At 40.7% G+C, this 72,089-nt stretch overlaps 3 protein-coding genes and 1 pseudogene across 3 annotated transcripts; 3 read left to right on the top strand and 1 right to left on the bottom strand.

Moving 5' to 3' along the window:
- The first annotated feature begins 3,943 nt into the window (after positions 1 to 3,943).
- Positions 3,944 to 4,864, top strand: LOC120864168 (annotated as a pseudogene).
- A 23,563-nt stretch (positions 4,865 to 28,427) lies between these two features.
- LOC120864169 (olfactory receptor 10H1-like) lies at positions 28,428 to 29,360 on the top strand. Its single transcript, XM_040241021.1, has one exon. The coding sequence runs from the start codon at positions 28,428 to 28,430 to the stop codon at positions 29,358 to 29,360; it is 933 nt and encodes a 310-aa protein (XP_040096955.1).
- Positions 29,361 to 37,980: 8,620 nt separating this feature from the next.
- LOC120864170 (olfactory receptor 10H4-like) lies at positions 37,981 to 38,919 on the bottom strand. Its single transcript, XM_040241022.1, has one exon. The coding sequence runs from the start codon at positions 38,827 to 38,829 to the stop codon at positions 37,981 to 37,983; it is 849 nt and encodes a 282-aa protein (XP_040096956.1). The 5' UTR covers positions 38,830 to 38,919.
- A 28,705-nt stretch (positions 38,920 to 67,624) lies between these two features.
- LOC120864171 (olfactory receptor 10H4-like) lies at positions 67,625 to 68,563 on the top strand. The gene has a single exon (XM_040241023.1). It carries the CDS (start codon positions 67,715 to 67,717, stop codon positions 68,561 to 68,563), a length of 849 nt encoding a protein of 282 aa, XP_040096957.1. The 5' UTR covers positions 67,625 to 67,714.
- Positions 68,564 to 72,089: the final 3,526 nt, after the last annotated feature.

A 72,089-nucleotide genomic window follows, 5' to 3' on the forward strand; every position in this document is an offset into this window, starting at 1 on the left:
TCAAAATTCTCCAAGCCAAGCTTTAGCAATACATGAACGCTGAATTTCCAGATGTTCAGGCTGAGTTCAGAAAAGGCAGAGGAACCAGAGATCGAATTGCCAACATCCATTGGATCATTGAAAAAGCAAGAGAGTTCTAGAAAAAAACATCTATTTCTGCTTTATTTTTTCCAGTAGTCATGTACAGATGTGAGAGTTGGACAATAAAGAAGGCTGAGTGCTGAAAAATTGATATTTTTGAACTGTGGTGCTGAAGAAGATTCTTGAGAGTCCCTTGGACAGCAAAGAGAGCAAACCAGTCAGTTCTAAAGGAAATCAACCCTGAATATTCATTGAAAGAACTGTTGCTGAAACTGAAGCTCCAATACTTTGACCACATGATGTGAAGACCTGATTCATTAGAAAAGACCCTGATGCTGGGGAAAGACTGAAGGAAAAAGGAGAAGGGGATGGCAGAGGATGAGATGGTTAGATACCATCACTGACTTGATGGACATGAGTTTGAGCAAACTCTGGGAGATAGTGAAAGACAGGGAAACCTGCTGTGTTGCAGTCCATGGGGTGGGTCGTAAGAAGTCGGACAAGACCGAGCAATTGAACAACAAAAATGTATATGTTTCAATGCTTCTCTCTCAATTCATCCCACCCTCTCCTTTCCTGGCTGTGAGACACAACCCTCTTGACTTGTCCTGTTGTTGGGTTTGCCTGGGAAGATGCCCAGCAAGAGGGGACACTTATTTTAAAAATATTTATTTGCTCTAGGATATGTCAAGGGCTCTTATGAGAAGACAAGAAGACCTAAAATCCAACTTAAAAATTGAGCAAAGTCTTAAATGAACATTTCTCCACAGGAGGTATATTAATGGCTTAGAAGTGCATGAAGCGATGCTCAGCATCGTTAATCACTAGGGAAGTACAAATCAAAATCACAATGACACACCACTTCACATACACCAAGATGGCTATAAAAAAAAAAAAACAAAAACGAGGAGGGGAGCAGAGAGAACAAATGTCGGTGAGGATTAGAGAGAGCTTCTCCTTGTACATAGCTCGTGGGAATGTCAAATTGTTTAGTGATGTGGTTTGGTGGTTCCCTCAAAACTTAAGCATAGAGTTAGCGTATGACCCAGTAACCACTTCTAGATTATACTTCCAAAGACTGAAATCAGAGATTCAAACAAATACATATACATGCATGTTCACAACAACACTATTTTTACTAGCCAAAAGGCAACATTTAGAAACAACCCATATAGATGAATGTTCAACAAGTCAAACTCCACCCATCAATTGCCCTCCCCAGAGGGTTGTAGCAATTTACACTCCCTCTAGCAGCATGTGAGCATGCTCAGTTCCTCATATACTTGCCAACACTGAATGTTGTCCACACTGTGTATTTCTCCAGGCCAAAAGTTATATTTTGTTCTTTTTGTTGTAATTTCTTAAACCATGATAGAAGCTGAACATCTTTCTTTTTGTAGTGAGGTGAAATTCATAAAACATAATTGCTTTTCTCATTGGGCTTTTGTAAGAATCATAGGATGTGGCATGTTTAGCACAACTCCAATCACATAAAAAATACTTAATACATTGTAATTATTTTTTCAGAATAACATTTTTAAAACTTTTAAAATTCCACTTAAAATTACTCTCTAATTCTTTTGTTGTTATTTATTTATTTTTGGCTGTACTGGATTTTTGTTGCTGCATGAGCTTCTCATTGTGGTGGCTTCTCTTGTGAGCATGGGCTTCAGTAGTCAGGACGCATGGGCTTAATTGCTCTGTGGCATATGGGATCTTCCTGGACTAGGGGTGGAACCCATGTCTCCTGCACTGGAAGGCAGATTTTTTTTTTACCACTGAGCACCAGGGAATAACATATTTAAGAGCTCCTTCATGGGAAATATTGAGTACCATGCTATCCCTCTGTTAACCAAGAAAGACAGGTCTGAAGAAAGGCAATGTTCTCTGGAATAAAAACTTATCCCCACAGGGTGCTAGATTCAAAAGCACCACTAAGGAAGATAAGCTAATTGTATTCGATCTAACAAGGTTCTTGGGGGATCATGCCCAGAGGACAAAGAGCCAGTTATAAACCTGTTGGTGTGGTTCTGCTGAGTGCTCCCTGAGAAAGCGTGCTCTTCCTTCACAGCTGCAAGACAAAGTTGAGGCTGCAGCAGCCCCAAATTCCTGGAAACACGACACCTGGGGGCTGAGAGGTCCTGGAATCCGACAGAGGTACAGTAATCATTAGGGCTTTCCAGGTGGTACTAGTGGTAAAGAACCCACCTGCCAATACAGGAGACATAAGAGACGTGGGTTTGATTACTGGGTTGGGAAAATCCCCTTGAAGAGGACATAGCAATGCACTCTAGTATTCTTGCCTGGAGAATGCCATGGGCGGAGGAGCTGGTGGGCTGCAATCCACTGGGTTGCAAAGAGTGAGACATTACTGAAGTGACTTAGCACATAGAATAGTCATTGATTGTAAGTGAATCCAGAAGACAAGCTGTAGCATGGCTGGTTTCAGGGAAGGACTCCCCATCTGAAACTTCCCCTCAGAGGCTGGGAAGATTCTGATCAGTTTCATCCACAAGGATTTAGGGTGCTTGTCATCACAGCCCCATGGGTGGGTAGTGTTATTGTGATGCAGAAGTTAGGTTTGAAGCCTCAGCTGCCTGCGCATGGTGTTGTTGAGGATTAAATAAATAGAAGGATGGGCTTCCCTGATGGCTTAGACAGTAGAGAATCCACCTGCAATGCAGGAGACACAGGCTGATCCCTGAATTGGGAAGATTCCCTGGAGAAGGAAATGGCAACCCACTCCAGTAGTCTTGTCTGGAGAATTCTTTGGACAGAGGAGACAGGTGGGTTACAGTCTATGGGATCGTAGAGTTGGAGATGACTTAGCGACTAAGACGACACATGTGATAAGCAGCTAGGTTCAAAGTGGAGTGCCTGGAATAAATGTCAACTCTCTTGCTCAAGGTTAGTCCATTTGTGCAGGTGCTTTAGAGAGGAGACACTTCAGGTGTGTCTAACCTAAATCAGTAATCTTTAACTGAGAGCAATTTCTACCCCTCCAAAGGGCTCTCGCCTGGAGAATCCCAGGGATGGGGGAGCCTGGTGGGCTGCGTTCTATGGGGTCGCACAGAGTCGGACATGGCTGAAGCGACTTAGCAGCAGCAGCAGCAGAAACAGCAGCAAAGGGTCCTTGCTCTCAACCACTGAAAGATGTTAACTCTCAGAAAAATACATAAGGTTCAGCATTTTACATGCTAACGAATCACATTTTCACAACAACTCTATGGAGCAAGTACTATTATTATCCTCATTTTACAGATGAGAAAACTAAGGCACAGAGAGGTTAAGTAGCTTGCCTAATATCACACAGCTAGTAAATGGTAAAACTGAGCTTTAAACCCAGTCTGTTTGGCTTCAGAGTTGATCCTGAATCACTTTTTTATTACTTGTTTTTATTTATAAAGTCAAATCCTTGAAATAGTTAGACTATTTATTTTGCTTTTATTTCTTATTTGTCTATCCTTATTGAGGAATAACTGGCAGATAAAAATGTGTTTAATTAAGGTATACAGCTTGATATTTTAGTGTGTGTATACAGTGTGGAATAATAGTGACATTCAAGCTAATTAACGCGTCACTGTTTTGATAGCATCACTGTGAGTTCCCACTAATAAAATAGTTTACATATTGTGTATGGATTTAAACTCCTAATATATATTCTTCTCATTTAATCTGTATAGTGATCCTAAGAGGTTAGAATTATCAATTCCATGTAACAGGTGAGGAAACAGAGGCTCAGAGAGGTTAAGTGAGAAGTATCTTGAAAGATGAGTGTGAAAAAGAAATGAGGTCATCTGTTTTCACTCCAGGAACACACCTACTGTTGATGCCCTGTTTCTGGCTTTAGAACTGCCTGGACATGGACAATCAGACCCAAGTCTCTGAATTCATCCTCCTCGGCCTCTCCCAGCAGCCCCTGCAGAGGCAGGTGCTCTTCAGCCTGTCCTTCATTTTGTATTTGAGTGGGTGCCTGGGGAATCTTCTCACCATCCTGGCCATCATCTTGAACCCTCACTTCCACAGCCCCATGTATTTATTCCTCAGCAACTTGTCTCTTCTTGACATCTGCTTTACCTCCACCACCATCCCCAAGATGCTGGAGAATCATCTGTGTGGGCTCACCACCATCTCCTTCTCAGCTTGCCTGGCCCAGATGTATTTCTTCATCGCCTTTGGGGCAGCCGACAGCATGCTTCTCTCAGCCATGGCTTACGATCGCTACCTGGCCATCTGCAGCCCATTGCACTACATGACAATCATGAGTGTCCTTTGGTGTACTTTGCTGGTGGTGATACCCTGGATCTCAGCCAACCTCATCTCCGTGGTCCACACTCTCCTGATGTCCCACTTGTCCTTTTGCACCAATAGGATCCCACACTTCTTCTGTGATATCAGTGCCTTGATCAAGCTCTCCTGCTCTGACACCCAAGTCAATGAGATGCTGGTGCTGGTCCTTGGGGGTCCAGTGGTTCTCATCCCTTTTGTGTGCATCATGATCTCTTACACATCTATTGCTGTGGCTGTGTGAAAGTGCCCTCAGTCCGGGGGAAGTGGAAAGCATTCTCCACTTTGTGTTGTCTGTCTCTTCTATGGGACTATCATCGGGGTCTACTTCAACCCTGCATCCACACACACCACCCAGCGGGACATGGCAGCCACAGTGATGTACACCATGGTCACCCCCACGCTGAACCCCTTCATCTACAGCCTGAGGAACCGAGATCTGAAGGGGGCCCTCCGGAAACTTTTCACTGGGAACCCCTTTGCTAAGCCTCTATGAGGATGCTTTTTAGACTCAACTAATTTTGAAAAAAAAACTAATGTCTCCCAGTGTTAGAACTCAGGGTGGTTTTCTATTTTTTTTAAGGTAGAAGAAAAAGCTTTATTTTTCGTTTAAGTACTATTTTTTTACACAGAAGCAGAAATATAATGTTGCACACATGAAACTTATACAATGCTATAAACCCATGTTATCTCAATAAACATAAATTAAAAAAAGAAAGGAGACATAAACATTATTTTAAAAACAGAAAAAATCCACTCCTTGCCTGATTATCTTGGTCAAGTTATTTAAACTTGTCTTGTCTCTGTTTCTTAAATTTGTGAAATAGGGATGAAGAAAATACCTAGCTCATAGAGTTATTGTGAAAATTAATGACTCATACATATTCCTGTTTTTATAATCTTAGAAGACTACCAGGGGAAGTGTAAGTACTGACTAAGTCTTAATCATTATTTGTTGTTGTTTAGTTGCTCGGTCGTATCTGACTCTTTGCGACCACATGGACTGCAGCACACCAGGCTTCCCTGTCCTTCACTATCTCCTGGAGCTTGCTCAAACTCATGTCCATTGAGTCGGTGATGCCATCCAACCATCTTGTCCTCTGTTGTCCCCTTCACTTCCTGCCCTCAATCTTTCCCAGCATCAGGGTCTTTTCTAATGAGTCGACTCTTCATATCAGGTGGCCAAAGTACTGGAGCTTCAGTTTCAGCATCATTTCTTCCAATGAATATTAATGATTGATTTCCTTTAGGATTGACTGATTTGATCTCTTTGCAGTCCAAGGGACTCTCAAGAGTCTTCTCCAACACCACAGTTCAAAAGCATCAGTTCTTCAGCACTCAGCCTTCTTTACAGTCCAACTCTTACATTCACACATGACTACTGGAAAAACCATAGCTTTGACTATATGAACCTTTGTTGGCAAAGTAATCTCTGCTTTTTAATATGCTACCTAGGTTGGTCTTAGCTTTTCTTCCAAGGAGCAAGCATCTTTTAATTTCATGGCTGGCTGCAGTCACCATCTGCAGTGATTTTGGAGCTCAAGAAAATTAAGTTTCTCACTGTTTCCATTGTTTCCCCATCTATTTGCCATGAAGTGATGGGACCAGATGCCATGATCTTAGTTTTTTGAATGTTGAGTGTTAAGCCAACTTTTTCACTTTCCTCTTTCATCAAGAGGCTCTTTAGTTTTCCTTTGCTTTCTGCCATAAAGGTGGTGTCATCTGCATATCTGAAGTTGCTGATATTTCTCCCAGCAATCTTGATTCCAGCTTATGCTCATCCAGCCTGGCATTTCGCATGATGTACTCTATATATAAATTAAATAAGCAGGGTGACAATATACAGCCTTGACATACTCTTTTTGTAATTTGGAACCAGTCTGTTGTTCCATGTCTGGTTCTAACTGTTGCTTCTTGACCTGCATGCGGATTTCTCAGGAGGCAGATAAGGTGGTCTGGTACTCCCATCTCTTTAAGAAATTTCCATTTTGTTGTGGTCCACACAGTCAAAGGCTTTGGCATAGTCAATGAAACAGAAGTAGATTTTTTTTGAAATTCTCTTGCTTTTTCTATGATCCAGCAGATGTTGGCAAATTGATCTCTGATTCCTCTGCCTTTTTTAAATCCAGCCTGAACATCTGGAATTCCTCAGGTCACCTACTGTTGAAGCCTAGCTTGAAGAATTTTGAGAATTACCTTTCCAGCATGTGAAATGAGTGGAATTGTGTGGTAGTTTGAGCATTCTTTGGCATCGCCTCGCTTTGGGATTGGAATAAAAATTGACCTTTTCCAGTCACTTCCAAAACTGACCTTTTAGTCATTATAAACTACTTCTAATATAACTACTATTATTATAATGTAACATAAATAACATGCTCTAAATATTTTACTACCACTAACACTAATTTAGAAAACTAAAATAATTTTTATTTTTATTGGAGCATAGTTGCTCTACAATATTGTGGTAGTTTTTGCTGTACAGCAAGGTGAATCACCTATGTGCATACCTACATCCACTCCTTTTTGGAATTTCCTTCCGATTTAGGTCACCACAGAACATTGAGTAGAGTTCTTTGTGCTATACAGCAGGTTCTCATTAGTCATGTGTTTTATTCACATGTTTTTAAGGACTCACTTTGGCTGTTGTGTGAAGCATGGATTGTAAGGAGGCAGTGGTAAAAGCAGGGTCGCCATTCAGGAAACAGCTGCAGTAGCCTGGGAGAGTATTAAGGGTGGTTGCATATTCCCTCTTTCTTCAGAACTCAAATCAGATTCTGGCACCTCTGTCAGGGCTCTTCTAACTCACCCAAGCTGAGTCTAAGGCTCCCGTAACACCACTGCACGTGGCGACAGCTCTTTGCATACATGTCTGTCTTCTCCATCAGACTTTGAACTTTCCAAGTCTAAGGCCATGTTTTACTGATTTCTGTGTCCCTGTCATTTCCTGTGGTACCCACTGCTTGGTTAAAAATAATGAGCACCATTAACTGTTCCATTATTTGTAACAGGCACTTTACTAACCAGGATCTCCAAGTCCCAAGTCTGCAAAATTTCTCATAATCTTGTGAAATGTATAATATTAAAAACATTGCAAATAGGGGGGAAAAGCCGTGATTCAAATACTTCTAATGTATCCCTTTTAAGAAAATTTTATCTCTGAGGGTCCTAAATAAAATCTGATGGAGAAAGAAAAACATATTGGTCCTTTAGGGTGCATGTCACTTAAATTGTCAGGAATATGCCCAACTCAATAGCCATGAGGCCTACTAAGAGTCTGGAACTCTTAGTCAAATACACTAGGTCAACAGGCTTTCAGCAGAATATTTTTCTAAAATAATTTTTTTAAAAACAACATTATATTGTACAGGAATAAAAATATAAAACAGTGGAACATAGTAACAGTCATGGAACAGACCCATGTATAATAAACTTATATGCAAATCAGCAGGCTATTCATTAAATTGTATTGGTAGAACTAGTTAGCCCTTAAAAATAAATTTTATCACAATGTGTCTATTACAATGGCTAAAATCCAGAATTGTGATGTTGGAGAAGACTCTTGAGAGTCTCTTGAAGTGTAAGGAGATCAAACCAGTCAGTCCTAAAGGAAATCAACCCTGAATATTCATTGGAAGGACTGATGCTGAAGCTGAGGGTCCAATAATTTGGCCACCTGAATCAAAGAGCTGACTCATTAGAAAGGACGCTGATGCTGGGAAAGATTGAAGGCAGGAGGAGAAGGGGATGACAGAAGACAAGATGGTTGGATGGCATCACTGACTCAATGGACATGAGTTTGAGCAAGCTTCAGGAGATAGTGAAGGACAGGGAATCCTGGTGTGCTGTAGTCCATATGGTCACAAAGAGTCAGATACAATTGAGTGACTGAACAACAAAATACAGAATATTGACAAACCGAATGCTGGCAAGGATGTGGAACCACAGGAACTCTCATTCACTTCTGATAGTGCAAAATGGTATGGCCACTTTAGAGGACAGTTTGGCGGTGTATTACAAAACTAAGCATACTGTTACTATATAATCTAGTAATCATAGTCAGTGAAGAGCCAACTCATGGGAAAAGACCCTGATGCTGGGAAAGATTGAAAGCAAAAGGCAAAGAGGACAGCAGAGGATGAGATGGTTAGCATCAGTGACTCAATGGACATGAGTTTGAGCAAACTCCAGGAGACAGTGGAGGAGAGGAGCCTAGCATGCTATAGTCCATAGGGTCATAAAGATTCGGACATGACTTAGCAACTGAACAACAAGAACAACAATCACACTCCTTGGCATTTCACCCAAGAGAGTTGAAAACAGGTTCACACAAAACCCTGCAGATATTAATAGTAGCTTTATCCACAATTGCCAAGACCTGAAAGAACCAAGATGTCCTTGAATAGATAAGTGGATAAATAAAATGGGATACATCCAGACAACAGTATATTATTCAGTGCCAAAAAATTGAGTTATCAAGCCATGAAAAGGCATTGAGGAAACTTACATGCACATTATTAAGTGAAAGAAGGACATCTAAAGATTAGGCCACACAATGTATAATACAAACCACATGACAGGGCTTCTCTGGTGGTCCAGTGGTTAAGAATCTGCCTTGCAGTGTAGGGGACACCGGTTCAATCCCTGGTCCTGGCTGACTGCACATGCCATGGGACAACTAAGCCTGTGTGCCACAACTACTGAGCCCATGCTCTAGGGCCCGTGAGCCACAACTACTGAGCCCTAGTGCCTGTGCTCCATGACATGAGAAGCCATTGCAATGCGAAGCCCTGTGCACCTCAACTAGAGAGTAGTCCCCACTCGCTGCCACTAGAGAAAGCTCACGTACAGCAACAAAGATCCAGCTCAGCAAAACATATAAAAATAAAGAATAAGAAAACTCACATTAGATTTTGGAAAAGGCAAAACTATGGAGAGAGTAAAAAGATCAGTTGTTGCCAGGGAAGGACAGAATTTATCAGAGGGAGCAGGAGGTCAGAGCACCAATGCCTGGAAGCTCCAGTAAAGAAACACTTTCATTTTTTGGAGGCAACTTGGGATGAAAGTGTATTGTCTTTGGGGAGAGTCAGCAATGGGTTCAAGTCTTAACTCTGCTGCCATTTTGACAGCTTCACCTTGAACAAGATGCTTGGCTTCTCTGCACCACAATGTTATCAATGAGCATTCTCAAGTTACACAAAATGAGTTGATAAAAGCAGGACATCTCTCATTATACTGATGAGAGGATTAAATCATAGGAGGCACAGAGTAGGAAGACAACCAAATCTATATGTCATTTATCAGGAGCACTGCTTGGGCAGGGCTAGGAATGATGAAAACTGATGACCTCCTTCCATCCAGTAGCTGACCTCTCTATATCTCACCTCACTTCAGGCACAGCTTCCATGCAGGGAGCCAGTTTCTCATCAGCGACTGAATTCATCCTCACTGGCTTCTCGAACTTCCTTCAGCATCTCCTGCCCACTTCCTTCCTGCTGTACCTGCTGATGTACCTGTTCACACTGCTGGGAAACCTGCTAATCATGGCCACCATCTGGAGGGACCCCAGCCTCCACACCCTCATGTACTTCTTTCTGTGTGCCCTCTCCATTTTCAAGGTCCTCTACATCTTTGCCACCATCCCACGCATGTTGGCCGACCTGCTCTCCACCTCACCCTGGTGGTCGTGCACTACGGCTTTGCCTCTGTCATCTACCTCAAGCACAAGGGTCCCCAGTCTCTGGAAGGAGACACGCTGGTGAGCATCACCTATGTGGTCTTCACTCTCTTCCTCAACCCTATCATTTTCAGTCTCAGGAACAAGGAGCTGAAGGAAGCCGTTGAAGACCTTCCTTGACAAACTCTACCCAGAAAAAAAAAAAAAGTGATTATGTGGGAGGAATCCCTTGGGAATAGCTAAACTGGCTGATCAGATGCTAACAGTAGAAATGGCACCCTGCAAACATGTAATAGTACATGTTTGTCTAATGCTTTAAGACTTTTGAGAAACCTTGTAGGCAACATGCAAATGTATCCACAATGGTTAAACAGAATTAGGGTGGGAAGATGGACGAGATGATAGCACAGAGATATTTGGCTTCACTGAGTCCTATCTGTTGCAAGACCCTTTGTCAGGGAGCATTAAACCTGGAATCTGAAGGATTTCCCTGGTGGTGCAGAGGTTAAGAATCCACCTTGCAATGCAGGGACATGAGTTCGATCCCTGGTCAGGGAACAAAGATTCCACATGCTTTGGAGCAACTAAACCTGCACCCCATACCTACTGAGCTTGTGTGCTCTGGAGACCGTGTGTCACGCTACAGAGTCTGTGCACTGCAACAAAAGATCCTGCAGGGTGCAGCAAAGGTCACTTATGTCACAACTAAAACCCAATTAAGTTAAATAAATAAATATTAAACATTTGGAATCTGTTCGCCTACCAGAAACCAGGGTGGTCTAATTACTCCCATCAACATAAACACATATGATATAAAGAAATGGAAAAGTTGAAGCCTCCACCCTCCTTTGGGCTGCTGCTGCTGCCGCTAAGTCGCTTCAGTCATGTCCGACTCTATGCAACCCCATAGATGGCAGCCCACCAGGCTCCTCTGTCCATGGGATTTTCCAGGCAAGAGTACTGGAGTGGGGTATCATTGCCTTCTCCAACTACAAAGCTACAGTAATCAAAACAGCATGGTACCAGAACAAAACAGATATATGGATCAATGGAACAGAACAGAGAGCCCAGAAATAAAATCCACATACCTATAGTCAATCTTCAGCAAAGGAGGCAAGAACATGTAATGGAGAAAAGACAGTCTCTTCAGCGTTGGGAAAGCTGACATCCATATGTAAATCAATGAAGTTAAGGACACACTCTCATACTAAAATACACTCAAAATTTAAGACATGACACCATAAAATTCCATGGACAAAATATTCTGTGACATAATTTGTACCATTCAGTCTCCCAAGACAATAGAAATAAAAGCAAAAGTAAACAAATGGGACCCAATCAAACTTATAAGCTTTTGTACTGCAAAGAAACCATCAATAAAACAAAAAGATAGCCTATGGACTGGGAGAAGGAAATGGCAATCCACTCCAGCACTCTTGCCTGGAAAATCCCAAGGATGGAGGAGCCTGATAGGCCACAATCCATGGGGTCACAAACGGTCAGACATGACTGAGCGACTTCACTTTGAAGTTATTACCCATTTGTGAATTAGATTATTAGCTTTTTGTCATTGAATTATGAGCTCTTTATACTGGGTCATATGGCAACTCCAGTTTTTTGAGGAACCTCCATACTGTCCTCCATAGTGGCTCTACCAGCTTACATTCCAACCAGCAATGTAGGAGGGTTCCCTTTTTTCCATTCCCTATCCAGTAGTTGTTATTTGTTGACTTTTTAATCAGGGCCAGTCTGAGCAGTGTAAGGTGGTACCTTATTGTAGTTTTGATTTGCTTTGCTCCTTTGGGCAGCAACACGTATTTACAACCCAACTTTTGTGAGGCTACAGAAGACTAAGCCAGATCAAAGAGCCCTAAATTTCAGCTTTGTGCATATTGAAATAAGGAGACTCAGAAAAAAGTCAAGGAAATCTCCATATTTCAAGTGTGAATCTTGAGCAAGTGCAGAGAGACTGGGAAGTCTCTGTAGCTAATGCAAAGAAAGAAATCCCACCATGAGAGATCACCTGTTGTGTTAGATGGTGACATGGCACCTGTGCCAGAGAGCAACTCTTTGGAGGAGCACAGTAACGAGTGCAGAGCCCAGGCTGAAAATGTATCCCAAGGCCATGCTGGTTTAATGATCCCCCATGAACACGAGGGAGGATTTAAGGTTGATCATACTTCACAGTTTCTAGCAAACAGGAGAGGAAAAAGTGGAAACAGTGACATATTTTATTTTCTTGGGCTCCACATCACTGAGGACAGTGTCTACAGCCATGAAATTAAAAGATGCTTGCTTCTTGGAATGAAAGCTATGACAAACCTAGACAGCATATTAAAAAGCAAAGACATCACTTTGTCAACAAATGTCTGTCTAGTCAACCTTTTGGTTTTTCCAGTAGACATGTATGGATGTGAGAGTTGGGCTGTAAAGAAGGCTGAGAGCTGAAGAACTGATGCTTTTGAACTGTGGTGCTGGAGAAGACTCTTGAGAGTCCCTTGAATGGCAAGGAGATCAAACCAGTCAATCCTAAAGGAAATCAAACCTGAATATTCATTGGAAGGGCTGTTGATTCAGGAGACAGTGGAGGACACAGAGGAGGCTACAGTCCATGGGGTTGCAAAGAGTTGGACACAACTTAGTGACTGAACAACAACAGCAACACTTCACCGTACTTATAATTGGCTGAAAATATGTGCATTTAAGAGAATGACATATCATACTGTATGACATCCCTTACAAGAGGGATTGTAAAAAGGTGTTCACAAAAATAGAGAGTTGAATGGTGGTTTTTAGGGGCTAAGGAGGGAAAGAATTTGGACAATGTTGTTTAGGGGTCCAAATTTGAAACCAGTCAATCAGAAGTTCAACAAGATCTAGGGGGCAAAATACAGCATTGTGAGTATAGACAATAATCAGGTATTATCAACTTCAAAGTTGCTAAGAGACTAGATCTTAATTGTTCCCACACCCCAGAAACAATGTGATAATTATGTGACATGACAGAGCTTTTTAGCTAACACTGCAGTGGTAATCATATTGCAGTATACAAATGTATGCCCAATGTACACTCTAAACTTGCACATTATTATGTATCAACTTTATCTCAATTTTAAAAATGTCCCTTGACAAATTTATAGCATTTCAGAGTGTGAATTGATACATTAAAAATGGCAATTTATAGTATTTTAACAGATACTCATTTATGATGATACTGTTTTGTACAACAATAAATGCAATTAAAATATGTAAGTAATGGTCAAATTAGCCAATGTTTTAAGAAAGTAAATGCACATGAAAGTGAAAATGTAAATCACTATGTTCATGTATAAATTGAATAGTACACTATACCTCATTTTCCTAAAGTTGAATTCAATCTTTATAACTTGAACAGTAAGAACATCCTGTGTTACCATGCAGTGGGAAGAGGTGGAGAAAATTTCAGTGTAACTGAGGATCTCAGAATGTCCTCTTTTGTATAATATACTGCATGCTTCATGTTACACCTCAAATATATTATCTCATTACCACCTTGCAATGAGGCATCAGGGCAGATAAATTCCCAGCTACTTGACAGAGGGGAAAACTGAGCCTCAAAACTATTGCATGACTCACCAAGATCACACACATCAGTAGAGTCAGACTTCCAATGGAGGACTTTTCTATCCCCACGCCTCTCCACCCAATGCTTCACACACCAATTTCCTCCAGTGGGTTTTTTGTTTCTCCATCCAAGGAGAACCAGGCCATTTTCAGATCAAATGTACCAGCATCTTAAGAGCCTTTTAAATCACAGGTGGGCAATTGAAGCCAACCATACCCTGGAGTGGGCACCCTGGTGGCTCAGACAGGAAAGAATCTGCCTGCAATGCAGGAGGCCTGGGTTCCATCCCTGGGTTGGGATGATTCACTGGAGAAGGGTGTGGCAACCCACTTCAGTATTCTTGCCTGGAAAATTTCATGGACAGAGGAGCCTGGCAGGCTACAGTCTATGGGGTCACAAAGAGTCGGACATGACTGACTGACTGACACTTTCACTTTCACTTTTTTTTTTTACCAGACTTTATTTATTTATTTATTTATTTAAATTTATTTATTTTTTATTTTACTTTACAATTCTGTATTGGTTTTGCCATACATTGACATGAATCCACCACGGGTGTACATGCATTCTCACTTTCACTTTTATACATTGGAGTGTGCATTGGGACACAGGGAATATTTCTGTAGATTCAGCAGTTTAAAGGTCTGAACTTGTAGAAATTCCTGAGTAACTCTTTTCACAGTGATGCTGATATGCTCCCTTCCCCTGGCACCTGGACAAGAATACAAGCTGCTGCTGCTGCTAAGTTGCTTCAGTCGTGTCCGACTCTGCAATCCCATAGATGGCAGCCCACCAGGCTCCCCCGTCCCTGGGATTCTCCAGGCAAGAACACTAGAGTGGGTTGCCATTTCCTTCTCCAATGCATGAAAGTGAAAAGTGAAAGTGAATTCGCTCAGTCGTGTCCGACCCTCAGCGACCCCATGGACTGCAGCCTACCAGGCTCCTCCGTCCATGGGATTTTCCAGGCAAGAGCACTGGAATGGGTTGCCATTGCCTTCTCCGAGAATACAAGCTAGGCTCTTTCATTTTCTTCATTAAAGGCCAACTTGACCTCTAATCTTATTAATACTAACATCCAAATGGAAAGAAATGCTGGAATGTGATTGGGTATCCACACTGAGTCAGGCACCCAATGTCTGATGCAACTTATTATAATTCTTTAGGTTATCAGCTTCTTGAGGTCAGGAAGTTTGTGCATTTTGCTCACCATCATACCCAGCATCAACATGGCACTTGGAAGATACAGTTAATTAACATATATTTCTTGGTTGGACCAGTGCAATCCCCAGAACACTAAATAAAGCAGACTGTTGGCTTACAATTTTTACCATGTGAAACCTCATTGCCATCCAAAGCAGTGGGAAATAGTGTGTGGGAAGCTGTGTTTAAGATCTGGATGACCTGGCTTAGATCCTGCCTCTCACTTTCCCATCTAATTAATGGACATTTTATAGACATATTCTACATATGTGTACATAATAAGATGTTCAGAGCCATGACATGTATATGTCACATTAGGTATATCCATTAACAAAGAACTGCTAAACATATCTTGATTCATTCATATATGGAACACAGGCAGCCATTAAGTTCATTTAATCCTTGGACTTCATTAGCATCCTCTGTCCCTGGGGATCCTCTCTGATATCACAGCTTTATGTACCTTGTGTACACAGATGATCCTCAATTTCTTATATTTATCCCTATCCTCTTGCCTACTCAACAACTTCAAGTGGCTATCTAGGAGGCATCTTGAGCTTAACATGTCCAAATTCTTCATGCTCTTGTTGCCTTTATCATCCTTACTCTTTCTTTCTTCTCTGTCCCCCACCCCCGACTCCTTCCCTTCCGTATCTTCTTTCTCTTCTTTTCCATGTCTCTTTTCCTCTCTCACTCTTTCTCTGTTTTCCTCCCCTTTCCCCTTCTCCTCCCTATCCCACCCCTCCTTGTTTCTCTTCTTCTTCTCCTTCTTCTTCCTTCATCCTCCTCTCCTTTTGGGGGGGTGTGATGAAAATAATCTAGAACTAGATAGACATGGTGGTTGAATAACATTGTAAACATTCTAACTGTCACCAAATTATTCACTTTAAAGTGGTTAAAGTTGTATGAATTTCACCTCAAAAATAAAACAAAGCCCCTCCCCCCAACACAGTGAAATCCCACAATACTACTCTTATTTTATGGGTTTGTGTTTGTTCACATGCCCCATGCACACAGAGGTCTGTAAGGATGCCCATCAAATCTATCATCCTGATCACACAGCTGGCCACTGAATGACTTTTAGACTTATCTGTAGCATCTCCATTACTTAGTAGAAGAATCACAGTTTTGTATATATTTTAAAATTTTGAAGGACATTTGATTAGGCTAATGATATGAATGGGGAAGAAAAACAATAGAGAAGCACATGAAGCAGCTTCCTCAGCCCCAATGAGCAATGGCATGGCTGCTCTCTTGCCAGTGTCAGCAGCCAGAGCCCTAAATCCCAAATTTCAGAGCATTAAACTCTGCTCAAGGCCCTGAGATAATTGACTCAACCCTGACCAGCAGGGAGACAGGAAACGTGAGGACAGTCTCCCTGAGGTTGCCTGATGCTTCCTGGAGTCCCCAGGGGTCCCAGCATCCCTGTACCAGAGGACAGATGAGAGTCAGTGGGACCACAGAGGGAGATGGTGGCAGGCAGGAGCAGAGGCAGCATAAATAATAGAGGTGAGGCTCAGTAAACTGCCCCCACCTGGTTGGCATGATCAGCATGGCAGGCTCCTTGCAGTGCAGCCCTCACCTGTAAGGTCCTCATCTACAGGGAAACGCCAAACCAGGACCTTCAGTTGGAGTGAGGCAGAACCAGATACAGAGCTTGGAGCCCAGGTGAGTCATCTTCCAACCCTTCCAGTTGACCAGGAGAGAACTGGGGAACCTGGAGCTGCTTGGAGAAGCCACACTATTTATAAAACTCCTTGTCTAATTTGAATCTATGGGTAGATGTAGAGGTCAGGGCTCCACTTCTTGGCTTCAGAGTAATGTGGTGGTTACTTTGCCAGACCAGTGAGGAAACTGAGGTGCCAAGAGAAGAGCTACCTCTCTATCTTACCCAGAACAGCTGTCCAACTGTCTTCTCTCTGAATCAGCCAAAAACCATTGGTAAAATGATTGTGAGGAGGCAGGGAAGAGAAACAGGAAGATTTAGGATTGAGAGGCTGCAGTCATCCCCTGAAGGTATAAAGTATTAATATTGGAATGCACCAGGGTGGACAGGTGCTATGATGGTAAGGAGTCAAGGAAGAAAATAGGGAAGATAAAGGGAGGCAGCAGGTGACTGAGATGGAAAGGAGAGGATGCAGAGAGGGGAACACAAACAGCTTCGTGAGCAGAGAGAGCCAGGATGGGGGCAGACAGGTAAGGCAAGTTGGATGCAACACAGACCTAGCCTGTGGTTCTCCACCAGGGGCGGTTCTCCTCCCCAGGGGACCCTGTGCAATGCCTGAGATGCCTCTGATTGTCACAGCTGGAGATGCTACTGGCATCTAGAGAGTGACAGGGATGCTGCTCAATATCTTCTAATGCCCAGGGCAGCCCCCAACCATGGAAAATGATCAGCCCCTAGTGTTTCTGATGCTAAGTTGGAAAACCCTGCTGCAGTGGTATGTGTGGACAGGGTTTGTCCATAGGTGGGTTTGACCTCTGAGTTCTGGGTGGGGACTTGTCCCTCTGTGAGGACATAAGTGCCACATAGCCCAGTCACACTCCTTCTCTGGGGCTGTTCAGTTTAATTGCAGAGGAGCCCCTAAGTGTTCTCCTGGTGGATCAATGACAAGAGACGTCAGTCCACCTCTCTGCCATTCTGAACTCACACCCATCTTGGTTCTAACGCTTCTTTTTACTTTAGAAAATTAAGAGACTTTACTTCTTGGAGCAGTTTTAAGTTTACAGAACATTGAGCAGATAGTATAGAGGATTTCCACAAACCCTTTCTCTTCCTGCACACAGCTTTCCCTATTATTAAAAAAAAATTTTTGGAAGATAATTGCTTTATAGCATTGTGCTAGTTTCTGCCATACATCAACATGAATCAGCCACAGCTATGCATATGTCCCCTCCCTCTTGAACCTCTCTCCCATCTCCCACCACAGCCCACTCTCAAGGCAGCAGTGGAGATGCAGACAGAGAGAGAGCAGGTTTTGTGGATGTAGTGTGGGAGGGAGAGGATAGGACAAACTGAGACAGTAGCATGGAAATATATACATTACCATATGTAAAACAGATAGCCAGTGGGAATTTGCTGTGTAGCACAGGAGCTCAACTCTATTATTAATATCATGCATAAGCAAGGTACATGTGTTACAGTTGCTGAACCAACACTGGCACAGTATTATTAAGTAAAGCCCACAGTTTATGTTAGGATTCACTCTTGGTGCTGTATATCTTAAGAGTTTTGAGAAATGTACAATATTATGTATCCACCACTATAGTATGATACGGAGTTGTTTCACCACCTTAAAAAAGAGTTCCACCTATTCATCTCTCTCTCCTCCTGAGTACTGAAAACCAATCTTTTGACTGTCTCCATAGTTTTGCCTTTTCCCAGAATGAACAGAAACCAATATCAGCTGTGTTCTGCATCCCCATCATCCCAAAATGTATATACGCAGACTTGGACCACCTCCCCAGGGCATAGTGAGCTCTTGTCTTCTTATAGTTCCTATCTATTTATTCCTAGCCATGGACTCTTGTCATCTGAATTAATATAAGGAGGTAGTGTGTGGATGGTCTGGTATGGTGAAGCTAACAGTTCCCTTGCCTTGGAAGTGGCTCTGACACTCATTAACAGCCAGAAATAAGTGGTGAGTGTAATAGAGAAGTTAGGAAAAGATAGACTTGGGGTCATTCAGATGTAGGTCAGATCCTGGCTCCCTTACTCAAGAGCCATGGTCCCTTTGACAAGTGATGTGTCCTCTGTGGAATGCAGCCACCACTTCTGGAAAACAGGGATCAATACCTGGTGCCTCACAATACTGGGGTAAAGATTTCATAAGAAACACATGGGTACAGGTGCCAACATCCAGTAAATGGTAGTTATTCTTATCAAGAACCCCAGACCCAGTGCCAGAGAGAGTTGCATCTCCAAGATGACACATTATAACCACAGTCATAAAAAAGTTAGAAGCAAGGACTTGAGACCCATCCAGGAGTTGTTTCAGAAGCACACAGGAATGAATGACGAAATCTGTTTTGCGAATCGATGTCCAGGAAGGCTGTGTGGGGAAGATGACACTTAAACGGAGTCTTAAAAATGAACAGGTAGAGTAGCATTGACAAGTATACAGTACCATGTTTAAAACAGATAGCTAGTGGAAAGCTGCTGTATAGCACAGGGAGCTCAACTTGGTGCTCTGTGATGACCTAGAGGAGTGGGATGTGGGAGTTGGAGGGAGGTTCAGGATGGAAAGGATATATGTATACATATAGCTGATTTCCTGGTGGCTCAGATGATAAAGAATCTGCTCACAATGTGGGAGACACAGGTTCAATCTTTGGGTCAGGAAGGTCCCCTGGAGAGGGGAATAGCTACCCACTCCAGCATTCTTGCCTGGAGAATTCCATAGACAGAAGAACCTGGTGGGCATGGGGTCACAAAGAGTTGGACATGATTGAGTGACTAACACTTTCACTTTTTCTTTTCATAGCTGATTCATGCTATTGTACAGCAGAGCCTAACACAACTGTTGTAAAGCAATTAAAATTTAATTAAGCTTTTTATTTTGTGTTGGGATATAGTTGATTAGCAATATTGTGATAGTTTCAGGTGGACAGCAAAGGGACTCAGCCGTACATGTATATGTCTCCATTCTTCTCCAAATCCCTCTCCCAGCCAGCCTGGCACATAACATTCAGCAGAGTTCCTTGTGCTATACAGTAGGTCCTTGTTGGTTATTCATTTTAAATAAAGCAGTGTACATGCTGATTCCAGACTCCCTAACTATCCCTTCCCTTTATCCTAAAAATACACCTCCCCCCAACAAAAAATAAATGAATAGGTATTTGCCAGTTGGAAAAGGAGAGGAACCAACATCTGGGAAAAATGAGCAGCTTAGGGATTACAACTGTTCTCTGTATATCATTGGTTCTTAACTGGGGGTGACTTTGCCCCCCCCACCCCCCTCCCCACCGTGGGGACATTTGCAATGTCTGGAGACATTTTTGGCTGTCACTACTGAGCAGGGGCTACTGGCATCTGGGTGGTAGAGAGAAGGGATGCTGCTAAGCACCTCACAGTGCACAGGATGGCCACCACCCCCAACAGCAAAGAATGATTTTGCCCCAAATATTAAGAAAGCTTGTATTGGATGTTGGAGAGCTAGAGAGAGCACGGCCTACAGGATCTTGGTCTCATCCATTCAGGCTCTTCTTGGAGGCTCTTGTTCCCAAGTTGTTGGCTTTGATTTACCCCATCTAGGATCTCAGAGTATCAGGACTGAATGGGACAATCCTGGGGATCTGTAAACAAATGCTTACCCAGAAGTGAGAAAAAGAAACAAGTGACTCCAAGGGAGGGAGGCTAAGAAACTCTGGAAACTGGTGATATTTGGGGAATGCAGCCTTTAGTCACCAAAGTTTTGTTCTCAACCTGTTGAGACTTGATCTAAGATATGAGTCCCTTTGATAAGGCATTCATTGCATTGTGGTATAATGCACAAAACAAAATTTACCATTTTCTCCATTTTATAATATACAATTAATTCAGTGGCAGTAAATATATTCATGATGTGGAACTTCCATCTGAATCTATTTCCAGAACTTTCTCAGCATCCACAAAGGAAACCCCATACCCATTAGTAGTCACTCCCCTTTCTTCCCATCCCCAGCCCCTGGTAACCACCGATATGTTTTAAATTCCTACATGAATTTTCATAGTAGCTCTACTCACATGAGTGCAAACATGGAAACAACCTGAAGGTTCATTAGGGAATTTGGGACAGACAGGTATACATTGTTATATTTAAAGTGGATCACCCACAAGGACCTACTGTATAGCTCAGGGAACTCTGCTCAGTGTTATGTGGAAGCCTGGATGACAGGAGAGTCTGGGGGAGAATGCATACATGTGGTATGCATGCATGCACGACTGAATCCCTTTGCTGTCCACCTGAAGCTACAATATTGTTAATCAACTATAATCCAAACTAAAATTATATAGTTATAATCAGCTATAATGCAAAATAAAAGTTTAATTTAAAAAATACTCACTCCTATGGATAGATCAGCCAAACAGAAAATTAGCAAGGAAACACAAACTTTAAATGATACAGTGGACTAGTTAGACCTAACTGATATCTATAGGACATTTCACCCCAAAATAATAAACTTCACCTTTTCTCAAGTGCACATAGAACATTCTCCAGGATAGATCACATCCTGGGCCATAAATCTAGCCTTAGTAAATTAAAAAAAATTGAAATCATTTCAAGCATCTTTTCTGATTACAATGCAGTAAGATTAGATGTCAAGTACAGGAAAAAAAACTATTAAAACATATGGAGGCTAAACAACACGCTTCTGAATAACCAACAAATCACAGAAGAAATAAAAAAAGAACTCAAAATATGCATAGAAACAAATAAAAATGAAAAAAAGGAAAATCCAAAACCTATGGGATTCAATAAAATCAGTGCTAAGGGGAAGGTTCATAGCAATACAAGATTACCTCAAGAAACAACAGAAAAATCAAATAAATAACCTAACTCTACACCTAAAGCAACTAGAAAAAGAAGAAATTAAGAACCCAAGGGTCAGTACAAGGAAAGAAATCATAAAAATTAGGGCAGAAATAAATGAAAAAGAAACAAAGGAGACCATAGCAAAAATCAACAAAAGTAAAAGCTGGTTCTTTGAGAAGATAAATAAAATAGACAAACCATTAGCAAGACTCATCAAGAAAAAAAAGGGAGAAGAGTCAAATCAACAAAATAAGAAATGCAAATGGAGAAATCACAACAGATGACACAGAAATACAAAGGATCGTGAGACTACTATCAGCAACTATATGCCAATAAAATGGACAACTTGGAAGAAATGGACAAATTCTTAGAAAAGTATAACCTTCTAAAACTGAACAAGGAAGAAATAGAAAATCTTAATGGACCCATCACAAGCACAGAAATCGAAACTATAATCAAAAATCTTCCAACAAACAAAAGCCCAGGACCAGATGGCTTCACAGGTGAATTCTACCAAAAATTTAGAGAAGAGCTAACACCTATCCTACTCAAACTCTTCCAGAAAATTGCAGAGGAAGGTGGGCTGCCAAACTCATTCTATGAAACCAACATCACCCTAATACCAAAACCAGACAAAGATGCCACAAAAAAGAAAACTACAGGCCAATATCACTGATGAACATAGATGCAAAAATCCTCAACAAAATCCTAGCAAACAGAATCCAAAAACATATTAAAAAGATCATGACCAAGTGGGCTTTATCCCAGGGATGCAAGGATTCTTCAGCATTCACAAATCAATCGATGTGATACACCACATTAACAAATTGAAAGATAAAAACCATATAATTATCTCAATAGATGTAGAGAAAGCCTTTGACAAAGTTCAACATCCATTTATGATAAAAACCTCTCCAGAAAGCAGGCATAGAAGGAACATGCCCCAACATAATAAAAACCATATATGATAAACCCACAGCAAACATTATCTTCAATGGTGAAAAACTGAAAGCATTTTCCTAAAGTCAGGAAAAAGACAAGAGTGCCCACTCTCACCAGTACTATTCAACACAGTTTTGGAAGTTTTAGCCACAGCAATCAGAGAAAGAAAGGAAATAAAAGGAATCCAGATTGGAAAAGAAGAAGTAAAACTCTCACTGTTTGCAGATGACATGATCCTCTACATAGAAAACCCTAAAGACACCACAGAAAATTACTAGAGCTAATCAATGAATATAATAAAGTCACAGGATATAAAATTAATATACAGAAATCCCTTTCATTCCTATACACTAACAATGAGAAAACAGAGAAATTAAAGAAACAATTCTATTCACCATTGTGATGAAAAGAATAAAATACTTAAGACTAAATCTATCTAAAGAAAGAAAAGACCTATATATAGAAAACTATAAAACACTGATGAAAGAAATCAAGGATGACACAGATAGATGGAGAAATATATTATGTTCGTGGATCAGAAGAATCAATATAGTGAAAATGAGTATACTACCCAAAGTAATCTATAGATTCAATGCAATCCTTATCAAGCTACCAATGGTATTTTTCAGAGAATTAGAACAAACAATTTCACAATTTGTATGGAAATACAAAAAACCTTGAGTAGCCAAAGCAATCTTGAGAAAGAAGAATGGAACTGGAGGAATCAACCTGCCTGACTTCAGGCTCTACTACAAAGCCACAGTCATCAAGACAGTATGGTACTGGCACAAAGACAGAAATATAGATCAATGGAACAAAATAAAAAGCCATTTTCACCATTGAAGATAAATCCACACACGTATGGACACCTTATCTTTGACAAAGGAGGCAAGAATATACAATGGAAAAAAGACAATCTCTAACAAGTGGTGCTGGTAAAACCAGTCAACCACTTGTAAAAGAATGAAACTAGAACACTTTCTAACACCATACACAAAAATAAACTCAAAATGGATTAAAGATCTAAACATAAGACCAGAAACTATAAAACTCCTAGAGGAAAACATAGGCAAAACACTCTCTGACTTAAATCACAGCAGGATCCTCTATGACCCACCTCCCAGAATATTGGAAATAAAAGCAAAAATAAACAAATGGGACCTCATTAAAATTAAAAGCTTCTGCACAACGAAGGAAACTATGAGCAAGGTGAAAAGACAGCCTTCAGAATGGAGAAAATAATAGCAAACAAAGCAACTGACAAAGAATTAATCTCAAAAATATACAAGGAACACCTGCAGCTCAATTCCAGAAAAATAAACGACCCAATCAAAAAATGGGCCAAAGAACTAAACAGACATTTCTCCAAAGAAGACATACAGACGGGTAACAAACACATGAAAAGATGCTCAACATCACTCATTATCAGAGAAATGCAAATCAAAGCCACAATGAGGTACCATCTCACACCGGTCAGAGTGGCTGCTATCAAAAAGTCTACAAACAATAAATGCTGAAGAGGGTGTGGAGAAAAGGGAACTCTCTTACACTGTTGGTGGGAATGCAAACTAGTACAGCCTTTATAGAGAACAGTGTGGAGATTCCTTAAAAAGCTGGAAATAGAACTGCCATACAACCCAGCAATCCCACTTCTAGGCATACACACTGAGGAAACCAGAATTGAAAGAGACACGTGTACCCCAATATTCATTGCAGCATTGTTTACAATAGCTAGGACATGGGGATAAGAAAGCTGTGGTACATATACACGATGGAATATTATTCAGTTATTAAAAAGAATGCATTTGAATCAGTTCTAATGAGGTGGATGAAACTAGAGCCTATTATACAGAGTGAAGTACGTCAGAAAGAAAAACACCAATACAGTCTATTAATGCATATATATGGAATTTAGAAAGATGGTAACAATGACCCTATATGTGAGACAGCAAAAGAGACACAGATATAAAGAACAGACTTTTGGACTCTGTGGGAGAAGGTGAGAGTGGGATGATTTGAGAATAGCATTGAAACATGTATATTACCTTATGTGAAATAGATCACCAGTCCAAGTTCGATGCATGAAACAGGGCACTCAAAGCCGGTGCACTGGGACAACCCTGAGGAATAGGATAGGAAGTGAGTTGGGAAGGGAGTTCAGGATGGGGAACACATGTACACTCATGGCTGATTCATGTCAATGTATGGCAAAACCCACAATATTGCAAAGTATTAGCCTTCAATTAAAGTTAATTAATTAAATAAAAAATAAAACCTTTAAAAATTTTTTAAGAAAAAAATAGGTGATTGGGTAAACAAAATTCGGTCTATCCATAAAGGGATATTGTTTGGCTATGAAAAAGTGTGAAGTTCTTCATATATGGATTCAAATGCATTCTTCAATGTGGATGAACCTCAGAAACATTATGTCAAGTGAAAGAAGCCAGATCTCAAAAGCTACATAGTGTATGAGTCCATTTTGCCCAGATCAGGCCAAACCACAGAGGTGGAAAGTAGATTTGTATTTTTGTCCCTTTACAGTTGACAGTGCCTAATAAGAAATATCACATAAAAATCGGTACTTTATTTATAAAGAGATATTGAAATCTCATTAAACTGAAGTTACTGAGCACAGACAATATACATGTACTCATTTAGTGTATTGATTTAATTATCATAGATAGCACCTATGTTTTCCAGGTCATAGTCCAAGAATAATTCATTAACTTCTCTAAAACTTCTTTGAGACAGGTATAGAGAAACAGAGGCACAGAGAGGTGAACAAAATGCTCAGTTTCACACAGTGGGAAGAGCAGGGGTTTGAAGTCTGTCAGCTGACTCTCTCATCCCTTTGTCAGATGGCTGTGTTGCATTGCCTCAGAACACACAGATAGGCTTATGGGATCTGGAAAACAACCAGAACATAATTTTTACACTGTGTCTTGCCTCAGATTCCTTGCATGAATAACTCAACTCCAAAGGAGAAATCTGATTGATGCATGTTAAGTTAGAGATGTGCACAGGTCCAAATGACTGTAGCCATGGAATAGGGATGTCTTATGGTATTTGACATCCAGGCAAATCCCAAACCAGTCCATCCTGAAGGAAATCAATCCTAAATATTCATTGGAAGGACCGATGCTGAAGTTGAAGCTCCAATACTTTAGCCACCTGATGTGAAGAGCTGACTCATTAGAAAAGACTCTGATGCTGGGAAAGATTGAAGGCAGGAGAAGGGGATGACAGAGGATGAGATGGTTTGGTGGCATCAGTGACTCAATGGACATGAGTTTGAGCAAGCTCCAGGAGATGGTGATGGACAGAGAAGCCTGGTGTGCTGCAGTCCATAGGGTCGCAAAGAGTCGGACACAACTGAGCCACTGAATGACAACAACAGCAACATGGTATTTTTTTTATTACATTATTTATTTATATCATTATTATTTAAAAATTCCAACTGCCAGATATTCTTTTCTATGTTATTTTTTTTTATTTAGAAGAATGATTTTATTTTCCTTTAATATGATTATACATTTCATTTCCTCTTTTAATCGGTTTTTTATTTATTTATTTTTTATTTATTTTTATTTTTTATTTTACTTTACAATTCTGTATTGGTTTTGCCATACATTGACATGAATCCATCACAGGTGTACATGCGTTCCCAAACATGAACCCCCCTCCCACCTCCCTCCCCACAACATCTCTCTGGGTCATCCCCATGTACCAGCCCCAAGCATGCCATATCCTGCATCGGGCATAGACTGGCAATTCGATTCTTACATGATATTATACATGTTTCAATGCCATTCTCCCAAATCACCTCACCCTCTCCCTCTCCCTCTGAGTCCAAAAGTCTGCTATACACATCTGTGTCTTTTTTGCTGTCCTGCATACAGGGTCATCATTGCCATCTTTCTAAATTCCATATATATGTGTTAGTATACTGTATTGGTGTTTTTCTTTCTGGCTTACTTCACTCTGTATAATCGGCTCCAGTTTCATCCATCTCATCAGAACTGATTCAAATGTATTCTTTTTAACGGCTGAGTAATACTCCATTGTGTATATGTACCACAGCTTTCTTATCCATTCATCTGCTGATGGACATCTAGGTTGTTTCCATGTTCTGGCTATTATAAACAGTGCTGCGATGAACATTGGGGTACATGTGTCTCTTTCAATTCTGGTTTCCTCCGTGTGTATGCCCAGCAGTGGGATTGCTGGGTCATAAGGCAGTTCTATTTGCAATTTTTAAAGGAATCTCCACACTGTTCTCCATAGTGGCTGTACTAGTTTGCATTCCCACCAACAGTGTAGGAGGGTTCCCCTCTCTCCACACCCTCTCCAGCATTTATTGCTTGCAGATTTTTGGATCGCAGACATTCTGACTGGTGTGAAGTGGTACCTCATTGTGGTTTTGATTTGCATTTCTCTAATAATGAGTGATGTTGAGCATCTTTTCATGTGTTTGTTAGCCATCCGTATGTCTTCTTTGGAGAAATGTCTATTTAGTTCTTTGGCCCATTTTTTGATTGGGTCGTTTATTTTTCTGGATTTGAGCTGCAGGAGTTGCTTGTGTATTTTTGAGATTAGTTGTTTGTCAGTTGCTTCATTTGCTATTATTTTCTCCCATTCGGAAGGCTGTTTTTTCACCTTGCTTATATTTTCCTTTGTTGTGCAGAAGCTTTTAATTTTAATTAGATCCCATATGTTTATTTTTGCTTTTATTTCCAGAATTCCGGGAGGTGGATCATAGAGGATCCTGCTGTGGTTTATGTCGGAGAGTGTTTTGCCTATGTTCTCCTCTAGGAGTTTTATAGTTTCTGGTCTTACATTTAGATCTTTAATCCATCTTGAGTTTATCTTTGTGTGCGGTGTTAGAAAGTGATCTAGTTTCATTCTTTTACAAGTGGTTGACCAGTTTTCCCAGCACCACTTGTTAAAGAGATTGTCTTTACTCCATTGTATATTCTTGCCTCCTTTGTCAAAGATAAGGTGTCCATATGTGTGTGGATTTATCTCTGGGCTTTTTATTTTGTTCCATTGATCTATTTCTGTCTTTGTGCCAATACTATACTGTCTTGATGACTGTGGCTTTGTAGTAGAGCCTGAAGTCAGGCAAGTTGATTCCTCCAGTTCCATTCTTCTTTCTCAAGATTGCTTTGGCTATTCGAGGTTTTTTGTATTTCCATACAAATCTTGAAATTATTTGTTCTAGTTCTGTGAAAAATATCGCTGGTAGCTTGATAGGGATTGCATTGAATTTGTAAATTGCTTTGGGTAGTATACTCATTTTCACTATATTGATTCTTCTGATCCATGAACATGGTATATTTCTCCATCTGTTAGTGTCCTCTTTGATTTCTTTCATCAGTGTTTTATAGTTTTCTATATATAGGTCTTTAGTTTCTTTAGGTAGATATATTCTTAAGTATTTTATTCTTTTTGCAACATGGTATTTGAAGCTCTGAAAAGAACAAGACTTATCAGAAGGGAGTAGAAGTGCAGAGCAGCAATGGTTGGAAGCTTTTTCCATTTTTGGAAGATGTAGAAGTGATGGGAACAGCTAGGCATGGGTTCTGCCATTTTGACAGCTGCACCATAAACAAGTTGCTTAGACTCTCTCAAATATTTTCAATGTGTATTCTCAAGATACTTGGTGCTTAGTTGCTCAGCCATTTCTGACTCTTTGCCACCCAAAGGACTGTAGCCCACCTGACTCCTCTGTCCATGGGGATTCTCCAGGCAAGAAGACTGGAGTGGATTGCCATGCTCTCCTCCAGGGTATCTTCCCAACCCAGGAACTGAACCCAGGTCTCCCGCATTGCAGGCAGATTCTTTACCATCTGAGCAATCAGGAAAGCCCAAGAATACTGGAGTGGGTAGCCTAACCCTTCTTTAGACAGTGATAAAAACAGCACACACACCCTCCTCCCCCACAATATTGATGAGAAGATTAAATCATAGGAGGCACAGAGTAGAAATTCAGCCAAGGTCACCTGTCATTTATCAGGATCAGGAGCAGTCCCTGGGGCAGAGCCAGGAATGATGGAAGCTGAAGACCTCCTTCCATCCACTAGCTGACCTCTCCATGTCACACCTCACTTCAGGAACAGCCCCCATGCAGGGAGCCAACTTCTCATCAGCAGCTGAATTCATCCTCATCGGCTTCTCCATCTTCCCCCACCTTCAGCTGATGTTCTTCCTGCTCTTCCTGCTGATGTACCTGTTCACGCTGCTGGGGAACCTGCTCATCATGGCCACCATCTGGAGGGAGCACAGCCTCCACACACCCATGTACCTTTTTCTGTGTGCCCTCTCCATCTCCGAGATCCTCTACACCTTTGCTGTCATTCCACGCATGCTGGCTGACCTGCTCTCCACTGACCACTCCATTGCTTTGAGAGCCTGTGCCAGCCAGATGTTCTTCTCCTTCATGTTTGGCTTCACCCACTCCTTCCTGCTCACCGTCATGGGCTACGACCGCTACGTGGCCATCTGCCACCCCCTGCGCTACAATGTGCTCATGAGCCCCCGAGGCTGCGCCTGCCTGGTGGCCTGCTCCTGGGCTGGAGGCTCAGTCATTGGCTTGGTCGTGACAGTAGCCATTTTCCAACTAACTTTCTGTGGATCTAATGAGATCCATCATTTTGTTTGCCATGTGCAGGCTCTTCTGAAGTTGGCCTGTGGAGAAAATGTCTCCATTCTGGCCACGGGCTTAGGACTTGTGTGTATCACCGCCCTGTTGGGCTGCTGTCTCCTCATCCTCTTGTCTTATGCCTTCATCGTGGCCACCATCTTGAGGATCCCTTCAGCTGAGGGCCGACACAAAGCCTTCTCCACATGTGTGTCCCACCTCACCGTAGTGATAGAGCACTATGGCTTTGCTTCTGTCATCTACCTCAAGCCCAAGGGTCCCCAGTCTCTGGAAATAGACACCTTGATGGGCATCACCTACACGGTCCTCACTCCCTTCCTGAGCCCCATCATCTTCAGTCTCAGGAACAAGGAGCTGAAGATTGCCATGAAGAAGACCTTCCTCAGCAAACTCTAGCCAGAAAAAAAAAAAGTGATTATCTGGGAGGAATTCCTTGGAAATAGTTAAATCAGGTTACCAGAGGCTACTATTAGAGATGGCACCCTGTAAGCACATAGTAGCCTATATTTGCCTAATGCTGTATGGTTTATAAGGACCCTTGTAGGCAACATTCAAATGTTTGCAAAACGGTTAAACATCATTCTCCATTTATTCTTGGTGGAAAGATGTATGTGATGACAACACTGAGAAAGTCAGATTCATTGATTCCTATTTCTTGCACAACACTTTGTCAGGTAGCATTAAACCTGGAATTTGTTCTTCTGCCAGAAACCAGGGTGATCTAATTACTCCCATCACCATAAACCCAATTGCTAAGAGAAAAGTGATAGCTTACAGTGAATAATGTTGGATTTGTGATCTCTGAAGATGAAGATATAGCTTTGGAGACCAGGCTCGATCACTCAGAGTTTTTGTGTGGCAGAAGTTTCATTACAGTGAAAAGGGACAGAGAACAATTCTGACATAGACATCAGAAGAATGGAGAGTGTCCCACTTGCTAGTCTTATCAAGGCCTTATATACTTTTGTTAAAGCCACTACCACAAGTTATCTTGTCATCTTAAGATAACAAGATTAATCACAAGGTTCTTGTTAGAAAGGAGAAACTTGTCCTCCAATAGTTGTCTATTGTTGTTATATAATCATTAGTACAGAGCATAAGGAAAAAGATACCTTTGAGCAAGATGTGTTATTTTGTTGTATAATCATTAGCTCTGGCCTTAAAGAAAGTTAGTCTTAAAGACTGTTTTCATAACAACTCAGAATTTAAGAAGAAATGTCTTACGTGACTAAGATCAAGTAATGTAGAAAAAAAAGTCTGTCCCTTTTTCCTTCTTGAGAGCCCCACACCCCTTTCTCCTCCTTGGGGACCCTGGACTTCTTGTCAACCTACCCTAGACTTCTTATAAACTCTGTCAAAAGGAATAGGTCAAGCCTCCACCCTCCCCTGGGCAGTGACATATTGCCACAACACAAATTTTGTGAGGCTACAAAAGCCTAAGCCAGATTACAGCAGAGGAAAGCAAAACACCCCTGAATTTTAACATTGCATGGATCTATGCAGTAGCAGTTAGAAACAGTAATAAGCAGCCTCAGGAAAAGTCAGGGAACCACCACATTTCAAATGTGAATCTTGAGCAGCTGTAGAGAAAAGTCTCCAGAGTTGAATTAAGCAAAAAAGTCCCACCATAAGAAATCGCTTTCTCTGTGAGAGAGTGACATTGCACACAAGTCAGTGTGGAACTGTTTGTTGAACAATGACGAGTGCAGAGCCCAGGATTAAATTTATTCCTTAGTCACAATGTGTAATGATATCCCTTGGGTGAGAGGGGAGGATTTAAAGTTGACCACACATAATAGTACTTATAATTTGTTGAAAGCATGTGTACTCAAGAGAATGACAAATACAGTATAATATCTCTTATAAATGGAATCTGAAAAAGATAAACTCATAAAAAAACAGAGAGTGGAATGTTGATTACCAGGGAATGAGGGGTGGGGGAAGTGTGGAGATGTTGTTTAAGGGCACAAACTTGCAACCAGTAGATCAATCAGAAGATAAATAAGCTCTGGGGGTCTAAAGTACAGTACAGTGATCATAGACAATAATAATGTATTAGAAATTTCAAAGTTGCTAAGACTCTAGGTCTTAACTGTTCCACTACAAAAAGTTATGATAATTATGTGATATTACAGATGTGTTGGTTAACACTGCAGTGATAATCATATTGTGATAAATAAATGTATCAAATCATACTGTATACCATAGACTTACACGATGTTATCTGTCAATCATATCTCAATGCTTAAAAAAGTTTCATTGGCAAAGTTAAATTGTTTTGGAATATGAATTTTTACAGCTATTTAAAATAACAGTTTATAACACTTAATGGACACTAGGTTATGGTGATACTGCTACACACAACAACAACAACCATGAACCACAAATATGTGGTCAGTTCAGTTCAGTTCAATCACTCAGTCGTGTCCGACTCTTTGCGACCCCATGAATCGCAGCATGCCAGGCCTCCCTGTCCATCACCATCTCCCGGAGTTCACTCAGACTCACATCCATCAAGTCAGTGATGCTATCCAGCCATCTCATCCTCGGTTGTCCCCTTCTCCTCCTGCCTCCAATCCCTCCCAGCATCAGAGTCTTTTCCAATGAGTCAACTTTTCGCATGAGGTGGCCAAAGTACTGGAGTTTCAGCTTTAGCATCATTCCTTCCAAAGAAATCCCAGGGCTGATCTCCTTCAGAATGCACTGGTTGGATCTCCTTGCAGTCCAAGGGACTCTCAAGAGTCTTCTTCAACACCACAGTTCAAAAGCATCAATTCTTTGGCACTCAGCCTTCTTCACAGTCCAACTCTCACATCCATACATGACCACAGGAAAAACCATAGCCTTGACTAGACGGGCCTCAGTCGGCAAAGTAATGGCTCTGCTTTTGAATATGCTATCTAGGTTGGCCATAACTTTTCTTCCAAGGAGTAAGCGTCTTTTAATTTCATGGCTGCAACCACCATCTGCAGTCATGTCCAAACAGGCTGTAGCCCACCAGGCTCCTCTGTCCATGGAATTTTCCAGGCAAGAATGCTGGAGTGCATTGCCATTTTCTACTTCAGGGGATCTTCCTGACCAAGGGATCGAACTCACATCCCCTGTGTCTCCTGCATTGGCAGGCACGTTCTTTACCATTGTGCCATCTGGGAAGTCCATGTACACAATAACAAAATAGAGTTGAAATGCACAAGCAATAAATTAATCAAATTAGCCAAAGTTTAAAAAAAATGAGTATTCATGTTTAAGTTGAATAGTAACTATACATCATTTATCTCAAATCTACATTCAGTCTTTCTCCATAAGTTGAACCTCTGTTTAATAATTATTTGAGGTCTCCTGTGTGCCAAATCCTGTGCTAGTTTTGGGAGAATAGAGATTTGGGAGAATAGAGATGGGTTTATTGCTAGCCCCTGTCTTTGAAGAGTTCCCATGATCCGTGGTGGAAAGACACACAGAGAAATGTCAGGGCTTTCACCAAGATATGGACCAGATGCTAAGAACCACCAAAAGGGGCATGACTCTGCAGCTTGGGAGCGTCAGCCAGTTCTTCCCTCATTCCTGTACTCCAGGGGCTCTCACCAGTGCTTCCAGAGGACACTTGGTTCTGTAGGGAAGGTTCTGTAGAAATTTTTGGTTGTTACAACCAAAGGAGGAGGAAATGTGCTATAATATCTAGTGGGTAAAGGTAAGGGATGCTGCTCAACGCCCTACAATGCACAAAACAGATCCCACTGCAAAGAATGAGCCAGCCCCAAATGTCAATAGTGCCAAGTAATAAACCCTGATGTAATACTTAACAAACATTTATTGAGCACCTACTATGTGTGTTAAACACTTTTTTAGATGCTATAGGGGATCCATCATTGAAGTATTTAGTTGTGACCCTGATTCCAGTGTTCAAGAAAGCAAACAGTAGTGGAGAGATAAAGATGAGACTATTTTTTTAAAAAAATCACACTAATTAATATACATGATATATTGTGATTAAAAGGTACAAGGAAAAGAAAGAAGTCACTATGAGGGCTTATAACAGGAGTGATGACTTAGTATGGGAAAATTAGGGAAGGCTTTCCTGAGGAGGTGACATTTAAGGTCAGACTCAAGGATGTGTGGAATATGCCAGTGGAAGGGTATTCCAGGTAGAATCAACAGCATGGGCAAAGTCCCTGATGTCTGAGCATGCTTGGTTTTTTCCAGGAACAGCCAGGAAGTTATAAAAGCTGGAGAGGTGGAGAGGGCTGGGATATAATGTTGAAGATGAAACATGATCTCTTGACCACAGGAGAGTTTATACTGTGTCCCAAGGGTATAAGCAGACAGGTCATTTTTCAAGTGTTCCCTTCTCTTCAACTTTTTGGAGTAGTTTGAGAAGGATACATATTAGCTCTTCTTTATATGTTTGATTGAATTTTCCTGTGAATCTGTCCAGTCCTAGACTTTTGTTTGCTGAGCAACCATTAGGTCAATAATGAAAACAAAAAAGAATTTTTAAAAATATTGGAAGACAGAAAAATGGATATGCAACATACCAAAACTTGGGATACAGCAAAAGTAGTTCTAAGAGGGAAGTTTATTTTTATAAACATCTATATTAAGAAGAAAACAGAGACTCTCAAATAAATAAATAAATTTTCAATCTCAAGGAATTAGAAAAAGAAGAACAAAGGCTAAAGTTAGTAGAAAGAAGGAAATAAAACAGGTAAAAGCAGAAGCAAAATACAGACTAGAAAAACAACAGAAAAGGACAATGAAAATAAGAGCTGATTCTTTGGAAAGATAAACAAAATGGACAAACCTTTAGGCAGACTAAATAGAAAAAATAAAGAGGACGCAAATGAAATTAGAAATGAAAAAGGGAATATTGCAATTGATATCACAAAAATGAAAAAGATCATAAAAGACTATAACAAACAATTATACACAACAAAATGGACAACCTAGAAGAAGAAATGATTAACTCCTCAAAATCAAAAGACTGACTCATAAAGGAATAGAAAATGTGAACATATCAAAACAAATAAAGAAATTGAATCGATAATCAAAAACCTTGAGTCCGGTTTTTGTTTAAGTGTTAACGCTTCTCTAAATGTTTCATAGAGTTAGAAAAGAAAAGCCCAGAACCAGCTGTTTTGCAGATTAATTCTACCAAACTCTTAAAGAATCAATTCCAATCATTTTCAAACTCTTCTTAAAAATTGAAGAAAGTGAACACTTACAAACTCAGTTTAAATGACTGCTTTGCCCTGACACCACAAGATAACAACACTACAAGATTAAAAAATGACAGGCCAATATCCTTGACGAATACAGGTACAAATAATATCAACAAATTACTAGGAAATCAAATTTAAGAGTCCATTAAAAGCTTTTCTGCATCCATTGAGATGATCATATGGTTTTTATTCTTCAATTTGTTAATGTGGTGTATTACATTGATTGATTTGTGTATACTGAAGAATCATTGCATCCCTGGAATAATATGGTGTAGGATCCTTTTAACGTGCTGTTTGCTAGTATTTTGTTAAGAATTTTTGTGTGTATATTCATCAGAGATATTGGCCTGTATTTTGCTTTTTTGTGGTATTTTTGACTTGTTTTGGTATCAGGGTGATGAATGAGCTTGGAAGTGTTCTTTCCTCTACAATTTTTTGGGAAGTTTCAGAAGGGTAGGTGTTAACTATTCTCTAGATGTCTCATAGAATTAGCTTTTGAAGCCATCTGGTCCTGGAATTCTGTTTGTTGGGTGTTTTGAAATCACAGTTTCAGTTTCAAATCTTGTGATTGGTCTGTTTAAATATCCTATTTCTCCTGGTTCAGTCTTGAAAAGTTGTACTTTTTAAGCTCATGCAGCTCAATATATATAAAACAACAACAACAACAAACAACTCAATCCAAAAACAGTGGAAGATCTAAGTAGACATTTTTTTCAAAGAAGACATACAGATGGTGAAAAAGCACGTGAAAAGATGCTCAACATGAGAGGGTAACAGGCAGGAAGGCCAGGGGTCTCCAAACGGAGGAAATAGGCTGCAGGTGTCAGACATTTTTCTCTCTCTTAAGCGGCAGGAGGAAACAAACAAGCAATATTTTTTTCCTTCTCTATACAGATTTAAAAGGAGGTTTCTCTTAAAATACTGTGTTGCCATAATGACACCTGGTTTCACCTGAAGTTAACTATTCTCAAACCTTGAGTTAACCAATTCACTTTTCTTATGGAAATGTTTATCTAGCTATGTTAATGTACTATGCATTTACCCTAAACTCTGTCTTCGAGTCCGTTCTGCCTAATGGCTCAGAACCTACTTGACAAACCAGTATGTTATACTCATTGTTCCCCTAATCTATGTAAATGAAATTATTTGTATGGTAATCTGCCCTTCTACAAGATTCAAGTCAATTATTTTATGGCCTGTCTGGTGCCAAGATTATCCCAAAATACATCTATGGATGAGGGGCCTGGTGCCATTCTGAGTTTTAAGACATTCGTTTCTTTCATTAACAGACTGCTAGTGATTATATAACATCTAGCTGAAGACTAGCAGGGGGGTACCCTTTCTGCCCTCTTCTGATGCCTGTGTCAGAAGCTTTCTCTATCTCCTTTATACTTTAATAAAACTTTATTACACAAAAGCTCTGAGCGATCAAGCCTCATCTCTGGCCTCGGATTGAATTCTTCTCCTCTAGAGGCCGAGAATCCTGGTGTCTTTTCATAGGTCAACAACAACCTTTCAAACATTGGTAATTATTGGAGAAATACTAATCAAAAGTATAATGAGGCATCATCTCATGCCAGTCAGAATGGCCATCATCAAAAAGGCTATAAACAATAAATACTGGAGAGAGTGTGGAGAAAAGGGATTCCTCCTGCATTGTTGGCAGGAATGTAAATTTGGTACAGCCACTATGAAAGTTTCTTTAAAAATTAAAATAGAGTTACCATCTGATACAGCAATCCCACTCGGGCATATACATAGAGAAAACCATAATTAGAAAATGTGTATGCACCCCAATGTTCACTGTTTGCAATAGCCAGGAATGGAAGCAACCTAAATGTCCATTGACAGAAGAGTGGTAAAGAAGATGTGTATATATTCATATATATATATATATATATATATATATATAGGAATATTGCTCTACCATAAAAAAGAATGAAATAATGCCATTTGCAGAAACATGGATGGAACTAGAGATTATCATAGTAAATGAAGTAAGTCAGACAGAGAAAGATAAATATTCATGATAACATTCATATGTAGAATCTAATTTTAAAAGTGATATAAATGAACTTATTTAGAAAACAGAAACAGACTCTGAGGCTTTGAAAAGAAGCTACAGTTACTGAAGGAGAAACATGAGGGGGAGAGATAAACTATGAATTTAGGAGTAACATATACACAATAGTTAGTTAGTTAAGTCACTCAGTCGTGTCCGACTCTTTGCGACCCCATGGACTGTAGCCCACCAGGCTCCTCCGTCCATGGGATTCTCCAGGCAAGAATACAGGAGTGGGTTACCATTTCCTTCTCCAGGGGATCTTCCCGACCCAGGGATAAAACCCAGGTCTCCCGTATTAGAGGCAGATGCTTTAACCTCTGAGCCACTGGGGAAGCCCAACATATACACAATACTATATGTAAGATAGATAACTTACAAGGACCTATTGTATAGCACAGGGAATTCTCTCTACTCAATATTCTGTAATAACCTATATATGAAAAGAATCTGAAAAGGAATGAATATATGTACATGTTATAACTGAATCAATATGCTGTTCACTTGAAATGAATGCAACACTGTAAATCAACTATACACCAATAAAAATTAAAAAAAAAAAGACAAAAGTAACAAAACACTAGACACAGTGCTTCATATATGAAAAAGGCACAGTCCTGGTAGTGTTTCTTATTATCTTCAGGTTATTCTAGCTTTTTTTTTTTTTTAATTTGGGAGGATGGGGAAATAAAATCTTCTTTTACTAATCCATTCAAGAAGAATCAGCTGCATCAGGGTCCTGACACATCCATGTGGTGCTCTCCACCTGCCTATAGATAAATAATACATTCTTAGGCAAAAATAATGGGATGGAGTTCATCTCACTGGGCACAAAGATATATGCAACCCAATATTCACTGCAACACTATTTACAGTAGCCAGGACATGGAAGCAACCTAGATATCCATTAACAGATGAATGGATAAAGAAGATGTGGTGCATATCTACAATGGAATATTACTCGGCCATAAAAAGGAACAAAAGTGAGTCAGTTGAACCGAGGATGAACCTAGAGTCTGTCTTTTATCTTTAACAAAATTTTTTTTATTTGTGTATAGTTGATTTACAGTGCTGCATTAGTTTCAAGTGTATAGCATATTGATTCAGTTATACATGTACATATATTCATTCCTTTTCAGGCACAGACTGGAGTAAGTAAGAAACAGAAAAACAAAGATCATATATTAACACATAAATCAGGAATCTAAAAAATGGTACAGATGAAACTATTTTCAGGGCAGAAATAGAGACACAGACATAGAGAACTGACATGTGGGCATAGTTGGGGGGAGGGGGGATTGGGATGAAATGGGAGATTAGGATTGACATATATATACTATCATGTGTATAATAGTTGAGTAGTGGGAACCTGCTGTTATAGCATAGGGAGCTCAGCTGGGTGCTCCATGATAACCCAGAGAGGTAGGGAGTGGGTGGAGTGGGTGGGGCAGAAGTTCAAAAGGAAGGGATATATGTATGCATACAGTTGATTTGTTTTGTTATAAAGCATAAACTAACACAACATTGTAAAGCCATTATACTCCAGTTTAAAAAAAGAGATTGTGATAATAGAGTCTATGGCAGAAGGGGGAAAATTGGAGAAAAACTAATAGCTAGTGTGCATCCAACTCCTATGGAGTGTGGGTATTTTACAAATCTGAATCACTGCAGAGTTCTATAGAGATAGAAATTATTAAACCCAAACCATCTGTCACCTTCCATACCACCAAACTGGCCATCAGGAGCTTAGGGGATGGAAAGTTCTGCGGAAGCTTCTCTGTATGGCATTCTTCAGCTCCTTATTCCTGAGGCTGAAAATGATGGGGCTAAGAAAGGGGGTGAAGACTGTGTATGTGGTGGCCAGCAGAGTGTTACTTTCCATAGAATGAGGGCCTTTGGGTTTGAGGTAGATGAGGGAGGCAAAACCGTAGTGCACGACCACTATGGTGAGGTGGGAGACACAGGTGGAGAAGGTCTTGTGCCGGCCCTCAGTGGAGGGGATCCTCAGGATGGCAGCCACGATGAAGACATAGGAAAGGACGATGAAGAACAAGCACCCCATCAGGGCTGTGACACAGACTAGGATCACACCCATGGTGACAGAGGCTGTCTCCTTTCCACAGGCCAACTTCAAGAGGGAAAGCACATGGCAGACAAAATGGTGTATCTCCTTAGACCCACAGAAGGTGAGATGAAAAACTATCAATGTCAACATCATCCCCATGACTGAGCCACCAGCCCAGCAACAGGACACAAGACAGGCACAGTCACGGGTGCTCATGAGCACGTTGTAGCGCAGGGGGTGGCAGATGGCCACGTAGCGGTCGTAGCCCATGATCATGAGCAGGAAGGAGTGGGTGAAGCCAAACGTGAAGGAGAAGAACATCTGGCTGGCACAGGCCACAAAGGTGATGGAGCGGTGGGTGGAGAGCATGTCCGCCAGCATGCGAGGGGTGACCGCAACAGTGAACAGGATCTCGGAGATGGAGAGGGAGCAGAGGAAGAGGTACATGGGGGTGTGGAGGCTGTGCTCCCTCCAGATGGTGCCCATGATGAGCAGGTTCCCCAGCAGCGTGAACAGGTACATCAGCAGGTACAGCAGGAAGAAGGTGGGCAGGAGCTGCTGAGGGAAGTGGGAGAAGCCGATGAGGATGAATTCAGACACTGTGCTGTAGTTCTGAGCAGACGAGGATGCTGCATCTGAGACCAGAAACAAGATGAAGGCCCAGTGGTTAAAAAAGAGGTTCTAACATAGGTTAAATGGCAATCAAAGACATGTATACTAGTCTCACAATCTTCATCAGTGAGATGTAGTAAATCATAATAGTACTTTGTGCTCATGCTCATGGTCAGTCGCTCAGTCATGTCCGACTCTTTGTGACCCCATCGACTGTAGCCTGCCAGACTCCTCTGTCCATGGGATTTCCCAGGAAGAATATTGGAGCAGGTTGCCATTTTCTCCTCCAGAGGATCTTTCTGACCCAGGGATGGAACCCATGTCTCCTGCATTGGCACGCAGATTGTTTACCACTGAGCCACCTGGGAGCCCATAATACTTAACCATTTATTAATGTGAAATTGATAAACTAACATCAGCTCCTTAAGTGCTTAAGATATTGTTTGGCTACTGGGTGTTTTTTTTTTTTTCATTAACAGTGATGGAAAGAAATAAAAGAATCTAGATTTGTAATCATTAAAACAGACATGGATGATCTGGGTCATATTCTCTTGAATAGTGCTCCTGTTCTAGAAAACATATATTTGGTTATTAGTGTTCTGAAAAATCTTTTCTCTCTGATAATCTTTGTCCTTTTATTGAGTAACCCATTCATCTTTATTTTCATACTATTTTATTGGTACTCACTTCTGGCATCCTTATCTCACATTTTGTACTTGCTCTTCTAAAGAACCAAATTAAAAATTTGAAAATGAAGAAATGGACAAATATATGCCAGGAAAATGTGTACCAAAGGAAATGTGAGGCAGCAATCTTGAAAGCAAGAACAATGAAATTAATTGTATTAATAGCCATAAAATCTCTGTTACCATATGCCAGTAAAAAGAACCAAGTTCTCTGGAGAGGTGATCTGGTCATGGAAGGAAGCTTAAGAGATCTCTTCAACTGTAAAATGGAACTTTTACTGAAAATGTGTTAATGTTAAAGGATGCCAGAGCCAGATTCAAAACATGCCCACTGAGCATCAAAAAAGGTGATCATGTGCAAAGAATGAAGGAATAAGCTAAACGACACCACGAGGGATCAATCAGAAAAGCTAGAAGGTGAAACCCTACACAGAACAGTTGGTCTGTTCTCATCAATAAGCCAGAATCAAGAAAAAATGAATAGACATGCAAAGGCCATAATAACAATATACAATACGGGGTATTGATTTAGATAAGTAGCTGGAAAGTATTTTTAAGGAACTAGAGTCTCTTCTGGTGTGAATGAATGATAAAATACAAATAATAGGGATTATTCTTAATTTAGTTATTCATTTAAATGTGATTGTTGTTATAAAAAGGCTGTGAAGGAAAATATAACCAGTTTAAAATCATATTGAAATATAAAAATTACACATATGCACACAGGATGGGCCTAAGGGGAATATTTTATGTAAGAGGAATATTTTATGAAAGAAAATTGTAGCAACCTGTATATATATGATTAACACATACAACAACATACACTTGAATATTAGGAAGAAATATTCAACATAACTTCAATGAAATAGATATAAAATAGAAATAGCTAAATCAGTACTAGATAGATAAATAGATAAAAAATTGAAGTTGGAAGTTCAAACAGAGTTTAGAAATGCAATTTGGGAATTATTCACTGCAATTCCTTAATAATATTCAAATATTAGCTCCTAGACATACTTAGGTTTTCACCAAACAAAATTAAACATTTTTTAAAGTACACAAAGGGACTTAACCAAATCTTACCCTGTTTTAGGACATAGAGAAATCCTTCATTCACTTGGAAGTATAAATAATAAATAGATTAAAATGCACTAAAAATGGAAATCAGTAGAGAACCAGTAGCTTTCCAAATACCATAAGTTGGAAATAAACATATTATTAAATAATCATTTGTTTCAGTATTAAATAATACAATAAATGAAGAAATATTTATAATTAAACAATGTAAGCATCAAATGTCAAAGTTATAACCTAAAACATTACTATGAGGGGCATACACATCTTTAAACATCAAGCTACTTTGTCCAGAAAATAATGCTTAACACAATGAAAGTCAGGTGACTGGAACAGATTAATAAGATAGAAACAAGAAGAAAATGCCAATTAAAAAAACTAAAATTAAATTGGAACTAACTACAAAAATAAGGGATGCTTTTAAGTGAATAGAAATAGTAGTAATAAAATGTAAATTAAGGAATTGAAACAAAAAAGGAAATGAATGAATTTTCAGAAGCATATAAAATTGCAGAACTAGTACAAGAAAATAAGAGACCCTAGATATTCAAAAAAGTTTTAAAGAAACTGAAATGGATAAAGACTTTCTCTTCCTATAATCATTAGTCCCAGTTTACAAGTGAGTGCTCTTAAACCTTTGAGGAGCACTTGATGAATATCTTACACATATGCTTAAAAAAATATATGAAATCCGCTGAGCTCATTTCATCAGGTTAATGCAATCTGATTCTAAAGCCAGGTAAGAATGTTATAAGAAATGACAATTACAGGTCCACTTTACCTATCCTTACAAATTTTATAATCCATTAAAAGATATTACTTAAATAAAATGATGTATTAACATTAGTGTGTTATGATGTGGATTTATCATATGAATTACAAGAAGGTACAGCATCATTAATTCATCACATGAACAAACTGAAAAAGAAAAATGATAGAATTCTTTTGATCCAGGAAGGAACATATTTTCTAAAGTTAAACTACTATTTATGATTTTTAAATTTTTTATATAATTGACATATAACCTTGTATTAGTTTTACATGTACAGCATAATGATTTGATATATGTATGTTTATTTGTGATTCTTTAAAAAACCTTTTTACAACATGAACTTGAAGGGGACTTTCTTGGCTAGATAAAGAATACATACTAGAAACCTAGCTAATACTATATACTAAGTGTGGACATTTACATGCACCATTCTATAGGAACAGGAATAAGCCAAGGTTACTCACAGTCTCTGCTGTTCTTTAACATGGAACTGAAAGCCATGAGCATCTACAAAGAAAGAAGATACATAAAGATAGGAAGGGAAGTGACCTTATCATCTATCCAGAAAAAAATAAAAAAAAATCACGATGTAAAATGTTAAAAATTAAGTAAACAAGAGAGATATACCTTCCAGGGTAGTGACAACATTATAGTCATAGCCACTTTTTAAAAGTGTGAACCTGGATTAGACATGCTTTTGTTGTTTAGTCGCTAAGTCATGTCTGACTCTTTTGCAACCCCATGGACTGTAGCCCGCCATTCTCCTCTGTCTATGGGATTTCCCAGGCAAGAATACTGGAGTGCGTTGCCATTTCCCTTCTCCAAGGGATCTTCCCAACCCAGAGATTGAATTCACATCTCCTGCATTGGCAGGGAGATTCTTTACTACTGAGCCACCAGGGAAGCACAATTTCATATCTCAGAAAATATCCCTTCATTATTCAAAACCTAATGTGATAAAGGTGGCAGGATAATTCAAAGGGAAAAGATAAGATTGTTAGCTTCTTTTTGATGGGAAAACTGTTCATTTCATGAAGCAAAGTAAATCTGAATTTCTGCCCAAGAACAAATGCAAAAGTGGCATTCAGACAGATTCAAGACATAAATATGTAATATCGAAACATAAATATGTAATCTCAACCAAAGTTAATGGAAGAAAGGGCAAGAGAATTAGTTTGTTGGTATTCAAAGACACAAATGCTAAGGATATTTTAAAAAATGCAAACATCAGCATTAAGGATTTTTATTCACAAAGGAAATCCTGGACAAAGTTATTAGGCAGATGGAATATTGGGAAAAATAATTGCATTGTGTAAAACTGACAAAGAAATACCATCTAGAAGAATGAACACGAATTAGAAACCTTGGTACAGATATGAGCAGAGAAATTACAGGAGTTTGTAAAGATGTGCCAAATGTGAAGATGCTCAGTAAAACAGGGAAGAGGGGTGGGCACACACGCATACACACACAGGGGAATTTCACTGTATAATTATTTAATTCCCCCAATTAGAAAATGCTTGGATTATGGGGAGAAAAGAATCTTCCTGCAATGCTAAAGAGAATGTAGAATGATGGAAATTTAGAATAGGCTTGCTCTGTACTCCAGCAAATTTGGTCATAAGTATATTTCAATTTCTCAAACCTATTTATAGGGGAGGAGGTAAGAGGATGTTCCTTTGATTAGTGGGGGACTTGGACAAGCCTGCAGAAGGCAGAAAGATGGGATGGATGCAAACACTGGAGCCCCAACCAAGTGTACACATAGCACTGTAAGTGGATTTTTAAAAATAAAATTGAGTGAATAAAGCAGATAACAGAGTGAACTCTCTATGCTGCTGCTGCTGCTAAGTCGCTTCAGTCGTGTCCAACTCTGCAACCCCAGAGACGGCAGCCCTCTCTATAATTCCATATTAAAAATATAGCACATGAAACTACATCATATGAAAGGGGAACAGTTGATACATGTCACTGCGGTGTCAAAATCCTTAGAATGTAACACAGAGAGCGAAGCTTAATGTAAACTTGGAGTTTGGTTAATTATTATGTATCTATATAGGTCCCTCAATTATAACACATGTCTCACACTAATGCAACATGTAAATGATGGGAGAAACTATATGGCAAAGGAGGTAAGTGGGAACTCCATATACTTTCTGATCAGTTAGTCTGTAAACCTAAAAGGTCTCTAATAAATTAAAGCCCATTATTTTGAGAATTAAAAAATTAAAAAGATATGGAAATCTAGACAAACGTGCAAGAACATATACAGATCAGAGTACTCAGCTTCAGCTTCAGCATTCATGATAATTTTGGGCCACATCAATCTTTGGCTGTCGTTTTCATTGTACAATGTTTAGCAGAAACACTGGCCTTTACTAACCAGATGCCAATAACATCCCCTTCTCAGCATGAACTGTGACAACTAAAAAAATTCCTGTTTATGTCCAAATGTGCACTGTGGACCAGAACCAGCCTGGGCTCAGAACCGCAGTCTTAGAAGTTTCCAGGGGCACACAGGCTAAGCAAGAACTAGGGAGGCACATTTCTTCCTACCCTCTCTCTCCTGGCCCCCCTCTGCCTGGTTTGTCTCTTCCAAGAAATTGCTAGCAGGGAAGGGCCGAAGAGAGTGTGTTGCTTGTTGCTGTCAGTGGCATCCACAGGCAGGGGTGGGGTCAGATCTAAGGGCTCCTCTCCCTGATACGGTGTGCTTTATCCCTGCTGAAGTCTCCAGCAGACTGTTCCCCAAGAGTCTGTCCATGAAACCAGACCAAAAGGGCAGTCTTCTGGGTATGGAGAAAGCAGGTGGGACCTCAGAGGACTGTCTGGCACCTGTACTCTCTGCTTCCTCTGCCAACTAGAGAGACTGCAGCCCCTGTTGAGGGCTGAGGAGCAACTAGCTGTGGGAGAGAAAAGACTGAATACAGATGCCCAACCCCCTCAGGGTCAAGTCAGAGGGAAGGCAGGAGCTAGAGGAGTCCAGAGAGAGAATTCACTGTGGTGCCCTCAGGGAAAGGGCAGTTGGAAGACTTCTCAGAAAAAGGGTAACTTGGAGCTGGGTCCTGGAGAATGACTTCTCTTGGGGGTGATGTAAGTGCTCAGTATTTTCTAGCCAAATTGCAAAACCTCACCTCTCTTCTCAGTCAAGTTCTACCCTATTCCTGTTGTCTTGCTGATCTAAACCAGACAGTCTGACATCAGCATATGTGTCCCTAGGATAAAATACACATATTTCATCTCTCATTCTTCCTCTTGTTCCTGACAGTACGTAAATTTGTTAGTGTCCTAGGAGTGATAAGTTTCTTTTTTATGCTGATGAGATGACTGGAGGCTGGGGGCCTCAAGACAGCTTCAGGATGAGGGCTGGTCTCCAGAAAGACCAACAATGAGAAATTTTGTTCTATGTATGCCTTGTCTCTACTGCTCTATCCTGGTTTGGCCCAAAGTGGTTGCAGTTAACCTAGAAAGGAGGCTCTGGGGGAGACAGAGGTGTGAAATGGGTGCACTCCTGTGATGTGTATGTGTATTTGCTCAGCACTGGTGTGTGAATGATCTTCTATGAGACCAGAGGAGACAGAATTCAGTCCACCTGTCATAAGAGGTTGGAAAGCCCAGTCTTGAAAGGAAGGCTGCTGTGGTTCAGTCACTCAGTCGTCTCTGACTATTTGTGATCCCACAGACTACAGCACGCCAGGCTTCCCTGTCCTTCACTCTTTCCCAAAGTTTGCTCAAACTCATGTCCGTTGAGTTGATGATGCCATCCAACCACCTTATCCTCTGTCGTCCCTGTCTTCTCATGCCTTCAATCTTTCCCACCATCAGGGTCTTTTCCAATGAGTTAGCTCTTTGAATCAAGTGGCCAGGGGCTATAGAATAAGTTAACCACCAATGGCCAATGATTTAATTAACCATGTCTCTGTGATGAAACCTTTATAAATGCTCCCCAAACAGCACAAATTGGAGAGTTACTAAGCTGGTGACCACATGGTGGTGCTAGTAGAGTGGTGTGTCCAGGGAAGGATGGAAACTCTTTGCACCTTAACCCACACCTTGCCTATGCCTCCCCTTCTATTTGGCTGTTCCAGAAAAACATCTATTTCTGCTTTATTGACTATGCCAAAGCCTTTTACTGTGTGGATCACAAGAAACTGTGGAAAATTCTTCAAGAGATGGAAATACCAGACTACCTGACCTGCCTCTTGAGAAACCTATAGGCAGGTCAGGAAGCAACAGTTAGAACTGGACATGGAACAACAGACTGGTTCCAAATAGGAAAAGGAGTACATCAAGGCTGTATATTGTCACCCTGCTTATTTAACTTCTATGCAGAGTACATCATGAGAAATGCTGGACTGGAAAAAGCACAAGCTGGAATCAAGATTGCCGGGAGAAATATCAATAACCTCAGATATGCAGATGACACCACCCTTATGGCAGAAAGTGAAGAGGAACTAAAAAGCTTCTTGATGAAAGTGAAAAAGGAGAGTGAAAAAGTTGGCTTAAAGCTCAACATTCAGAAAATGAAGATCATGGCATACAGTCCCATCACTTCATGGGAAATAGATGAGGAAACAGTGGAAACAGTGTCAGACTTTATTTTGGGGGGCTCCAAAATCACTGCAGATGGTGATTGCAGCCATAAAATTAAAAGATGCTTGCTCCTTGGAAGAAAAGTTATGACCAACCTAGATAGCATATTGAAAAGCAGAGACATTACTTTGCCAACAAAGGTCCATCTAGTCAAGGCTATGGTTTTTCCTGTGGTCATGTATGGATGTGAGAGTTGGACTGTGAAGATAGCTGAGCGCTGAAAAATTGATGCTTTTGAACTGTGGTGTTGGAGAAGACTCTTGAGAGTCCCTTGGACTGCAAGGAGATCCAATCAGTCCATTCTAAAGGAGATCAGTCCTGGGTGTTCTTTGAAAGGAATGATGCTAAAGCTGAAACTCCAATACTTTGGCCACCTCATGTGAAGAGTTGACTCATTGGAAAAGACTTTGATGCTGGGAGGGATTGGGGGCAGGAGGAAAAGGGGACGACAAAGGATGAGATGGCTGGATGGCATCACTGACTCGATGGATGTGGGTTTGGGTGAACTCTGGGAGTTGGTGATGGACAGGGAGACCTGGCGTGCTTTAATTCATGGGGTCGCAAAGAGTCGGAGAGGACTGAGCAACTGAACTGAACTGAACGGAGCTGTGTCTTTGATAATAAACTGGTCATAGCCATTGAAGCACTTGCCTGAGTTCCATGAGTCATTCTATCAAAGTGTGAAATCTGAAAAGGGTGTGGGTTGTGGAAAGTTCAACTTTTTGACCAATTCAGATGGAAGTGTTGGTCCCACAAGCACTCAGTACTTGCCACCGATGTCTGAAGTGAGCCCTTCGCCTCTGAAGTCTCACAGTAATTTCAGGCAGTTAGTGTCTGGGTTGAAATGAATTGTACTACACCCAATTGGTGTGCAGAGTTGGAGAACTATCCTTGGTGTGGAAAGAAGCCACACGGTTGGTGTCTTAAGTATTGTGAGTAAAAACAAATGGCTGGAGCAGCCATAAAGAGATACCCCACGCTCAAGGTAAGAGAAACCTAAGTAAGATGGTAGGTATTGCAGGAGGGCATCAGAGGGCAGACACACTGAAACCATACTCACAGAAAACTAGTCAATCTAATCACACTAGGACCACAGCCTTGTCTAACTCAATGAAACTAAGCCATGCCCGCGGGGCAACCCAAGACGGGCGGGTCATGGTGGAGAGGTCTGACAGAATGTGGTCCACTGGAGAAGAGAATGGCAAACCACTTCAGTATTCTTGCCTTGAGAACGCCATGAACAGTATGAAGAGGCAAAATGATAGGATACTGAAAGAGGAACTCCCCAGGTCAGTAGGTGCCCAATATGCTACTGGAGATCAGTGGAGAAATAACTCCAGAAAGAATGAAGGGATGGAGCCAAAGCAAAAACAATACCCAGCTGTGGATGTGACTGGTGATAGAAGCAATGTCTGATGCTGTAAAGAGCAATATTGCATAGGAACCTGGAATGTCAGGTCCATGAATCAAGGCAAATTGGAAGTGGTCAAACAGGAGATGGCAAGAGTAAACATTGACATTCTAGGAATCAGCAAACTAAAATGGACCGGAATGGGTGAATTTAACTCAGATGACCATTATATCTACTACTGCGGGCAGAATTCCTCAGAAGAAATGGAGTAGCCATCATGGTCAACAAAAGAGTCCGAAATGCAGTACTTGGATGCAATCTCAAAAACGACAGAATGATCTCTGTTTGTCTCCAAGGCAAACCATTCACTATCACGGTAATCCAAGTCGATGCCCCAACCAGTAACACTGAAGAAGCTGAACAGTTCTATGAAGACCTACAAGATCTTTTAGAACTAACACCCCAAAAAAGATGTCCTTTTCATTATAGGGGACTGGAATGCAAAAGTAGGAAGTCAAGAAACACCTGGAGTAACAGGCAAATTTGGCCTTGGAATGTGGAATGAAGCAGGGCAAAGACTAACAGAGTTTTGCCAAGAAAATGCACTGGTCATAGCAAACACCCTCTTCCAACAACACAAGAGAAGACTCTACACATGGACATCACCAGATGGTCAACACTGAAATCAGATTGATTATATTCTTTGCAGCCAAAGATGGAGAAGCTCTATACAGTCAACAAAAACAAGACCAGAAGCTGACTGTGGCTCAGATCATGAACTCCTTATTACCAAATTCAGACTCAAATTGAAAGTAGGGAAAACCACTAGGCCATTCAGGTATGACCTAAATCAAATCCCTTATGATTATACAGTGGAAATGAGAAATAGATTTAAGGGCCTAGATCTGATAGATAGAGTGCCTGATGAACTATGGAATGAGGTTCATGACATTGTACAGGAGACAGGGATCAAGACCATCCCCATGGAAAAGAAATGCAAAAAAAAGCAAAATGGCTGTCTGGGGAGGCCTTACAAATAGCTGTGAAAAGAAGAGAGGCAAAAAGCAAAGGAGAAAAGGAAAGATATAAGCATCTGAATGCAGAGTTCCAAAGAATAGCAAGAAGAGATAAGAAAGCCTTCTTTAGCGATCAATGCAAAAAATAGAGGAAAACAGAATGGGAAAGACTAGAGATCTCTTCAAGAAAGTTAGAGATACCAAGGGAACATTTCATGCAAAGATGGGCTCTATCAAGGACAGAAATGGTATGGACCTAAAAGAAGCAGAAGATATTAAGAAGAGGTGGCAAGAATACACAGAAGAACTGTACAAAAAAGATCTTCATGACCCGGATAATCACGATGGTGTGGTCACTCATCTAGAGCCAGACATCCTGGAATGTGAAGCCAAGTGGGCCTTAGAAAGCATCACTACGAACAAAGCTAGTGGAGGTGATGGCATTCCAGTTGAGCTATTTCAAATCCTGAAAGATGATGCTGTGAAAGTGCTGCACTCAATATGCCAGCAAATTTGGAGAACTCAGCAGTGGCCACAGGACTGGAAAAGGTCAGTTTTCATTCAGATCCCAAAGAAAGGCAATGCCAAAGAATGCTCAAACTACCGCACAATTGCACTCATCTCACATGCTAGTAAAGTAATGCTCAAAATTCTCCAAGCCAGGCTTCAGCAATACGTGAACCATGAACTTCCTGATGTTCAAGCTGGTTTTAGAAAAGGCAGAGGAACCAGAGATCAAATTGCCAACATCCACTGGATCATGGAAAAAGCAAGAGAGTTCCAGAAAAACATCTATTTCTGCTTTATTGACTATGCTAAAGCCTTTGACTGTGTGGATCACAAGAAACTGTGGAAAATTCTGAGAGAAATGGGAATACCAGACCACCTGACCTGCCTCTTGAGAAGTCTGTATGCAGGTCAGGAAGCGAAGGTTAGAACTGAACATGGAACAACAGATTGGTTCCAAATAGGAAAAGGAGGATGTCAAGGCTATATATTGTCACCCTGCTTATTTAACTTCTTTGCAGAGTACATCATGAGAAACGCTGGACTGGAAGAAACACAAACTGGAATCAAGATTGCTGGGAGAAATATCAATAACCTCAGATATGCAGATGACACCACCCTTATGGCTAAAGTGAAGAACTAAAGAGCCTCTTAATGAAAGTGAAAGAGGAGAGTGAAAAAGTTGGCTTAAAGCTCAACATTCAGAAAATGAAGATCATGGCATCCGGTCCCATCACTTTATGGGAAATAGATGGGGAAACAGTGGAAACAGTGTCAGACTTTATTTTGGGGGGCTCCAAAATCACTGCAGATGGTGATTGCAGCCATGAAATTAAAAGACGCTTACTCCTTGGAAGAAAAGTTATGATCAACCTAGATGGCATATTCAAAAGCAGAGACATTACTTTGCCGACTAAGGTCCGTCTGGTCAAGGCTCTGGTTTTTCCTGTGGTCATGTATGGATGTGAGAGTTGGACTATAAAGAAAGCTGAGCGCTGAAGAATTGATGCTTTTGAACTGTGGTGTTGGAGAAGACTCTTGAGAGTCCCTTGGACTGCAAGGAGATCCAACCGGTCCATTCTGAAGGAGATCAACCCTTGGATTTCTTTGGAAGGAATGATGCTAAAGCTGAAACTCCAGTACTTTGGCCACCTCATGCGAAGAGTTGACTCATTGGAAAAGACTCTGATGCTGGGAGGGATTGGGGCAGGAGGAGAAGGGGACGACAGAGGATGAGATGGCTGGATGGCATCACGGACTCGACGGACATGAATCTGAGTGAACTCTGGGAGTTGGTGATGAACAGGGAGCCCTGGCGTGCTGCGATTCATGGGGTCACAAAGAGTCGGACACGACTGAGTGACTGAACTGAACTGAACTATCTCCTCCTGTCTAGTCAGCAACCCTGCCCATTCCACTCCTGTATCAGCTTCAAATATGGCCATTCAACAGTCCAGGATGCATGCACCTCCCTCCTCCTACCTCTCCCCATCTCTTCCTAGGTCTCATCACACCCATCCCTGCTGTCAGCAGTGTACTCTCCACAGAACATCCAGAAAGAGCTCTCTATATCAAGAATCTAATGATGCTACTTGTTCTTGAAACCATCTCCTGTTTACCACCACTTCGGAATGTATTAAAAGCTCTTGGAGCCTCACTCTATTTGACAAATAGCTCTCACCTTGTCGGTGTTGGAGAAGACTCTTGAGAGTCCCTTGCACAGCAAGGAGATACAACCAGTCAATTCTAAAAGAAATCAGTCCTGAATATTCATTGGAAGGAGTGATGTTGAAGCTGAAACTCCAATACTCTGGCCACCTGATGTGGAGAACTGACTCATTGGGAAAGACCCTGATGCTGGGAAAGATTGAAGGTGAGAGGAGAAGGGGACAACAGAGGATGAGATAGTTGGATGGCATCACCAACTTGATGAACTTGAGTTTGAGCAAGCTCCAGGAGTTGGTGATGGAAAGGGAAGCCTGGCGTAATACAGTCCATGGGGTTGCAAAGAGTCAGAAATGACTGAGCAACTGAACTGAAACGAACCTTGTAGGACGGGTGTGAAGAGTAAATTTGATAATGGATTTTGTATGTTTTGCAGTGAATTTGGAAAATAGAGGACATTCCAGATAAGTCAGTTCCATTATCCCTCCTTGTTGGGTCCTACACTTAAAATTAAAATAATATGTACTGCAGCTTCCTCATCCACTCACCTGCCAATGGACATCTGGATTGCTTCCATGTCCTAGCTATTGTAAATAGTGATGCAATGGACATTGGGGTGCTTATGTCTTTTTCAGTTCTGGTTCCCTCAGGGTATATGCCCAGTAGTGGGATCACTGGGTCATATTTATGGTAGTTATATTCCTAGTTTTTTAAGGAATCTCCATATTTTTCTCCATAATGATTATATCAGTTTGCATTGCCACCAACAGTGCAAGAGGGTTCCCTTTCTCCACACTATCTCCAGCATTTATCGTTTGTAGACTCTTTGATGGTAGCCATTCTGACTAGAATATTGTAATTATCCTCCAATTAAAATAAATAAATAAAAATTAAAATAATGGTAAGAGAATAAAAGTATAAGGGAATGTCTATGACAACATGCAGTTAAAGAGAGGCGCATTTAGAATGATTGCTTAACTTGAAATAGCCACCTCGGCTTCACTGAGAACTGGCAAGGACCTTTCATTATAGAGTTGAGCAGAAGTCTAGAATCAGGTTCTTTCTCCAAATAAATTAACTGATGCTCATCTGTATGGATATCTTGTATCATGGACCCAATGCTGAAATAGGAAGAATTACGGTGCACAGCAGTGGCCAACGACAGAGGTGATCTGTTCCCTGGGCTTCTTAGGGTCCAGTGGGAAAGCTGTCATGTAAGCAAAGATGACAACACAGAGGGGTCTGAGGTGTGATGAGGGAATCCTAAGGGTCTGCGGGAGCTGAGTGTCAATCAAAGACCAGCCTGAGGCTTAAAGAAAACCGCTAGAGAGGAATGATGTCTAAAATGAGACCTGGAGGGTAAGTAGATGTGGTGCAGTGAGGCAGGAAATAGGATCAGGGATTTCTATATAGAGGGGACAGAAAAGTGCAAAATATCAAGGTGACAAAATCATGGTACATTCAGGGACAATAGTGTGTCTGGTGAGCCCTGTAGAGTTAGATGTGGTTCAGGGGTTTCTGGAATATGAAGGCATAGAGGTGGGAAGGGTAAGAGTAGGCAAGACTATGAGGGCCATTTGAAGAGTTTGTTCCAAGGGTGATGGGGGTACCATAAATATTTTGAATACACTTACAAAATGTTTATAAGATATTCCATGATATGAACATATTCATAGACATTTGGGTTGTTTCCACTTTAGGAATCCTATAAATGGTATTCCTGTGAATAACTAGTACATGTCCTTTAGTAAATAATGCTTATTTATGTTCCATTGGATCTGCACCTAGGTGTGTAATTGCTGAATCATAGCAGAGATCTATGTTCACCTGGAATAGATGCTGCCAATCAATTTTCCAAAGCGATGATACCACAGAGTTGGTTTCAAGCACAAGAAACGTCATTAGATTCTTGATGTAGAAAGCTCTTTGTAGATGCTGTGAGGGGAGTAGGCTGGGTGTGGTGAGACCTAGGAAGAGATGGGGAGAGGTGAGGACAGGTATGTGTAGGCACTCTGGACTGAGTTGAATAGCCAGATTTGAAGCTGATTCCAGGAGTGAGGTGGACAGTGTTGCTGACAAGACAGAGGGAGAAAAGAGTCAATTATTTTTACCCATAACACTTATGACACCAAATCTGTGGCTTCTTTCCATATCAAGGATAGATCTCCAACTCTGGACACCAACTCAGTGTCCTACAATTCAATTCAATTCTGACACCAGCTACCAGGCTTCAGAGGTGAAGGGCCCAGGCCCACAAAACTGTCCCCACTTCAGACATCAGTTGCAAGTACTGGGTGCCTGTGGGACTCACACTTCCATTCTAATTGGTCAAAAAGTTGGAACTTTCCACAACACACCCCCTTCTCAGGTCCACACTTTGATAGAATGACTCATGGAACTCAGGCAAGTGCTTCAGTTGCTATTCAGTTCAGTTCAGTTCAGTCACTCAGTTCTGTCTGACTCTTTGTGACCCCATGAGCTGCAGCATGCTAGGCCTCTCTATCCATCACCAATTCCTGGAGTTTACTCAAACTCATGCCCATTGAGTTGGTGATGCCATCGAACCATCTCATCCTCTGTCATCCCCTTCTCCTCTCACCTTCAATCTTTCCCAGCATCAGGGTCTTTTCCAATGAGTCAGCTCTTTGCATCAGGTGGCCAAAGTATTGGAGTTTCAGCTTTAACATCAGTCCTTCCAATGAACACCCAGGACTGATATCCTTTAGGATGGAGTGGTTGGATCTCCCTGCAGTCCAAGGGACTCTCAAGAGTCTTCTCCAACACCACAGTTCAAAAGCATCAATTCTTCGGTGTTCAGCTTTCTTTATAGTCCAACTCTCACATCCATACATGACCACTGGAAAAACCATAGCCTTAACTAGACAGACCTTTGCTGCTTTTGAATATGCTATCTAGGTTGGTCATAGCTTTTCTTTCAAGGAGTAAGCATCTTTAATTTCATGGCTGCAATCACCATCTGCAGTGATTTTGGAGCCCCCCCAAATAAAGTCTGACACTGTTTCCACTGTTTCCCATCTATTTGCCATGCAGTGATGGGACTGTATGCCATGATCTTTGTTTTCTGAATGTTGAGTTTTAAGCCAACTTTTTCACTCTCCTCTTTCACTTTCATCAAGAGGCTCTTTAGTTCTTCACTTTCTGCCATAAGGGTGGTGTCATCTGCATATCTGAGGTTACTGATATTTCTCCTGGCAATCTTGATTCCAGCTTGTGTTTCATCTAGCCCTGCGCTTCTCATTATGCACTCTGCATAGAAGTTAAATAAGCAGGGTGACAATATACAGCCTTGATGTACTCCTTTTCCTATTTGGAACCAGTCTGTTGTTCAATGTCCAGTTCTAACTGTTGCTTCCTGACCTGCATACAGACTTCTCAAGAGGCAGGTCAAATGGTCTGGTATTCCCATCTCTTTCAGAATTTTCCACAGTTTCTTGTGATCCACATAGTCAAAGGCTTTGGCATAATCAAAAAAGCATAAATAGATATTTTTAATGGAACTCTCTTGCTTTTTCAATGATCCAGCAGATGTTGGCAATTCAATCTCTGGTTCCTCTGCCTTTTCTAAAACCATCTTGAACATCAGGAAGTTCACAGTTCATGTGTTTTTTATTAAAAAAGACATGACTCAGAAACAGCCCAATAGAAGGGATGCATAGGGCAAGATGTGGAGGAAGGTGCAAGGAACTTCCATCCCTCTTTGAATACATCACTCTACCAGCACCTCCATATGGCCACCAACCTAGAAACTCCCAATTCTGTTGTTCGGAGAACATTTATAAAGGCTTCATCACAGAGCTATGATTAATTAAATCATTGGCCATTGGTGCTTACCTTAATCTAGAGCCCCTCTCCTCTCACCGGATGTCTAAAGGGTGGGACCGACAGCTTCACCCCCTTATCATGCTTAGTCTTTCTGGAGACCAGCCCTCTCCCTGAAGCTATCTATACTCCCAGGCTCTAGTTATCTCAGCATAAAAAAGACACTCTTACCAGTCCTAAGATGTGTGTGTGTGTGTGTGTGTGTGTGTGTGTGTTAGGTCACTTCAGTTGCATCTGGCTCTTTGTGACATTATGGACTGTAGCCAAAGGAGCCAGGCTCCTCTGCCCATGGGTTCCTCCAAGCAAGAATACTGGAGTGGGTTGCTGTGTTCTCTTCCAGGGGTTCTTCCTGACCCAGGGATCAAACCTATATCTCTTACGTTTCCTGCACTGGCAAGTGGGTTCTTTACCACTAGTGCCACCTGGGAAGCCCCAGTCCTAAGATAACTAGGAGTTTTTTAGTCTGAGTGTAAGTGTACCAAAAAATCAAATATTTATATTTTATCAAAGGGAGGCATATGCCAATATCACATTTTCTGCTTTAGATCAACAGGGCAAGAGGGTTTGGATAGAACCTGATTGAGAAGAGAGATAAGGCTTTCCAGGTTGGTTAGAAGACGCTGAGCAATTATAATACCCCAGAGAAACCATTCTCCAAATCACCCTTATTCTGGGAAGCCTTCCAACTGCCCTTACACAAAGGAGTATAGCCCTAGATTCTCACTCTGTGCTCCTTTAGTTCCTGCCTTCCCTCTGACTTGACCCTGAGGGAGTTGGGCATCTGTGTCCAGTCTTGTCTCTCCCAAGACAAGGTGCTCCTCAGCCCTTGGTAGGGACTGCAGCTTCTCTGGGCAGAGAGGCAACAGGGAATCCTGTTTTGTGTTGATAGTTGGAAGAGCAGGTAGAGACTGAAGATCCCAGCAGACCCCCTGAGGTCCCTCCTGGCCTCTCCAGACCCAGACGACTGCTGTTTCAGGTTGGTTCATGGAGAAACTCTTGGGAACAGCCTGTTGGAACCTGCAGAAGGGATAAAGCACCCTATTAGTTCCAGGATCCCTTAGATCTGACTGCATGCCTGCCTGTGGATGCTGCTGACAGCAACAAAAAGGAGACCTTCTTCTGTCCTCCTCTGCTGGCATTTCTTGGGAGAGGCAGCCCAGGCAAAGGGGGATCAAGAGAGAGAGTGTAGGAAGGAAGAATCCTACAGATGTGGATGGTGCTACCTAGCCTGGGCATGAGGTCAGGGCTGGGAAGAAGGGTCATAAGAGGGGATCTTCTTTTCTGGGAGGCTGTTGGGGATTTTCTCAGTTTGCCCATCTGTATCCCTAGTTCTTGCTTAACCTAGGTGCCCTTTGTGGCTTTTAGGTCAGTGGTTTTCAGCCCAGGGTGATTCTACCTGACAGTGGACGTTTGGACATATCAGGAATTTTTTTTGGTTGTTCAAAATATATGGTGAGAAGGGGATACCAATGGCATCTGGCTGGTTGAACCTAAGGTTTCTGCTGAACATTAAGCAGTGAAAAGGACAGCCAAGGAATAATCTGGCCCCAAATATTGTGAGTACTGAAGCTGAGAAACCTTGTTCTATGTATGTCTTGTCTTTGCTGTTCTATTGCGGTCTGGCCCCTGCTAATCTGGAAAGGGGGCTCCAGGGGAGACAGAGGTATGAGCTGGGTGCTCTCATGTGATGTGTGTGATGTGTGCTCAGCATTTCTGTGTGAGCATTCCTCCATGAGACCAGAAAGACAGAATTCAGTTCACCTGTCATAGGAGTTGGGAGAGCCCCAGCCTCAAGAATCATGGCCTTTCCACCAAGTGGGAAATGGGAAGGTAGACTATAGCAATGATAGTCAATGAGTTGGAGAAAAGAGTGGAGGTTCAATCAGACTCCTGGGGGGACTGCATTGTGTGGTTAAGTGAGGTTCTAAGTGCTCCATGGGACTGCACTGTGTGATTAAGTGAGGTTCTAAGTGCTCTATGGGGCTCAGAGACCATGCATTTAAAATGGGGCCAATCGGTACCATTAGGTACAGAAGGATGACAGCAAACCAGATCAGAAATGCAATCTCAAAGTCAGTGATAACTACATTTATTTGGTAAACCCTAAGCCCTTATATGAATCCTCATGGATCTCTGAAAGGAGTCCTCTGTGTACTCTCATTTTCCATTGTGGCAGGGTAGCTCAGCACTGGAACGTTCCTTCTTAAAGACACACAGTAAGAGCTGGGGTTTGAACCCCAGGTCCGATGACTGCATACCTTGTGTATGTTTCAAAAAAAAATTATCTGGAAGCCAGAGTGGAGTGGGAACAGAAGCATGGGTGGAACCTGGAGCTGTAGTCCAGGAGACAGGAGATGGAGCCATATGGATGGAGAGGAGACAGAAAAATCCAGAACTACTTAGTGGGGACATGAATGCTTGAGGGAGAAATTAAGCCCAGAATGATGTTGATGCCATCTGAATGGGTACATTGTTGCCTTCCTTTTCCAGTTAAACTAGAGTCTTCTTCACTCCAAAGACAATCCTCACTCCAAACAAGTTTCTCTTTGTCCTAGTGATTCTGTGTCCAGGCTGACTCCTATAGTCAAGAATACTTACAGGCAAAGCCCTAGTGAGATTCAGTTCAGTTCAGTCACTCAGTCATGTCCGACTCTTTGAAACCACATGGACAGCAGCACAACAGGCCACCCTGTCCATCGCTAACTCCCAGAGCTTGCTAAACTCATGTCCATTGAGTCGGTGATGCCATCCAACCATCTCATCCTCTGTCGTCCTCTTCTCCTCTCGCCTTCAATCTTTTCCAGCATCAGGTCTTTTCAAATGAGTCAGCTCTTCGCATCCGGTGGCCAAAGTACTGAGAGTTCCAGCTTCAGCATTAGTCCTTCCAGTTAATATTCAGGACTGATTTCCTTTAGGATGGATTGGTTGGATCTCCTTGCTGTCCAAGGGACTCTCAAGAGTCTTCTCCAACACCACAGTTCAAAAACACCAATTCTTCTGCACTCAGCTTTTTTAATAGTCCAACTCTCACATCCATACATGACTACTGGAAAAACCATAGCTTTGGCTAGATGAACCTTTGCTGGCAAAGTAATGTTTCTGCTTTTTAATATACTGTCTAGGTTGGTCATAACTTTTCTTCCAAGGAGCAAATGATTTTTAATTTCATGGTTGCAGTCACCATCTGCAGTGATTTTGGAGCCCCAAAAGATAAAGTCTGTCACTGTTTCCAATTTTTCCTGTCTATTTGCAATGAAGTGATGGGCCCAGATGACATGATCTTAGTTTTCTGAAGTTGAGTTTTAAGCCAACTTTTTCACTCTCCTCTTTCAATTTCACCAAGAGGCTCTTTAATTCTTCTTCTCTTTCTGCCATAAGGATGGTGTCATCTGCATATCTGAGGTTATTGATATTTCTCCTGGCAATCTTGATTCCAGCTAGTGCTTCATCCAGCCCAGCGTTCTTCATTATATACTCTGCATATAAGTTAAATAAGCAGGGTAACAATATACAGCCTTGACAAACTCCTTTTCCAATTTGGAACCAGTCTGTTGTTCCATGTCCAGTTCTAACTGTTGCTTCTTGGCCTGCATACAGATTTCTCAAGGGGCAGGTCAGGTGTTTTGGTATGCCCATCCCTTTCAGAATTTTCCAGTTTATTGTGATCCACACAGTCAAAGGCTTTGACATAGTCAATAAAGCAGAAATAGATGTCTTTCTGGAAATCTCTTGCTTTTTAGATGATCCAATGGATGTTGGCAATTCGATCTTTGGTTCCTCTGCCTTTTCTAAAAACAGCTTGAACATCTGAAAGTTCACAGTTCACATACTATTGAAGCCTGGCTTGAAGAATTTTGAGCATTACTTTGCTAGCATGTGAAATGAGTGCAATTGCATGGTAGTTTGAGCATTCTTTGGCATTGCCTTTCTTAGGGATTGGAATGAAAACTGACCTTTCCCAGTCCTGTGGCCACTGCTGAGTTCCCCAAATTTGCTGGCATACTTAGTGCAGCATTTTCACAGCATCATCTTTTAGGATTTTAAATAGCTCAACTGGAATTCTATCACCTCTACTAGCTTTGTTCATACTGATGCTTCCTAAGATCCACTTGACTTCACATTCCAGGATGTCTGGCTCAAGGTGAGCGATCACACTATTGTGATTATCTGGGTCATGAAGATCTTTTTTTGTACAGTTCTGTGTATTCTTGCCACTTCTTAATATCTTCTGCTTCTGTTAGATCCATACCATTTTGGTCCTTTATTGAGTCCGTCTTTGCATGAAATGTTCCCTTGGTATCTCTAATTTTCTTGAAGAGATCTCTCAGTTCAGTTCAGTTCAGTCACTCAGTCGTGTCTGACTCCTTGCGATCCTATGAAATGCAGCATGCCAGGCCTCCTTTCCATCACCAGCTCCCAGAGTTTACTCAATCTCATGTCCGTTGAGTCGGTGATTCCATCCAACCATCTCATCCTCTGCCATCCCCTTCTCCTCCTGACCTCAATCTTTCCCAGCATCAGAGTCTTTTCCAATGAGTCAGCTCTTTGCATCAGCTGGCCAAAGTATTGGAGTTTCAGCTTCAACATCAGTCCTTCCAATGAACATCCAGGACTGATATCTTTTAGGATGGACTGATTGAATCTCCTCGCAGTCCAAGGGACTCTCAAGAGTCTTCTCCAACACCACAGTTCAAAAGCATCAATTCTTTGGCTTTCAGCTTTCTTTATAGTCCAGCTCTCACATCCAAACATGACTACTGGAAAAACCATAGCCTTGACAAACAGACCTTTGTTGGCAGAGTAATATCTCTGCTTTTAATATACTGTCTGGGTTGGTCACAACTTTCCTTCCAAAGAATAAGTGTCTTTTTATTTCATGGCTGCAATCACCATCTGCAGTGCTTTTGGAGCCCTCCAAAATAAAGTCAGCCACTGTTTCTACTGTTTCCCCATCTATTTGCCATGAAGTGATGAGACTGGATGGAAGAGATCTCTAGTCTTTCCCATTCTATTGTTTTCCTCTATTTCTTGCATTGATCACTGAGGAAGGCTTTCTTATCTCTCCTTGCTATTCTTTGAAAATCTGCTTTCATATGGGTATCTTTCCATTTCTACTTTGCCTTTCACTTCTCTTCCTTACACAGCTATTTGTAAGGCCTCCTCAGACAACCATTATGCCTTTTTGCATTTCTTTTTCTGGGGGGATGGTCTTGATCATTGCCTCCTGTACAATGTCATGAACCTCTGTTCATAGTTCTTCAGGCACTCTGTCTATCAGATCTAATCCCTTGAATCTATTTGTCACTTCCACTGTATAATCGTAAGGGATTTGATTTAGGTCATACCTGAATGGTCTAGTGGTTTTCCCTACTTTCTTCAATTCAATTCTGAATTTGACAATAAGGAGTTCATGATCTGAGTCACAGACAGCTTCCACTCTTGTTTTGGCTGACTGTATAGAGCTTCTCCATGTTTGGCTGCAAAGAATACACTCAATCTGATTTCTGGTGAAGTCCATGTGTAGATTCTTCTCTTGTGCTGTTGGAAGAGGGTGTTTGCTATGACCAGCGCGTTCTCTTGTCAAAACTCTATTAGCCTTTGCCTTGCTTCATATTGTACTCCAAGGCCAAATTGCCTGTTACTCCAGGTATTTCTTGACTTCCTATTTTTGCATCTCAGTCCCCTATAATGAAAAGGACATGTTTTGTATGGGGGTCTGGAACTAGAAGGTCTTGTAGGTCTTCATAGAACCCTTCAACTTCAGCTTCTTCAGCATTACTGGTCAGGGCATAGACTTGGATTATTATGATATTGAATGGTTTGCCTTGGAAACAAACAGAGTTCATTGTGTCATTTTTGAGGTTGCCTCCAAGCTCTGCATTTCAGACTCTTTTGTTGACTACTATGGCTACTCCATTTCTTCTGAGGGATTCTTGCTCACAGTAGTAGATATAATGGTCATCTGAGTTAAATTCACCCATTCCGGTCCATTTTAGTTTGCTGATTCCTAAAACATCAATGTTCACTCTTGCCATCTCCTTTTTGACCACTTCCAATTTGCCTTGATTCATGGACCTAACATTCCAAGTTCCTATGCAATATTGCTCTTTACAGCATCAGACTTTACTTACATTACCAGTCACATCCACAATTGGGTGTTGTTTTTATTTTGGCTCAGTTTCTTCATTCCTTCTGGAGTTATTTCTCCACTGATCTCTAGTAGCATATTGGGCACCTACTGACCTGGGGAGTTTGTCTTTCAGTGACCACTTATTTTTTTGTCTTTTCATACAGTGAGATTACTAAGGGAAAAATTATGTGGGTCCCTGGAGGAGGACATGGCAACTCACTCCACTATTCTTGCCTGGGAAATCTCATAGACAGAGGAGCCTGGTGGGCTATAGTTCATGGGGTCATAAAGACTGAATGGTTAAACTGTAGCAGAGTTTATATATTCTGAATTTTCATTATTCTACATTCTCACCAGCATTGCAGGAGGATTCCTTTCTCCCCATAATCCAATGAATACAGCATTTTCTAATTTGGAGAACTGAATAGTTATTCAGCAAAATTCCATTCCTCTGTCTCTCCTCCACTTTTTTTTTTTTTAACTGAGCATCTTTATATTTGCCTGGGTAATTCTTTCTGTCCTTTCTCTACCCATATCTGTACTGAGATTCCTACTTCCTGTCCATTTTTCTAAATAGTTTTCCTTTATCTGTTTCACACAGTGCAGATTGTTTTTCCCAATGTTCCATCTGTCTGATAACTTTATCCAGGATTTCCTTTGAACAAAAATCCTTAATGTTGACATTTTCATATTTTTAAAAAATATATTCTTAAATTTGTGCCTTTGAAAATTAACAAACCAATTCTTTTGCCCTTTCTCCTATTGACTTTATAGTTGATATTACATATTATATTTTGAATCTATCTAGATTCTACTTTGCATTTTGTCCTTGGGCAGAAATTCAAGTTTACTTTGCTTCCTAAAATGAACAGTTTTCCTACTGGAAAATACCAAACAATCTTATCTTTTCCCTTTGATATGTGCTTTGACCTTATCATACATTCGATTTTTAATAATAAAGGTGTATTTTCTGGGATATAGATTCAAGTTAGTTGATGTTTGCAATTTAATTCATACTTTAAAAATATGGCTATGACTGTATAATGTGTCTCAGTATGCCAGGAAGGCTTACCTCTCCTATTTACTCCACTTTCATGTCTTGTACTAATTTTAAGAGGTATAGTTTTGTACTAATTTTAAGAAGGAATTTTAGGTTAGTTTTAGCAGGTTCACTTCAGTTCCTGGAATTGTAACTGCAGTTGTGTTGATGATAGCATTTGGCGAAGAATTGATATCATTACAAATTAGCTCAAGTCATCAACAGGGTGTAGACTGTTTTCAAGTATTCAAATCATGTTCTAATTTTATTAATGATTAAATTGTCTTTGACAGTATTGTATGTTTTGGGCTAATTTCTATATATAAGAGAGTTTTTCAACGTGGTGTGAGGAACCCTAGGAATCTTGGAAACTCATTTGGGGGATCCATCAAGTCCTAACTTTTCCAATTACATGTGAGGTTGTGTTTTCATCATACACTCTAATTAAAGCAGTATATTAGTGCATGCTAAGTAGCTTCAGTCGTGTCTGACTCTGTTGTGTGAACCTATGGACTGTAGCCCTCCAGACTCCTCTCTCCAAGGCAAGAATACTAGAGTGGGTTGCCATTTTCTCCTCAAGGGGATCCTCCTCATCCAGAGATTGAACCAGTGTCTCTTATGTCTCCTACATTGGTAGGCAGTTTCCTTACCACCAGCGCCCCCTGTGGAGCCCAAAACAGTATAGAACCACAGATTAAGTAAAGAAGCAGATGGGAGCATCAAGCTGTGTCCTACAAGGTAGGCCTTAGGCATATTTGCCAGAGTGTAAAGCCAGGCCACTCTTAATAAATGTCTTTTGAAAATATAGTCACTCTTGTATACATATGTTGTTAATATGAACATGTTTCAAGTTTATTATTGTTCTTTTAAATTTACTAATAGCTAAATATTTTTAAAGATTGTCTTGGTTTTGCCATACATCAACATGAATCCAGATTTTAAAAAATAAATAAATAAATAAAAAGAAAAATAAATAAATAAAAGCACATACTCCAGTCTAAGTTTTTTTTAAAAAAATTGTCTGTTTTAGTTTCTAGTATGATAAAAATTGATAGTTACAACTCACCCAAACAAAAGCCCTTTAAGGACCTCAGCAGTGTTTGACTGTAAAAGGATCCTGAAACCAAAAATGGTTGTTTACCGTTTGTGTCACTACTGAGAGTTTATCTTAATTTTAACTTAAATTCTATATTTTGAATGATTACTACTGGTGTAATACTTTGATACATACTATATTTTTTGAAGTTGATCTTGCTTTTTGCAGCATTCTGCCCTCTATGTGCTAACATATTACATCTTGATTCTTTTATCTTTTCTGGATAGATGATCAGGTCACATCTCTTCCTATCCTTATGTATCTTCTTTCTTTTTCTTTTCTTGTAGCACCATTCATGACTTTCAATTCCATGGCGAAGAACAGCAGAAACAGTGAGTAGCCTTGCCTTCTTTCTGATTATAAAATAGTGCATGTTAAAGTCCCACGTATATACTATTTGTTTTCTAGTGTGTATTCTTTATCTAGCTAAGTCCCCTTCAATTTCACGTTGTAAAAAAGTTTGCAAAAAAAATCATAAGTTGACATACCCATATCAAAACATTATGTTGTAACCTAAAACTCATGCCATGTTACAAAAATAATATACAAATTTAAAAAAATCATAAATTGGAGTTGAATATTAGAAAATGCACACCTCCGTTGATCAAAAGAATTCTATCATTTTTCTCTTTTAGTGTATTTATGTGATGAATCACATGATGCTGCACCATCTTGCCATTCATGGGATAAACCAACACCACTTGACCATAATTTACTAATTTTTATACATTGTTTTTGATTAGGTGACATCCTACAATGGATTTTAAAATTTGCTTGGATAGGTAAACTGGGCCCATAACTGTTTCTTACAACAGTTTACCTGGTTTTAGAATTTAGAATGATGAAATCAGCTTAGCAGATTTCAGATTTTTCCCTTTTTTCCCCTTTTATGTGAAGAGCATGTATAAGATTTAATCAGTTGTTCTGTAAAGGTTTATGAGCACTAACTTGTAAACTCACTGGGTCTAATGAATTATAGGAAGGGAAGGTCTCTAACTATTTCAACTTCTTTAAAACTTTTTTGAAATGGTTTCTATTTCTTTCTCATACTAGTTCTGCAATTTTATGTGTCTCTGAGAATTCATTCCATTTCTTATATTTTATTACTATTTCGTTCAAGGTATCTGTTATTTCTATAGTTATTTCCAATTTTAATTTTATGCTTTTTCATTGACATTTTCTTCTTGGCTTTATCTTGTTAATCTATCACCCAATTTAGGTTGTATTACATATGATTTTCTAGATAATGTTTCTTCTAAATACATTTTAAAATGTGCATTCCCATTGTAGTATTCTTTTAGCTTAAAACTTTGATGTTTGATACTTAAATTACTTTGTAAATATTTCTTCATCAATTTAATATTGACACAAAAGATTGCTTAATAAATCTAACTCAGTGTATTATAATCTACATATTATGTGTACTTTGAAATGGATGGAGGATTTCTCTATGTCCTAAAACAAGGTCAGTCAGTTCAGTCACTCAGCCATGTCTGACTCTTTGCAACCCCATGGACTGCACCATGACAGGCTTCCGTGACCATCACCAACACCCGTAGCTTGCTCAAACTCATGTCCATCGAGTCAGTGATGCCATCCAACCATCTCATCCTCTGTCATCCCCTTCTCCTCCTGCCTTCAATCTTTCCCAGCATCAGGGTCTTTCCCAGGGAGTCAGTTCTTCACATCAGGAGACCAAAGTATTGGAGCTTCAGCTTCAGCATCAGTTCTTCCAATGAATATTCAGGACTGATTTCCTTTAGTATTGACTGGTTTGATTTCCTTGCTGTCCAAGGGACTCTGATAGCTCTGATAGGTAAATTTTTGTTAAAGTCCTCTATGTGCATGAAAGAAATATTTAATCTCACTTAGTACACAGCCTACTTATGTCCAGGAGCTAACATCTGAATGTTATTAATCCATTGGAATTGTTGTTGCTGTTCACTCACTAAGTTGTGTCTGTCTCTTTGTGACCCCATTGACTGCAACACACCAGGCTCCTCTGTCCTCCATTATCTCCCAGTGTTAGCTCAGATTCATGTCCATAGAGTTGGTGGTGTTATATAACCATCTCACCCTCTGCAGCCCCCTTCTCCTTTTGCCTTCAATCTTTCCCAGCATGAGGGTATTTTCCAATGAGTTGGCTGTTTGCATCAGGTGGCCAAAGTATTGGAGTTTTAGCAACATTCCTTCCAATGAGTGTTGAGGGTTGATTTTCTTCGGGACTGATGGGTTTGTTGTCCTTGTAATCCAAGGGACTCTCAAGAGTCTTCTCCAACATCACAATTCAAAAGCATCAATTTTTCAGCACTCAGCCTTCTTTATGGTTCAACTTTCACATTCATATATGACTACTGGAAAAATCATAGCTTTGACTATACGGACTTTTGCCAGAAAAGGAATGTCTCTGCTGTTAAATACACTGTCTAGATTTGTCATCGGAGAAGGCAATGGCAACTCACTCCAGTGTTCTTGCCTGGAAAATCCCATGGACGGAGGAGCCTGGTAGGCTGCAATCCATGGGGTCACTAAGAGTCAGAGACGATTGAGCGACTTCATTTTCACTTTTCTTTTTCATGCATTGGAGAAGGAAATGGCAACCCACTCCAGTGTTCTTGCCTGGAGAATCCCAGGGACGGGGGAGCCTGGTGGGCTGCTGTCTACAGGGTCACACAGAGTCGGACACGACTGAAGCAACTTAGCACAGCAGCAACAGCAGGTTTGTCATAGCTTTCTTTCAAGTAGCAAGCGAAAGCTACAGTCACCATCCACAGTGATTATGGAGCCCAAGAAAATAAAATCGGTCACTACTTCTGCTTTTTCCCCTTCTTTTGCCATGAAGTGATGGGACTGGATGCCATGACCTTGGTTTTATTAATGTTGAGTTTCCAACCAGCTTTTTCACTCTCCCCTTTCACTCTTATCAATTTCATTTAATAACTTCCAAATTGCATTTCATTTTAGAACTGTTAAAAATTTCCAACTTTAATTTAAAAATTTATCTAGCATTGACTTTATAACTATTTCACTGAAGTTATTTTGAATATTTATTCCTAATATTCAACCTGTATATCATTATACAAGTTAATTGTATATATGCAGGTTGCTACAATGTTCTTTTAACTTTCATAAAATATCCCCCTTTGACATTTCCTATGGGCATAAATTTTCCACTTCCGTGTGCTTTTAAACTAGTAATATTTTCCTTCACAGCCTTTTTACAACAACCTCACAGTTAAAGATGGATAACTAGATTAAGAATAATCCCTTGATATTATTCATAACCCATCATTCATTCATGCCACAATAAAAGTCTTCTCTAATTCCTTAAAAACTTACAAATATCTTATGTAAATTAGCATCTAATCTACTATCTTATATTGCATATGATTGTTATGTCCCTTGAATTTCATGACCCTGTCTTATTGATGTAGTGTAGCAGTGGTGTTAGTCACTCAGTCGTGTCTGACTCTTGGCAACCCCGTGTACTGTGGCCCGCCAGACTCCTCTGTTCATGGGATTCTCCAGGCAAAAATACTGGAGTGGATTGCCATTCCCATGAGACCAGAGAAATTATTCTGTGGAACATATTGGGTTCTGTATTTTCTGATTGTGTCTTCATGGTGTCATCTAGCTTGTTCCTCCATCCTCTGTATATGATCAATCTTTCTGATGCTCACCTATTCCAGTGGACACATTTTCAATCTGGTTCCAGAATTCTTTAACATTAACAATTGTTCAGTGAAAGTTCCATTGAACTGCTGCAGAGATGTCCTAGGCTTGCTTCCATGCCCTGGGGTATTTCTTCAGGGAACCTGGTTCCTTTTATTGGCATGTGGTATAGGGACTTCCCAGGTGGCTCAGACGGTAAAGTGTCTGCCTACAATGCAGGAGACCCGGGTTCAGTCCCTGGGTTGGGGAGATATCCTGGAGAAGGAAATGGCAACCCACTCCAGTATTCTTGCCTGGAAAATCCCATGGAAGGAGGAGCCTGGTAGACTACAGTCCATGGGGTCACAAAGAGTCAGACACGACTGAGCAACTTCACTTTCATTTTCTTTCAACAGAGGTATTATGATTATTGTTCCATTAAATTTCTTTTCTTTCTTCTTCTTTTTTTTTTTTTTTGCTTTCAGGATTGTTTCGTCATCATTCCTTTGGTGCACACTTGCCCAGCATATGTTTGTCCATCTTTTTATTTTCAAGCATTCTCTTCAGTTCCTATGAAAGAGTAAATACAAAATATGAGATACATTGACAGAAATGAGTACTAATAAAATAGTATTAGAATAAATATGAATTGGTTACTCAATTAAAGGCAAAGACTCTCAGTGAAAATTTATAAATCCAAGATCCAAACATACTTTTGACAACAGGCACAGTATTCAAAAGAATATGACTCTGACCACCTATGTCTGTCTTGATTACAAACCTGAATCTTTTATTTCTTTTCATCACTGTTAACAAAAACTTAGATGCCAAACTCTGTCTTCAGCGTTTAGTGTATGGGATCTCATTTTATCTTTATCACACTACTAAATGGTAAGTATTATGATTTATTCCATCTTACTGATGAAGATTGTGAGACCCAGACAAGCTAAGCAAACGAATATTTAGGATGGTGGTGGTTTAGTCACTACGTCATATCCCACTCTTGTGACCCCATGGACTGTAGCCTGCCAGGTTCCTCTGTCCATGGGATTTCCCAGGAAAGAATGCAGGAATGGGTTGCCATTTCTTCTCCGGGGGATCTTCTTCAACCCTGGTATTGAACCTGCATCTCCTGCATTGCAGGCAAATTCTTTACTGCTGAGAAACCCTTGAATATATAGTATAGAGCTCCTCAATTGCCATTAATCTATGTTAGAACCTCTGTTTTAATCACTGGGCCTTCATTCTCTTTCTGATCTCCCCAGATGCAGCATCCTCATCTGCTCAGAACTACAGCACAGTGTCTGAATTCATCCTCATCGGCTTCTCCCACTTCCCTCAGCAGCTCCTGCCCACCTTCTTCCTACTGTACCTGCTGATGTACCTGTTCACGCTGCTGGGGAACCTGCTCATCATGGGCACCATCTGGAGGGAGCACAGCCTCCACACCCCCATGTACCTCTTCCTCTGCGCCCTCTCCATCTCCGAGATCCTGTTCACTGTTGTGGTCACCCCTCGCATGCTGGCAGACATGCTCTCCACCCACCGCTCCATCACCTTTGTGGCCTGTGCCAGCCAGATGTTCTTCTCCTTCACGTTTGGCTACAGCCACTCCTTCCTGCTCATGATCATAGGCTATGACCGCTACGTGGCCATCTGCCACCCCCTGCGCTACAATGTGCTCATGAGCACCCGTGACTGTGCCCGTCTTGTGTTCTGGTGCTGGGCTGGTGGCTCAGCTGTAGGGTTGATGGTGACACTGATAGTTTTTCATCTCACCTTCTGTGGGTCTAAGGAGATACACCATTTTGTCTGCCATGTGCTTTCCCTCTTGAAGTTGGCCTGTGGAAAGGAGACAGCCTCTGTCACCATGGTTGTAATCTTGGTTTGCGTCACAGCCCTGATGGGCTGCTTATTCCTCATCTTCCTCTCCTATGTCTTCATTGTGGCTGCCATCCTGAGGATCCCCTCCACTGAAGGCCGGCACAAGACCTTCTCCACCTGTGTCTCCCACCTCACCATAGTAGTTGTGCACTACGGTTTTGCCTCCATCATCTATCTGAAACTCAAAGGCCCCCATTCTATGGACAATAACACTCTGATGACCACCATCTATACAGTCTTCACCCCCTTTCTTAGCCCCATCATTTTCAGTCTCAGGAATAAGGAGCTGAAAAATGGCATAAAGAGAAATTTGCACAGAACTTTCTGTCCCCTAAGCTTCTGATGGCCAGTTTGGTGATTTGGAACTGTGATGGATGAGAGGGGTTTAATAATATCTGTCTCCATAGAACTCTTGTAATGATTCAGATCTGTAAAATACTCACACTCCATCAGAGTTTGATGCATACTAGCTACACAATTTTCTCCAATGTTTCCCCCTGTTGCATAGTCTGTCTCATCATAATCTTTTATTTATTCCCAGTGAAATGAACTCTATCCCATTATCTATACCTAAGAATGTGCAATCTATCTATAAGCAAGTGGGGAGCACCAAATGCATGTATCAGGACCCTGATACAGGTGGTTATCCTTGAATGGACTAGCAAAAGTAGATTTTAATTCCCCACCCCCCAAAATAAAAATGAATAAAATTACCTAAAGATAATAAGAAATACCATCAGGACTGGGTCTTTTCCATATATGAAACACTGACTTGTAAAGTAATTACTGACTGTTAAGAATGATGTTTGCTATGGGTTTGTCGTATATAGCCTTTATTAAGTTAGAGAGGTTCTCTCTGTGCCCACTTGCTGTAGAGTGTTTTATTTTTAGTCCTAAATGGGTGTTGAACTTTGTCAACAACTTTTTTTGCATCTTTTGAGGTGATCATATGATTTTCATTCTTCAGTTTGTTGATGTGTTGTATCATATTGATTGTCTTGTGTATATTGAAGAATCCTTGCATCTCTGGGATAAATCTCACTTGATCCTTTCAATGTGTTGTTGGATTTGATTTGCTAGTATTTTGTTGAGGATTTTTGCCTCTATCTTCATCAGTGATATTGACCTTCAATTTCCCCTTTTTTTGTGGTTTTGATTTCAGTGTGATGGTGGCCTCATAAAATGAGCTTGAGAGTGTCCTTCCTCTGCATATTTTAGAAGAAACTCAGAAAAACAGATTCCAGTCTTTTTGTCCAGGTTATGCAGCAGTTAGATTTTAGTGTTTTCAGGAGGGGAAGTGAACTCAAGTTCTTCCACCAAGAAAATACAAGTGTTGTCAAAGATGTGGAGGTAAGGGAACCCTCATGTGACATTGTGGAAAATGTAACTTGGTGCAGCCAACGTGGGAGACCATACAGATTTTCTTCAAAAAAAATTAAGCCTTGGACTACTATATGACCCAACTATTCCATTTTGGGGGTATTTATACAAAGAATACAAAAACACTAATTCAAAAAGAGTTAGACAAGGCTGTGGTCCTAGTATGATAAAATTGACTAGTTTTCTGTGAGTATGGTTTCAGTGTGTCTGCCCTCTGATGCCCTCTTGTAACACCTACCATCTTACTTGAGTTTCTCTAAAGAATGCTCAAACTACTGCACGATTGTACTCATCTCACATGCTAGTAAAGTAATGCTCAAAATTCTCCAAGCCAGGCTTCAGCAATACGTGAACCGTGAACTCCCTGATGTTCAAGCTGGTTTTAGAAAAGGCAGAGGAACCAGAGATCAAATTGCCAACATCTGCTGGAATCTGGAAAAAGCAAGAGAGTTCCAGAAAAACATCTATTTCTGCTTTATTGACTATGCCAAAGCCTTTGACTGTGTGGATCACAATCAACTGTGGAAAATTCTTCAAGAGATGGGAATACCAGACCACCTGACCTGCCTCTTGAGAAATCTGTATGCAGGCCAGGAAGCAACAGTTAGAACTGGACGTGGAACAATAGACTGGTTCCAAATAGGAAAAGGAGTACGTCAAGGCTGTATATTGTCACCCTGCTTATTTAACTTCTATGCAGAGTACATCATGAGAAACGCTGGACTGGAAGAAACACAAGCTGGAATCAAGATTGCCGGGAGAAATATCAGTAACCTCAGATATGCAGATGACACCACCCTTATGGCAGAAAGTGAAGAGGAGCTAAAAAGCCTCTTGATGAAGGTGAAAGAGGAGAGTGAAAAAGTTGGCTTAAAGCTCAACATTCAGAAAATGAAGATCATGGCATCCGGTCCCATCACTTCATGGCAAATAGATGGGGAAACAGTAGAAACAGTGTCAGACTTTATTTTTGGGGGCTCCAAAATCACTGCAGATGGTGACTGCAGCCATGAAATTAAAAGACACTTGCTCCTTGGAAGAAAAGTTATGACCAACCTAGATAGCATATTCAAAAGCAGAGACATTACTTTGCCGACTAAGGTCCATCTAGTCAAGGCTACGGTTTTTCCTGTGGTCATGTATGGATGTGAGAGTTGGACTGTGAAGAAGGCTGAGCGCCGAAAAATTGATGCTTTTGAACTGTGGTGTTGGAGAAGACTCTTGAGAGTCCCTTGGACTGCAAGGAGATCCAACCAGACCATTCTGAAGGAGATCAATCCTGGGATTTCTTTAGAAGGAATGGTGCTAAAGCTGAAGCTCCAGTACTTTGGACACCTCATGTGAAGAGTTGACTCATTGGAAAAGACTCTGATGCTGGGAGGGATTGGGGGCAGGAGGAGAAGGGGACGACCCAGGATGAGATGGCTGGATGGCATCATGGACTCGATGGACGTGAGTCTGAGTGAGCTCCAGGAGATGGTGATGGACAGGGAGGCCTGGTGTGCTGCGATTCATGGGGTCGAAAAGAGTCAGACACAACTGAGTGACTGAACTAAACTGAACTGAATTCAAAAACGCATGTACACCCGTGGTGGATTCATGTCAATGTATGGCAAAACCAATACAGAATTGTAAAGTAAAATAAATAAATTAAAAAAATTAAAAAAAAATGTGTGCAGCCCTATGTTCATCATGGCATATTTTACAATAGCCAAGAAGTGGAAACAACTTAAGCATGGGATAAGGAAGATGTGAGATATATCTAAATACATAGTGGAATACTACTCAGCATAAGAAATATGAAACCTTGCCACTTGTGACAGCATGGATGGATCTTGAGCATATTATGCTAAGTGAAATAACTCAGGTGCTTAAAGACAAATAGCATATAATTTCACTCATTTGTGCAATATAAAAAATAAAGAAATAAAGACCACAATAAATGAACAAACCAAACAAAATTAAACATGACACAGAGGGGAAGGAGAGATGAAGGTAAAATGGGGAAAGAGGTCAACTGTGTGGAGATGAATAGAAAATAAATTTTTGATAGTAACTGTAATGTGTACAGAGTAGATATATAACCTTTTACATGTGAAACATACATAATGTTATAAATCAATGTTACCTCAACAAAAATAAATTTTTTAAAAAGGAGAGATATACATAGGAAAAAATATACTTCTTCATGGCCAGTGTAGCTATGGCTATGTAACTTTTTTATGTAACCATGGCTATGTAATTTTTTTATGGTTCTGTTTCCTAAATTTGAGAAATGCAGATATCATAAGTACCTAGCTCATATGGTTATTGTGAGGATTAATGACTTACATATGTATCTGCTTATATAATTAAAATCATATGTGACTACCAGAGTCAGAGTAGTGACTAAGTCTTAGTCACTATCAACTACTATAACTATCATCACTATAGTGTTATATAAATACCACACTATAAATATTTTACTACCACTAAAATTAATTTAGAAA

This window comes from Oryx dammah, unplaced genomic scaffold, assembly GCF_014754425.2.
Source record: "Oryx dammah isolate SB20612 unplaced genomic scaffold, SCBI_Odam_1.1 HiC_scaffold_5, whole genome shotgun sequence".
NCBI classification, from domain to species: domain Eukaryota; kingdom Metazoa; phylum Chordata; class Mammalia; order Artiodactyla; family Bovidae; genus Oryx; species Oryx dammah.

Excerpts from the sequence above, each read along its gene's own strand:
- LOC120864169 (XM_040241021.1), top strand. The coding sequence starts at position 28,428 with ATGCAGGGAGCCAACTTCTCATCAGCAGCTGAATTCATCCTCATCGGC.
- LOC120864170 (XM_040241022.1), bottom strand. The coding sequence starts at position 38,829 with ATGTACCTGTTCACGCTGCTGGGGAACCTGCTCATCATGGGCACCATC.
- LOC120864171 (XM_040241023.1), top strand. The coding sequence starts at position 67,715 with ATGTACCTGTTCACGCTGCTGGGGAACCTGCTCATCATGGGCACCATC.